The sequence below is a fragment of the Lineus longissimus genome, chromosome 13 (assembly GCF_910592395.1).
Source record: "Lineus longissimus chromosome 13, tnLinLong1.2, whole genome shotgun sequence".
Lineage (NCBI taxonomy): Eukaryota > Metazoa > Nemertea > Pilidiophora > Heteronemertea > Lineidae > Lineus > Lineus longissimus.
The window spans coordinates 14,365,286-14,437,374 of NC_088320.1; the positions used below are offsets into that span (position 1 = coordinate 14,365,286).

At 40.5% G+C, this 72,089-nt stretch overlaps 5 protein-coding genes across 5 annotated transcripts in view; 2 read left to right on the forward strand and 3 right to left on the reverse strand.

Annotated features, from left to right (window-relative positions):
- Positions 1 to 2,076: 2,076 nt before the first annotated feature.
- On the forward strand, positions 2,077 to 7,564 carry LOC135498134 (aggrecan core protein-like). Its single transcript, XM_064788310.1, has 4 exons — positions 2,077 to 2,088; positions 4,397 to 4,488; positions 5,849 to 6,139; positions 7,196 to 7,564. Exons 2-4 carry the CDS (start codon positions 4,428 to 4,430, stop codon positions 7,492 to 7,494), a joined length of 651 nt encoding a protein of 216 aa, XP_064644380.1. The 5' UTR covers positions 2,077 to 2,088; positions 4,397 to 4,427; the 3' UTR covers positions 7,495 to 7,564.
- A 3,994-nt stretch (positions 7,565 to 11,558) lies between these two features.
- Positions 11,559 to 12,310, reverse strand: LOC135497708 (transcription initiation factor TFIID subunit 3-like). Its single transcript, XM_064787542.1, has 2 exons — positions 12,220 to 12,310; positions 11,559 to 11,908 (listed from the first exon to the last, which is right to left on the reverse strand). Exons 1-2 carry the CDS (start codon positions 12,308 to 12,310, stop codon positions 11,559 to 11,561), a joined length of 441 nt encoding a protein of 146 aa, XP_064643612.1.
- Positions 12,311 to 12,316: 6 nt separating this feature from the next.
- LOC135497709 (protein FAM133-like) lies at positions 12,317 to 22,603 on the reverse strand. Its single transcript, XM_064787543.1, has 2 exons — positions 22,549 to 22,603; positions 12,317 to 12,678 (listed from the first exon to the last, which is right to left on the reverse strand). The coding sequence occupies exons 1-2, from the start codon at positions 22,601 to 22,603 to the stop codon at positions 12,317 to 12,319; spliced, it is 417 nt and encodes a 138-aa protein (XP_064643613.1).
- Positions 22,604 to 28,532: 5,929 nt separating this feature from the next.
- LOC135498195 (multiple epidermal growth factor-like domains protein 6) lies at positions 28,533 to 56,350 on the reverse strand. The gene is made up of 13 exons (XM_064788401.1): positions 56,271 to 56,350; positions 52,089 to 52,155; positions 51,524 to 51,664; positions 50,496 to 50,618; positions 48,138 to 48,251; positions 45,717 to 45,833; positions 44,060 to 44,176; positions 43,299 to 43,400; positions 41,334 to 41,459; positions 37,077 to 37,193; positions 36,511 to 36,615; positions 35,877 to 36,281; positions 28,533 to 31,064 (listed from the first exon to the last, which is right to left on the reverse strand). The coding sequence occupies exons 2-13, from the start codon at positions 52,153 to 52,155 to the stop codon at positions 30,931 to 30,933; spliced, it is 1,668 nt and encodes a 555-aa protein (XP_064644471.1). The 5' UTR covers positions 56,271 to 56,350; the 3' UTR covers positions 28,533 to 30,930.
- An 11,811-nt stretch (positions 56,351 to 68,161) lies between these two features.
- Positions 68,162 to 72,089, forward strand: part of LOC135497978 (uncharacterized) — a 5,832-nt gene continuing 1,904 nt past the window's right edge. Inside the window, exons 1-2 of the mRNA XM_064788081.1 lie at positions 68,162 to 69,283; positions 70,084 to 72,089. The exon at positions 70,084 to 72,089 is cut by the window's right edge and continues 1,904 nt beyond it. Of these exons, the coding sequence (XP_064644151.1) occupies positions 68,956 to 69,283; positions 70,084 to 71,042 (1,287 nt within the window). The 5' untranslated portion in view covers positions 68,162 to 68,955 and the 3' untranslated portion in view covers positions 71,043 to 72,089. The remainder of the gene's footprint in view (positions 69,284 to 70,083) is intronic.

Below are 72,089 nucleotides of genomic sequence, written 5' to 3' on the forward strand. Positions count from 1 at the left end.
AGTGGGTCTCCACGTACCGTTTTCTTCACTGATACTAGGCCACTCTACAAAGATGCTACCAACTGCATTTTTATGATTCAAAACGTATCAAATCTGACAATCATCGTGTTACTTACATCTTCCACAGTCTTCATGCCAACACTATACACGTATAGTCAGATCTGACAATGTCAAACGGGATTGACAAGCGGCCTCGTGTTCCAGCGGGCAGCGCCTGTACAGCTTGGTTCCCGAGCCTACCGCAAGGTTGGGGTTTAAGGGTTAATAGTTTCACCTTGACCTCGTCCTCTAAAATGCAGGACCAATCATATCAGCGGAATCAATTATTTATTTCCGCGGAGAAAATACTTAATTCCGTGGAGAAAAGTATTTATTTCCGTGGAGAAAAGTATTTATTTCCGTGGAGATAAATGTTATTTCCGCGGAGAAAATACTTAATTCCGTGGAGAAAAGTATTTATTTCCGTGGAGATAAATGTTATTTCCGTGGAGAAAAATATTTATTTCCGTGGAGAAAAGTATTTATTTCCGTGGAGATAAATGTTATTTCCGTGGAGATAAATGTTATTTCCGTGGAGAAAAGTATTTATTTCCGTGGAGAAAAGTATTTATTTCCGTGGAGATAAATGTTATTTCCGTGGAGATAAATGTTATTTCCGTGGAGAAAAGTATTTATTTCCGTGGAGAAAAGTATTTATTTCCGTGGAGATAAATGTTATTTCCGCGGAGAAAATACTTAATTCCGTGGAGAAAAGTATTTATTTCCGTGGAGAAAAGTATTTATTTCCGTGGAGATAAATGTTATTTCCGTGGAGAAAAATATTTATTTCCGTGGAGAAAAGTATTTATTTCCGTGGAGATAAATGTTATTTCCGTGGAGATAAATGTTATTTCCGTGGAGAAAAGTATTTATTTCCGTGGAGAAAAGTATTTATTTCCGTGGAGATAAATGTTATTTCCGTGGAGAAAAATATTTATTTCCGTGGAGAAAAGTATTTATTTCCGTGGAGATAAATGTTATTTCCGTGGAGATAAATGTTATTTCCGTGGAGAAAAGTATTTATTTCCGTGGAGAAAATACTTAATTCCGTGGAGAAAATACTTAATTCCGTGGAGAAAATTCGAGAAAAAAAATCGTATTTGAATCTAAAAAAAAACATGATGTCCCTAATGGGCCACCGTAGTTTATAGGCTATATGCATGGACTTCATGGCACACCTCCACGTTTATTTTTTATTCAACAATCATGAATATAGGCTTGATGCAGATCTAGCAAACATTTTTCACAAGGCTCATTGACCATGAAGTTTTAGTGATAATCCGGCATGTTTATCCATTTGACTTACCCAATGGTGAATTAACGTTTCCTCCATGGGTAAACTTGGGTTAACGCAAGGGGTTAACGGCATTTTTCATACCGTGGAAGTAACCTGTCTTGCAAAATACCCCGCATCCCAGCACAAAGTAAGTGTCTCGCCCAACATGCCCAAGGTCAAAGATATCAACATGAAGTAACATGTCTTGCAAAATGCCTCGCATCTCAGCACAAAGTAAGTGTCTCGTCTAAGGCCTAGGCCCAAGATCTTACGAGTATTTTGTCTCTCCAAATGCTTTCCATCTTGATATAAAGTAAAGTTTTTCCAAAGGCCCAGATCTTAGCAGAAAGCAATGTGTCTTGCCCGAGCCACAAAAGTGCAAATACCTGTATTTTTTCTTGGGCAACATTTATACCACAAACTATACGGTTCATCGCACATCAACATGATCATGGTAGAATACCACTCATTTATCATTCAGACGATTCTATAATAATCACTTCATCTTACGGCAATCCGTCATTCAATACATTTGAAAAAAATTACCCAAGTTATGATGGTCCAATAATGGTTTTGCAAGGACAATGACAAGGTGACGCTGTTAGAGTCAGACGATGGCTTTCAATGGTCGAGAAATATCATGCCACAGGGTAGCATTTCATGACCAGCCAATCAAAAGCTGAATCTCCCGTTAATTGTTCCGTCGTTTTCAGTATAAATGCCGTATGGGAACACTCATCATCACAAATACGATACAGAAGTTGTATTTCACGGTAAGTTTCTACCTTTCCTGTTTTCAAAGGTCTAGGTTTGGCTGGATATTTTCCCTCCAAACAGTCAGAGGCCTAATAAAACGTATTTTCTCAAGTAAAAATTCAATTATGCCATGATAATACGGTTTGAAAATCTCGCATGAATGATATGATATGTAATCAGTACAGAAATACTTGCTCGATTCATTAATATTTTGACTTTTGCCTTTTCATTTGCAAGCGACTATTGTTTTACTGATTAGCAATTTATGATAAAATATTTTCGACACTTTAACTTGATGAATAGAGGCCCTTACACCAGGCGAAGGAAGCCACTGCTGGCCACAACAAACAAGAGGCAAAGAAAAGACTGCATGGTCGCACACCACATGTTCTTTTGTTCGTTGTGCCTATATTTACGTTTGTTTTGGCTAGCAGTGACTTCCTCCGCCTGGTATAAAAGTGACTATGGTCCAAACTATGACGAAAGAGGAGAAATTATTGCACGTAACAAAAATATTGATAGCAGCAGAATACAGCCTTTCAATTTTCTCGTCTACAGGTCTACACGACTTTATTTCTTAAAAGTTGATTTCGAATTTGGTGCATGATAAATATGTAATGCTTATAAGGAATAAGGCAAATTGGTAGATTTTCTAGGTACATATTTGCTTAAAACTGGCACAGAGCGCTTTCCGGGTCCTTTCACATGCAGATGTGTACAAGCACAATAATAGCTTTCATGTGAGCAATATGGCTGATAACCTTGTTCAGGGTGATCCAGAAAAAAACGCAACTGGATACTTCCATTACCATAAGGTTAAACCATTCATACCAGTGGATGGGGAATCTTTCCGGAAGGATAAAGATACCAAGATCGACCAATTATGTTTAGTAGTTTTTGTTGTAGAGACGTTTTTGTGAAGCAAGGTTGGAGTCCCTTGGCCAGGTTGTAGGTTGGTGTGCTGAGGCCTGACCATGCTGACGCGACCTTTACTCAGTTGCAAATGGTCACTGGGAACCTTATCAACATTATCTCATATCAGTATTATTAACTAATTTTAATCCACCTACTTACCAAGTTCAATTTACCGGCACAGTTCGATTTCTGCGCTTCAAACAATTGGCACAATAGGCTCTAAACCAAAAACTACTGAACCAAATCGGGCGATCTTGGTATCATTCTTCTCCTTGAACGATTCCCCACCCTGAGTGTATTTAAACCCCTCGTGCGAGTGATCATTTGTCATTTATTGTCTGTTCGCCTAGGTGTGCAGATCTTCCTCCGCTCTGTTAGTAAGTATCGCCGTATTTGTATACACCTTCCTGTACACTGTACAGGCGCTACACTGTGCTTTGATGGTGTAGCGAGTCTCGCAGCTCATGGAAGTCATTTGTGGCTGACCATGAGGCGATGAAGTTTGACGAGTGAGGGTCGTCATTTAGTAACAGATAAGGGCTGTTACGGTAGAAGGCTACCATATCTGCAAAGAAGCAGCGAGTCTCGCAGCAGATGGAAGTCATTCGTTGCTGGCCATGAGGCGATAAAAAAAATGACTAGTGAGGGTCGTCTATTTTTATGGATGGCAGTCGTGATTGACCACGTGGCGATGGATTGCCAATGTTGCGTGATAGTGTTTTAATTTTGGACAGATAAGAGCTATAATTTCGATGGAACCCTTCCATATCAGCGCTGTCATTTCTGGCTGGCCATTGGGTTATTGAAAATACATGTATGCTAATACACCCTGAGTTTATTTAAACCCCTCGAGCGAGTGAACATTTGTCATTCATTGCGTGTTCGCACGAGTGAATGAGCGGGGAGAAGAACTCTTAGGTAATTGTTTGATAGTCATTGTCAAATTTGTTGTGCCCCCCCCCCCCCCCCCCCCCGCACTCTTTCGATGGTGCGCCTCGATTCGCTTGTAGTAATTTCAGGCAATATGCTTGATCCTTTTCATTCCCCAACACTCGATGAGAATGAGCGAAGAGGGCAGGCACTCAGGATGCTATCACATCCACTGATATCAATGGTTTTAACCCCCTGGTAGTGGAAGTATCAGGTTGCGTTTTTTTTCTGGACCACCCTGTATGAGGCGATTGCCCGATTATATTAGCAAGAAAAGTCACTTGTTCGGTGACTTCACATTTGCCCAAATTGCGGTATATTGGTAACATATTCTAACAAAGAAATCGACATAAGAGCCCTGCACTGCATACTGAGTCCTGAAATGCATATCATTACCTTAATTCCAACTACAAATGATACAAATGCATTTCAGCAAAAGTTCGAATCTCGTTATATTTTCTTTCGTTTTAATGATTTCAGCTCGGTCTCGAATAAAGTCCTGGCAATTAACATGAAGATTTTAGCCGTGTTTATGGTGATTGCGGCTGCGTCCAATGTGGCGATGGCGTTTGGTAAGATTGTTTATAGTTACTCCCATAACACCCCAATGCCTTCTCCTCAATAACCGATGATTTAGTGTGAATAGGGTCGTGACAGACTCTCATGACCAATGTAGGCTTATCTCCAAATACCATACTATTAGTTTGGAAAGCTAAAAAACAACCTGAGGCCTATAGACGGTTTGCGAAAATAAATTTCGGCCATTTTGAAAAGGCCTTTTCACAGGCAGTGTAAAGTTTACCATGACGTAAATGTCCTGTTTTAAATCTAATCATCACCAAAAGCAGTCAAAATATCATGAACCTTGGAAGAAATGGTCGTGAAAGTCATGTTTTAAATCCAGTCATCACCAAAAGCATTCAAAATATAATGAACCTTAAAGTAAATTACTTTTAGAAAGCTGGTATATACTTTTACTTAATGCCATCAATTTAAAAGCGTCCAGGGATCAGTATTATAACAAATTCGTACGAAAATCTCTGAACTCAATTCAATTTGGCTTTTATCTATAACATGATATTGCAAACATAAATTGGACAAACTATTTGTATCTTCAAAAATAATCAACGCCGTCATTTCACTCTAATTTCTTCGGTTTATTATTATGCTGGTCTCGAAATGCATTCTAAAATTTTTGGTTGCCATTTTTGATGCTGTAACGTAGTTATTGAAATTTGATATTTCAATATCTTTCTCATTGAATCTTTCTCATTGAAATCTCATTGAAATCAAAAATTCGAGATCTCGAATTAAAATCATTTTGAGAAGTTCAATAATGTATTCTGATACCAACCTGATGATAAAGTGAAGAAATCAGAGTAATGTTGGCGTTGGTTAGTTTAGTCAATCTTTGCATAACCATGGTTATGAAAGCCCAACCGATACAGTTCGGAGACCAGTAGCTGAAACGTGTTCTGACTTTTTCGTCCTAATATTTTGTATATTGACCTCTGGACGCTCTCTCTCGATGTGCACCCTATTGTGTCTGCAGAGTATACCTCGCTTTCGATTTGTGCACTGGGGATAATGGGTATATTCAGTGGAAGATGCAAATGTACATCACGAATATTTCCGAGAGCTCGGCTTCGGTCTTACCCGGGAAGGAATATTTGACCCGTCATCTTTAAGTTGTGTGCTGGGGGTGACGGGTATAATTGATAGAAGATCCAATGCACGTTATGAACACTCCCGATCATGCCGATGGCTCGGCCTTGGCCCTACTCTGGAATGAATATTTCGATCCAACACATTTCTTATTAGTGTGTCGGGTGACAATTGGATTGATTCAGACATTTCAACTTGCCTACCAGGCTGCCCCTCTTCTAAATATAATTGTCCTGAATAAATTTCTAAAAGAATAATTCGTTTCAGATGTGAGCGTCCCTGTCATTAATTTGGTGAAATCATCCAGAGGTAATTCCCAAATCAAAAACCTTGCCGAAGCTCAGCAAGTATGCAAGGCATATGCCCCAGGGATGCGGGTTGCCACTCCCGCTGAGCTGATGGCAGCTTTCAAAATAGGCTACGAAAGGTGCAGCTGTGGATACCTCTCGGACGGGAGGGCTAGTTATGTTATGCAGAAGTGGAGGCCCGGGTGTGCTGGCCGTGGATTCACTACATGCGGATACAGAGGAAGCTATAACACCTACTGCACCACCGGAAGTAAGTAAAATAGTAGAACGAATAGAAATAAAAAGTGACAGTACAAGTTTTAATTCCAGGGCTCCAATATGAGGGTACACTGTATTTTAATCAATAAACTCAAGCAACATTAACAATCAATTAGTAATAAATACTATACAGTTTTATAAACCCTGTCATTAGAAAGGACGACGGTTTACGACTTGGGCAACCGAGATTTCATTCGGAAACTTAGGTGCGTCTTATTTTATTAGAACTACAAAGTTATGGAACTTTTGCCTTTTGAACTCGGGAGTTAGAAAAAAAGAATTTAAGACCTGCATAGAGAAATTCCTTGTTGACAGAATGGATCGCCAGGATGTTGGCAACAAGTACCTTTGCCAGAATCTGTCGTCGTTGCTTCATTTGCAGACCAACCTAGCATATGCACATTCTCGGCAGTCACCGTAGGGTGCACTTCGAGTGAGTGTCCAGAGAATTCGGTCGAAAATGTCTGAACTCTCTTCATATTCGCCAACATATCACTCGACTAACTTCTTTGTATTTTGTGACTTGCCTGATGATAAACCATTCTTGAATTTCTCAAAATGCGTTTAATTCGAGATATCGAATTTGAGTTCATCGTTAGTTAATTTGAATTAATTGAACAGCATCAGAATTGACAATCAAATACGTAAGAATGTAATTCGAGACCAACTTGGTGATAAACCGAAGAAGTTAGAGTGATATGTTGGCTTTGATTAATTTTAAAGATGCAAATAGTTTGGTATTTGCATTACTATGTTTTAACTGAAACCCAAACTGATAGTTTTCAGATTTTTTCAGACTACCGAGTTCAGACTTTTTCGTCCGAATATTTAAAGGACCAATTTAATTTACTAATTTAAGGGCAATATTACCCTGTTATTGGCTGCCGAGTCGCCTCCTCTTCTACATAGGTAGTTAATTCCATCAACAAATTGTAAATTTAAAGTACATTCAGGAACAAATATACTACAGTAAAAAACCGCCTGTTCCTTTAATGGAACATTTATACGTGTCAATTCATGTACCGTTTTACATTGGCGATAATTTCAGGTCCTATCCTGTCCGTAAAGAAATATGGCCAACAATACAAGGTCCGAAGTCTCGCCGATGCCGATGCTACTTGCAAGAAATATGATGGTATGCAAGTAGCCACGTACGACCAGGTCAACACAGCCAGGACTAAAGACAACTACGAAAAATGCTCGTGTGGGTACATGAAGACCAGCTCAGGAAGGCCATTCGTAGGCTATCCGATGCTGAAATGGAGAAAAGGATGCGCTGGTGCAGGCATGGCCAATTGCCGAACCATCTTTGGTAACGTTTTCTGCGTCAATCCTTGGAACGCATAATGAGTTATCCCGATTTCTGGTAATTCAATGTAGCAGTGAATCTTGCCAATAAAGTTTTGATCTGATCAAAGTCCACTTGCTCCTCTAAAACTTCATTGGTTGTTTGTGAAATCGATGATTAAGAACAAATTGTCGACTCTCGGAAAAACCGGTGAATGTGACATTCGAGCAAACCGGTGAACAGGGTGAATGTGACCTTCAGTTTTTGCGCCTATTTGCAGGTAGTGGTTGTGACCGGTGTGACAGCGGATATAGTCCCCCTGGAGTCATAGTCCGGTAGCATTGTATCTGACCAATTAAGCAGCATGATCTATTGTACCGCTAACTCTAACCAAAACATTTAGCAATGCAGGCTATTGTTACACGGACTATCAGCCCTAGGACTACTATCCCCGCCACACCGGCCCTTTCCTTTGGGCCATTCAAGAGTGGAATATGATGCTTCGTTTGAGCTGTAATGTTAGTTTTGGTGATGTATCACAAAAAGTGATAAAAATATTCCTCACAAAACTTTATTTCGATTTGTGCAGTGATTCACGACTTGTAGGGTCGTTTTATAACTTGACATCCTTCATGTTAAATTTACAATTTGGAAACAATTTAACCTACATAAAGCTCAGAAAGCATCTAATCAACTATCGAGCCCATTCCTGAGCCGAAGATATGTTAAATAGACACTTCAGCATAAACATTTATTTGTTTAGATAATGATTACTCCCACTGGCCGCATTTACCCTTTCCTCCCAGATTACCGGAGTGCCAGTTCGTTATGATAGTTCCAAAAACTACCGCACAATGCGCCGGAAATGATGTGCCAGTGGCCCAGGTTGTTTGCATCCGTGATTGGGCCACGCGGCGCGGCCCCAGAGGCGTGGCCTCCCAACATTCTTTTTTCTTTTAGACGACCCGTTGATGTCTGGCTGATGTCATACCTGCCTTGACCCGATTATCATTAAATACAATCGATGCAGTGTATGGATTCATGGTTGACTTTATAATGCGAAAATCCAATCACTTGTTATTACTTGACTTGCCAAACTCAGCTCGACGCCGAACTGCAGCGCCACTCGCGGAAAAAGATAGAACAACTCGACATTTTTTTCACCGGTTTTCTCGCTGCGCATGCGTACCAGCGGAAATCAACAAAAGATGACGCTGGTACGCATGCGCAGCGAGAAAACCGGTGAAAAAAATGTCGAGTTGTTTTATCTTTGTCCGCAAGTGGCGCTGCAGTTCGGCGTCGAGCTGAGTTTGGCAAGTCAAGTATTAGGTGAAGCCCCGGTAAGCGGACCCGATTTTTGCCGCCTTTTGGCTCGCGACGCATCCCCGACCCGACCGCATCTGATATCATGGCCATAATGCAAAGGGTAGGCCGTTTCTCGAGGCGAAATTGACGATCATATGGGACTGTCAAATACACACTGGCATGGCATTTAGAGCTTTTCTGTTGAGTTTTGATGGCATATATGAAAATGTTGTTTTGGATTTCCGAGATGGCCGCCACAGATGGATGGCCGCGACTCTGCGCAAATGAAACAAATAAAATAAATAAATGCAGGTTCTTATATACAACGTTTTATAATGTACAGCATTCTCAAATCACTTGACATTAAATAACTCGGATGAGCTGCTCAATCACCGCTACAACCTGAGAATTTCCGACGTGTACCCATTTAAAGACCTGAGTGGAGTTGGGCATAAAGCAAAGCGACCTGACTGGTCTCACGCCGCAAGTGGAAATCGAACCAGGGTCATCTCGACTGCTTGTCAGAGACCCGAGCCACTACACCACCGCGGCCCCTGTAGCTGATTCTATTTTCGTAACACTTTTATGGAGTGCGGTATCTTCCCGGCATAATAACCTATGCGGATCCCGGTGTAACAGTTTTAAATGTCTTATATTATATAGTCTGCTCCAAGATGTTGAGAATGTTGCATATCAGATGATGAGCGCCGGGGATGATAAGAGCACAGGGCGCGGGCGGGGAAATTCTTCGAGACGTTTAAAATCCTTTTTCTCACCTGTTGTATTGTCGAAGGGCACGGTTCACTTATCACTTGAAGATCACTTATTTTCTGGTGGGAGGCCGAGGTTCAACACCTGGTTTGACGTACATGCCAGTCCCATCCCTTGTTCCTCCCTAGTCTGGAGTGGAAAGTATCAAATAAATCTTGATCGTATTTGAGCTTCAGTAAGAAATTATATTCTGAATCAGATTACTACTTCTACATCTACATGCACTTGTACTCGCTTCGGCGGTAGAATGTCTGTCTGCTTGACTATTCGAACAGGTGACTTTGTTTGGACGCCGCATTGGTTACATGTCTTGCTAAAATAACACGCCATCAAAATCAGTTTTTTGGTACACTCGCCCCAACGCTTCCACTTCGTGCAATCAGCTGCAGTTCCCCATCCTCCCGTTACGTATAAGTCCACGCAGGTTGTATCCTTGTACACTGAAAATGATAGAAATATTAGGATGGCCATCGATTCTAGTCAACAAAGTAACGTGTATATTATCATGAACTTGAAGAACAAATTAAAAGATAGTTAGACAACATCTGGTAAATATCAAAAACTCGTAAGAATTAAATGGGTATTTATAAAAATGGGGATTTTTGTATATAGGTTAACTAGTTTATTTGTTGTAAATTACGTTAATTTCTTCCTGTAATAACTCATGCTTAGTCCAACATCATGTGATGGTAGAAACTCGAGCAACAAGTGGGAAACTGTATTGATACTTCAATATAAGCTAGGTGCTGTCAGGAGAGAGGGTTAAGCATCAAAGGAACTTACCCTGTTCAGTGACACAATTACAAATCTTATCGTATTTGCCACTGGAGCTGAAAGGGTGGATGTCGTCCTGGGTGCCGACAAATGGTACCCAGGTTCAAGATTGACTGGACAATAAGCACCCTGGGTGCCATTACACTAGACAAATAGCAACCAGCTTCTTTTTGCATGGCTTACGGATCTTAGGGACGAGGACGTTTCTTGCAATCTCGTTTTATCTCGCGCCGTGGTACTTGCACCCAGGACGACATCCACCCTTTCAGCGCCACTGGAACATGCGATTTTGCAGTCCGACCATAAAGAAAAATTGATATAATGTTTAGAGCAGTCCAACTAATGAAATATGATGGCCAAAATCACAGCCACATGCAAAAGAAGAAAGGGTTAACGTTGTACTGGACGACGTAACGTGTCGATGCTTCCTACGAAATGATCAAAGGTTTACCAAAATCACACGGAATCCGGAACCATGTTTTGGTTGGGTTTTTTACGTAAATGCCTTAGCAAACAAAATGCACTGTCGACTGTTGTCATGGTTCTAACGTCAACACGTCGTGACAGCTATGTCTTGGCAAGTTTCACAGCCTTCGGCCCCCATAAACTCATTTTATGTTTACAGCATCGTTGTTTAGTTTCATCAGAAATTACTTCTTTTATGGGTAAAGAGTAGATTTCAGGCGGTATAGCATGATCAACCTTTGGTAAACAATGCTCTCAATCAAGGGTATTGATCTATAGTGTGTGTGCCTCACTCTGTTCTGTGTTCAAATAGGCTAAGGAAGATACATTTTCGGTTCCGCACTATCTTTACTTTGACCATCACATTATTTTATCAACTGTTGCCCATGGCCATGCACTGCTAAAAGGTGGAAAATCCTCCTTCTTACGTTTGCTTTCCCTCTTTTTGTCGTCCTCGCCTTCTGTGTTTCTTCACTTTACCCTTTTTGTCTTTTCCTTTCTTTTCCTTCGTCTCCTTTATGTATTTCTTGCCTTTTTTGTCTGTCTTCATCTTCCCCTTCCTGTTTTACTTTTCCATGTGACTTCCTTCACTTTCCCCTTCTTGTCTTTCTTCATCTTTTTGTGCATTTTTTCTCTTTCCCCTTCTTTTCTTTCTTCCCTTTTTTGTCTTTTTTCACTTTCCCCTTCGGATCCGTCTTCCCCTTCTTTTCTTTTATCAGTTTCCCCTTCTTGACTCTCCTTCATTCTCCTTTTTCGCTTTCCTCTTCTTGTCGTCCTTTCCCTTTCCCTTCTTTTCTTTCTTCCCCTTCTAGTCTTTCTTCTTCTTTTTCTTGTTCATCTTGTCTTTCTTCATTGCCTTTTTCGTACTACTGTCATCTTTTACACTTTCCTTAGAATTTATGATAACACTCTTAGCTGGCATCAGGCTTTTTGGAGGTTCCAGAGCTTGTCCCCCCATTGCCTTATTATTCCCACCCACATCACCCCCGACCTTTCTGTACAATGTCTCCATTCTAGAAACCATAACACCGGTCACCGGTGGGAGGGATGCGACAACACTGGTTTTGCCATGCATTGGTGGAGTTCCTTTCTTTTTCTCTTCCCCGTTCCCATTTGATTCCTCCTCTTTCTCTTTCTCTTTCTTTTGACGTTTCGACCCTTTCGTTTTATATCATGTTTCTTTCTGTTCTTTGACTCATCCATATCGCCTTTCTTCTTTCTAATGTCTTTCTTTTTAGATTTCTTTGCTTTTCTGTCTCTTTCAGTGTTTTTCAGTTTCTTTTTCCCATCCGTCGCATCGTTCTTTCTTTTAGTTTTCTTCGTTTTCTTCTTACCTTCCTTCCCCTTTCCCGGCCCACCCTTATATTTCTTCTTCAATTTATTTCCCTTTATAGTCTTTTTAACTTTCTCTTTTTTCTCATCCTTCCTTCTTTCATTCTATTGTCTTTGTTATATACTCATTGTCTTGCCTTTCTTTTTCCTTTTCTCTCCTTTGTCGCCATCCTTTCTTCCCTTTTTCTTCTTCTTTTCTTTTTTCGTTATGTTCTTCTCCTCTTTCATTTCCTTTTATTTATCCGTTTCAGCCTTCTTCTTTTTCCTTCCCAATTTCCCTCCATCCTTCTTCTTCTTCTTCTTCTTCTCATTCTCTTTCTCTTTCTCCTTCTTCTTCTCCACCTTCTTTGACCAATTTCCTCCTCCTTCCATAGGCGACTTAACCTTCTCCGCCGGCTTCTTCTTCCAAGTTGCCTTAGACTTCACTTTCTTCATCGCCTTTTCCTTTCTCTTCTCCTTCGACTTCAAGCCAATCGTTTCCAGAGCATGGACGACTACTGCCTCCCTTGAGTTGGTAATACATGTAGCTGGCTTCTGTTGATCCTTCCTATTCTTCTTTGCCTTAAGTAGATTCGCGTTATGTGGGCAGACTACTTCTGCAATACAAAACAGAAAACGTATGGCTAAGTTATTGTACTTTAAATAATAAACAATAATTTAAAGCTCTCTTGGTACAACTGTAAAGCACATTTTAATTGATTCTATTCTAAACGTCATGACACCAACAGGAATATTTCACTATGTAAATCAGACGCTCAATAAATATGGATCGAGGAAGAAGACAAGAAAGTATGAGAATTTTTCCCAGATCGATCATGTTATAATACAAATGTGGAGATAAGATGGATACTTAATTTCTGTTTCATAGCATATTATATTTTGGATGTTAAAATGCGGGACTTTTTTTTAGATCAACCGATATATCAGAATATATGGTTTTATATACCATAAACTATTTGGCTAAAAAAGTCCATAAAACCATTGATAAATGATTGATGAACCAGCACAAAATCAACTCAGACAGTCCTTACTTTTAATTTACAGAAGCCCCATGTCCTATTTTCATCATAATTATTGGTGGTAGCGCACCACACGTCCTTATTCTTGTATGGGATGCACTTGTAGCGGTATCTCCCCGCGTATTTGAAGGGGAAGATGCAAAATGCTGACTTGGCGTTGCCTCCGTAGGTTCCGATTGTCTCTGAAATGAACGTCAAAGCAGGTATAAAGAGGTTACGTCTTTTGTTACAGTTTCTACAACTGGAAAATGCCTCCTGTCTGATGATAATCATTTGAGGTTTGTTCATCTGTTGTAACTCATTTACGACGCAAGGCGAGTCCGTTAGCATAATAACAGTGATGGGTTTACTGATAGCAGCGTGGTTCACTGAAACACCCGGGGCCTATCCTCGACCTGCAGTGACTTCACACATGCACATGTACATGCACGCTATCAACTCATTGTTTATTGTACTTCGTACGAAATAAATAAATAAATGAATAAAGCATTTCACTTCGATGTACAGTCCTACCAGGAAGTAAATGTCCACAGGTTTTTTTAATATGACAGAGATAGAATAAGGTAATTGAATGCGGTTTCCATCAGAAAATGGTTAGTTGGTTATGTATATGCTCAGCTCATACATGAAGGATTGGGGGTCTTTATCAAAGGTTATAGAAGAGATAAAAATCCTAAGAAAAAATGTGCATTTGTCATGATTATCGAACACACCCTATGGAATTGCAAGTGCCAAAAGATTATCGTCATCAAGGACAGTTCATGGGCTCATTTGAATTTTTGAAAAGGCACATGAAATAAAAGAAGTGATTTTTGGACCTTTTTTGAAATGTTTGTTACATAATGAAGGGATGGAATTAGGTGCATCCAAATACACCATATAATTATATGACCAACTAAATATACGAAACTCAGCTTAAAACCGCATTCAGATATCTTATTTTATCTCTGTGATATTTTTAAAAACGGTGGACATTTACTTTCTGGCAGGACTGTACATGCAGCCAACGGCCACGTCTTTGTAAGGGACTTTTGAGGTTTTTGCAAGCGTCCTAAAATCCCACCTTTACAGTATCCCCATTTCTTGTCTCTGTCATAGTGCTTGGTCACGGAACACCAGGGTTTCCTGGCCCTAAGCAAGGTGCAGGAATAGTGGATTCGCCCCTTCGCCTCGAAAGGGAACACGCATGGTTTCCCCTGGCCGGTTGCTCCGTACGTCTTTATCTCCCCTAAAAGTAGAATAATTTCCATCGTTGCATAAAGCCTGGCTCTCTCTCAACATTCTCTAGTCAAAGTAGAAACTGGCCAAGACTGGCCAATCAGAAGCAAGCATTCAAAGCATTCTCCAAACGAACATAATATTCAAACAGATTGACCGCCTCACCACTCTACTATCACTGGGCAGGATGTCATTCAAGATAATGTGTGCAAAACACTTCGGCCGCAAATGATGGCGTCACGAAAAATACATGGAACACAAAATGAAGTTCAGACCGATATATCCGCAATGCTGATCAAGCTGAATGTCTAATCATGTTATGATTACTATATCAGAGTACTTGGTTGTGAGAATACAGTGTATACAGGTTGATATGATTTTATTGAGCTGACTGACCGCATTACCATGCCCTATCTAACATCGCAGAACAATATAACACCGTCCTGTCCTGCCAGTAAATATAGGGCTTAACCCCTTGCCTCCCTAGAGGTGACGATATATCGTCCCCTATATTTTGTCTCGCGTATACATTGTAGGGACGATATTATATAGAACTCGCGGTACAGGTTAGACACTATTGCACGGTGTATTAGTGTCCCTGGTGAGCTGCAGGAGAGTTTATTTAGTTTTAATATATTTTGAAAGTAAAGGTGGTACCATACCGGAGAAGGGGTTTAATTATACTAATAAATATTGCATTTACCTCTGATAAGCCTTCTTCATGCAAGTGTAAGCTCAATATTTTTGTAATTTTAAACCCTCCACTATACAGATCAGATGAACGTTATTGAAAAATTCGTCAACCAATTTAATCAGACTTAAACGACCACAATACACAATATTGGTTCTAGTTTTTCGATTTGCCGCTGGGGTTTCGTCGTTGGATGTCAGCTTATCGACCGGGTCGGAATGAATGAAAACCTCATACGGATCTCATGCTCTTTCCCCAAAAAATATCCAAAAATAACTCAAATCGCGGCGTCATTTCGGGCAGCAAACATCCCCTTTTTCCAAGTAACTCAAATAAAGACAACAAGAACCAGTTGATGGATAACGTTCTTCAATTGCCATTTCATCTGTAAACTACCATCAAAATATAAATGTTACTATTTATTATGAATTTGATCATTTTGTATGTAGTTTATTTGTGTCCGAAATTAGAAAACAAAATAGAGTGTATCTTTACGGTGACTTCCTTATTCGCCATTTCCATATTCGTCAGTTTCCACATTCGCCAAATTTAAAAGTTAGGCGCATTGTGAAGGTTTTCAAGGGATCGGATGAGCGCGCGAAACGTAACCAAAAAGATCGCGTCCAGTGTCTATGACCGACCAATCATGAAAATCGTGGTTCTGTATCTCGCAGGGGCTTGGGTAGATGAAAAGATTACTTCAATCGCCGGGGGGAGTGTTTCGCTGAAAATATCGATACGGAAATGTTATTTTAATAGTGTTTGAAAAGCCCGCGTTAAAAGTTAGGCATTCGACGCGAGTTCCGCCTTGTACAAATGGTCGCGTGATCAGAGCGCATGACTTGTTTCATGCAACGTCACGGTATTCGCCCTTCTCGCGGCCAGAAGTCAACTTGGAGCAACAGCTGACGGATCGAGGCCCAATTCGGGCAAACCCTTTTTATCATATTACAAAAACAAGAAAAAACAGAATATGTTGATTCGTACGTTACATTTATCATATCTAAACACTCGTTTAATCACTTGTTATTTTATGCAGGCTTTTTGGTGCTACAGACATTTAGTTAATTCGCTTATTTCTATCACCAGCTTAAATCATTAGCTTTGAGAACATTTGCGTTCAAACGACTAGGATCACGGCAAATTGAGTTTAATTAAAGCTCTGTGATATTTGTTCAATATTCAAAGTACCGTGGAAATTGTTTATTCAGAGGTTTTAAAACCGCCACTTTTCTGTGTATTCAAAATGTACAATCTATTACAGGTTTCGAATAAAACTATTGTCTCGAAGATCCAACATTCCTTCCCATCATTCTGTGTCCTGGCCGGACACGCCAGTGTGCTCTGAATCAGTTTACACCAGGGCCCGTATTCATAAAGCTACTTAAAGGGTAACTCGTGTCAAATTTCACCATTATATTTTAGCTGTTTTTGACAAATGACTACGTCACTTTCTCATAAATCGGTAAGGTTTTCGAATCGAAATGCACATTTTCTAGAAATTGATGGTTTAATCCCGCCCGGACGGCTCGATTCGATGCCGTTTTCGTTGATGACGTCACAACATGAACATTTTCGCGGTCGCGGTGGTTTACATTCAGCGATTTTATAATAAATCTAATCAAAAATGGAAAATTTGAGCTTTACATTTGTGATCAACAATTAAAAACGGACGTATTTCTGCAAAGTTGTAAATCACATCATAGTATCACTTTAAGTCAAAGTGGGGCACCTAAAATGCATATTAAGTTAAGGTGGGGTACTTACTTAAAACAAGTCATAAACAGTGTTACCGTTAACACATCGAGGCTTCAGGAACAAGATAAAACAGACAACAATAATAATCGAATGTATGAAACAGTGTTACCGTTAACACCTCGAGGTTTCAGGAGCCAGATAGAATAGAAAACAATGATAATAATCGAATGTATGAAACAGTGTTACCGTTAACACCTCGAGGTTTCAGGAGCCAGATAGAATAGAAAACAATAATAATAATCGAATATATGAAACAGTGTTACCGTTAACACCTCGAGGTTTCAGGAGCCAGATAAAATTGAAAACAATAATAATAATCGAATGGATGAAACAGTGTTACCGTTAACACCTCGAGGTTTCAGGAGCCTGATAGAATAGAAAACAATAATAATAATCGAATGGATGAAACAGTGTTACCGTTAACACCTCGAGGTTTCAGGAACAAGATAAAATAGAAAACAATAATAATAATCGAATGTATGAAACAGTGTTACCGTTAACACCTCGAGGTTTCAGGAGCCAGATAGAATAGAAAACAATAATAATAATCGAATGGATGAAACAGTGTTACCGTTAACACCTCGAGGCTTCAGGAACAAGATAAAACAGACAACAATAATAATCGAATGTATGAAACAGTGTTACCGTTAACACCTCGAGGTTTCAGGAGCCAGATAGAATAGAAAACAATAATAATAATCGAATGGATGAAACAGTGTTACCGTTAACACCTCGAGGCTTCAGGAACAAGATAAAACGGACAACAATAATAATCGAATGTATGAAACAGTGTTACCGTTAACACCTCGAGGTTTCAGGAGCCAGATAGAATAGAAAACAATAATAATAATCGAATGGATGAAACAGTGTTACCGTTAACACATCGAGGCTTCAGGAACAAGATAAAACAGACAACAATAATAATCGAATGTATGAAACAGTGTTACCGTTAACACCTCGAGGTTTCAGGAACAAGATAAAACAGACAACAATAATAATCGAATGTATGAAACAGTGTTACCGTTAACACCCCGAGGTTTCAGGAGCCAGATAGAATAGAAAACAATAATAATAATCGAATGGATGAAACAGTGTTGTCGTTAACACATCGAGGCTTCAGGAACAAGATAAAACAGACAACAATAATAATCGAATGTATGAAACAGTGTTACCGTTAACACCCCGAGGTTTCAGGAGCCAGATAGAATAGAAAACAATAATAATAATCGAATGTATGAAACAGTGTTACCGTTAACACCTCGAGGTTTCAGGAGCCAGATAAAATAGAAAACAATAATGATAATCGAATGGATGAAACAGTGTTACCGTTAACACCCCGAGGTTTCAGGAGCCAGATAGAATAGAAAACAATAATAATAATCGAATGTATGAAGCAGTGTTACCGTTAACACCTCGAGGTTTCAGGAGCCAGATAGAATAGAAAACAATAATAATCCCTAAGAAATAACCTCATATTTGGACATTATTGACGAGAAAGTCGCAAAGCCGGTATCTTCCACCATCAATATTATTGTCACGTGCTGTAGTCGATCTCCTCACCAGAGGGTCGTTCTTCACCAAAGTCTTTGCCCCTGGCAGCAATATGTGAGGATCGAGGTGACTGATAAAGATTAGATAAAAGCACAAATTACATCAAAATTCTCAATTTGGTTATTCTATTTTTGATTGATAAAATTCTGTAATTTCAGAAAGATAAGAATAAAAATCTCTTTTTTCGTCACGGCATTTTTGACGATGTTAAAAAGTGCGCCATTTTGAACAAAATGGCGCCGTTGTTGTCAGCGGTTTACACATGTAACATGCAATGACATGTTTTCGCGAGGAGATGTAATCTCTAAACCTATTTTTAGACTGTCTGAAACGAGCCGTCTTCGAAATCAAGTTGGTTTCGAAATGACTTCCAAATTCACTTGAGATTTTAACCAACTTTCGTCTATCGATTTGGCTTTAAAATATGTTTTTCATCAACTGTTAAGAGTACTTGTTAACATGGTAGTGCTTTAAAAGCTATTCATGTTATGGTTATAAGCGCATGCACTGTGTTTATTACACACTCGATACGAAAGGTTTTTCTGGAGTAATGGCCGCTGATGAGAGAGTTAAGACGGTAAAAGAAAGCTTCTTTGAAGCATGTTTTTCTTTTATCGTCTTAAGTTATAAGACTAACACCTGGATTGGTTTTCGATAATACTTTACTCTCGATTTTAAACGACCAGTTCAGCGTGTAGTTTTTCCAGCCCCTTTTCGACAATAAGGCGATCATAATTTAGCAATGCTATAACGCTCAGCCAATCCGGAGCATAGGCCCGCAGTGTGTAATCTCAGCTTTGCCGCTCATTGAAGAAATGGTGTCGATCACTAGTGATTCGTCAGAATACCGGAATGAAAACCAGCCAGTTACGTCAAATCTGTCAATTTAGTGCTGAACTAGCCAATCCAGACAGAATTTGTACTTGAAGACATGCCTCCATTCATAAATGTGGCTATGCAGTATTGTAATCGTGGATTTGGGCATGGCCAACGGACTGGTCGTTTAAAACCGAGAATTAAGTATATGGATTTCTTGCCCCCATGCAAATATTTCTCAAAAGATAATTTTCATAGGATGTCAATATTTTATTTGCATTCATCCCAAATTGGTCTTATGAGTACATAACTACAATGAGATGTACCTACATCATAAAGTATCATCTCATGAAATGTAAATACTACAGTTTTGTCAAGATTTTAACAATACCCTATTTGTTTTTTTTGTACTGCAAAATCAGTCAGGAGTCCTTGTGACCTACTACATGTAGCCACAAGAAGGCAGTCGGGTCAACTTCTGGCTAATTTCACAGGTGGTGTCGTTGGAAATTCATCGACCAGACTACCACCACAAGTATTGCCCTTCTCGGTTTGTTGAAGAACTAGACAGCCAGATAAAATAGAGCTTATGTCCAGTTTCCTGGTTCTCTTGGGTCAAGTGCCATGTCAGTACAGTTTTGACCGGATAATCAAGCATTTGGCCGGATAATTAGGAAAATCCCTTTCGAGTTCAGTCTGACAAAAACTCAGAGGCATTCCCATCAGTTAACAAATGCCACTCATGAAAACAAGCAATTTCCTCATAGGCAACACACTGGCGTCCACATCAACTGACACGAGTTGCAAGTGATGACAGTCTCCTCAAAAGGTACACCTTTCTTGAGATGTCAACATCAACTAACTAAACCAGGTGATGAAGACGGGTCTCCTCCATTGCTTCTTGGATATGTTTCTCATTCAAATCGTGCCAATTAAAACACCTTATTACCCAGTACCAAGTGTGTTACCCCAGTACCAACTACGGTATTCTTCACTTGCCAATTTAGGTGGCATATAGCACCTACTGATAGCTATAGCATATTTAGAGGCAATGTAGCTGCCTGGCACCACCCAAATCTGGCAACTGAAGTCATAGTCACAACCATGACAGTGTCTGGCAACGTTAAGTTGAAACATGTACATGAGCGATTATCAAACAAAGCTGATGAACTTTCTTTGAACAAGCAACCACATTTGTATGTAATCTACACCCAAAATCAAAGTCTCATTCCCCTGAAGACCAAAGAGCAAGATACACCCCTAGTTTTGGTGAACTATTTTCACTCTAATAAGCTCTTGGCCAAGAGGCATTAAAATTGTTTTTGTTGAAATCGTGAGCTTTTTCAATTTAAGTCCGTTAGTCACAGGCGAGGGTTAATGAATGTCATGTAATTTCTATAAACTGACATCACCACGTGATAACAATTACAATGTACGCCTTGGACGATTTCCATGAGCATGTGACCCTAATCAGGCCTTTCATAACGGAATCTGTATATTCAATAATTTGCTTGTTAGACAAGTTGGTCGTGGTAGCCGGATAAGTCATACTATGCAGTATATATTAAGCATAGTATATCATACTGGTAATTAATCTCTACCTAGAGTGACACAGACTGCAAGAATTGGGCTTGTTTATTCACATCAGGTTATGTAATAATCAGCAGTCACCCATATCCTCAACTCTAGATTAGTAATAGGGAGGGCGACTGATCAATGGAACACAATCATTGCCATTGTTCGGGTTTGAGGAATTAGGCTCACATTCCGGTCGGGAACAATGGACGATCTTGAGGGAAAATAACATATCAACCGAATCGGTATCAAGGGCTCCAGAAACGTAATGAACGAGGGTTGTTACACTCATCATCAATTGAAAACCTTATTAGGAAAGCAAAGACCGACGGGAAGGACCGCGCACTGACGACATGCTGCCCAAATACTGCCATTAATCTGCAATCTGTAACGGCCAGTTGATCGTACAAAACTAAACACGATCGCATCATCGCAAAAATACTCTCATAAAAAACAATCATTTTCATATCAATAATGATGATTTGTATTCATAACGAGGGCAGTTTACAGATAGAATAAACATCGAGAAGCATCATTCGGGTTGGAATGTTTGTTTTACTTTCTTGAATGCTCTGATAAATCGTGTGTTTGCAGCGCAAGCGAAACCACAAAAAAAACGTACACGGGACAGAACACGACTTTCAGAACGGGAAATTAAAAGATCGCTACTCGGTCAATTTTGACACTAGAGACGCTGTTTTTGCTCATTTGCATAATAAGGACGGCGTAGCTTAGCTCGTTTCAGAATTGAATTCAGTGTCCCTTTGAAAGATATTTTGAAAGTAAAGCTGATAGCATTCTGGAGGGGGTGGGGTATATGATACCAATGTGGCCTTTACCTATGACAGGCCTTTCCATCCAGATGTACAATCCGACTTTGTTCAATTTTGAAACCTCCATATTCTCTTTGTGTGATGAATACATGATACAAATACGTCGTGTTTTGGTTGCAACACTAAAACCAATCACCCTTCTTCCCTGACACAGCGAACTAGAACACTGTAGTATAGATCTTGTTAAGATTACCTCCTCCGTGATCAGACGGCTTACCCAGTGAACACGCTCGAAGATTTTCCTCGAATTGATCATTTGAGTGAAAAATAAAGAGATCGTGGCGGTCTTCAAGAACGCACTGGCCACTGTCAGAACGACCCAGTTGGCCACTTCATGAGCCATGTTCTGCCTTAGAAAAACGGGTCTGGACACCCGTCAGATCAGGCTACTGGCAAATATTTTAGTCCGAGATCTTCGTGTTTCGTACTTTTGAGATACACTGGGTTTTTGCGCCCCTGTGACCCACTCCACGGACCGAATGGAAGAGGTCCATCGAGTTGTTATTGTTGCTTGAGAACATGAAAAAAAGAAGATATTTTTGAATGAGAAGTCCCAGTGAAATGCAGCCTTCCGTTGGCTGTTTGAAGAGAAAGAAGGTGCCACCAAGGAAATAAATACACACTTAACTATTCGACAACCTCTCGGATGTGCATACTTGTGTTGGCTGAAAAACCCGAAACTGAAAAATCTTGCATCTTACCACGGGCAGATGCGTTATCGTATACATTGTTGTCACGAGGTACATTTTACTCACGGACTTTCGTGTCCTTGGTTCTTTACAGGGTTTTCTCAAGATAGGGTGGTACTCTTTGACATCAAGAAGTTTTGCCAGTGCGCGATACAAGGTAGGGTGGCCAGCATTCAAGGTAGTGTGGTCCTATAGAAACCCTTTACAAATTTCAAGAGCAAGGTAGGGTGGCTGCTTCCAAGGTAGAGTGGTAAGCTGCCAAGGTAGGGTGGGCCGCCTTGTCAAAAGGCCTTGTAGAGAAAACTGTCACCTTTACCTTCATTGTTCATGATGTTTACACTAAATGCACTGTGCATTTTATCAGGTGCCATGATGGAGACACAAAAAAAGGTTCGGTTCGATTATTTCCCTGGGCCCTTGTGTCGTACATCTTTATTCCTGCCTCGAAAACATAGATCCACGACGGAATAATCTGTCAAACGAAACTGTTAGAAAACCTTCCTCTATATGTTTCATTTATTCCTCAACTCGTATTGTTTACGGCTTTTGTTAAATAGAAACGATGATGATCGATTTGAATGCAATGATATAAAAATCATTACGATTTTTTTCGATACTTCGACTTTTGATGTTTGGTATTATTTGATACTTTTCAAAGCATACTGTACATTTGATACACCTATTGGTGTACTGGAAGTAAACGTTATAACATAGTGTAAGCAAAATCTTAATTCCTTTAAGGATCTATAATTATATTATGGCAACGTCAGTTTTGGCTACTTTGCAAAAATATTCCTTCATTTGGACAGGCTTAAACTTCTCCAGACCCCCTCCCCCTCACCCCCACACCACACGCACGCACACACCCAGACAGATGGAGAGCCCTTTTGCACCATCCCCAACCCCCAAAAATGTTAAACGAAACTGTTCAAATAAAAAAGGTCAGTTTAGAAATATCATGAAAATATGATTTTTCCAAAACACCATTTCCATGCGCTAATAACTTAATTACTTGCTCTTTTCTTCAAAGGCCTTTTTCAAACACTCATTCATTCAAAACGTTTGTACACGTAGGCAAATATGAGATCATTTTTCTATACGTTCCAGCGTACGCATACGCATACTGGACCACCCGTTGTTAGGTGTGCACGAAAGAATTTCCGCGCAACGGGAATTCTCTTGTTATCCTCAAAGCAGTATCACGCACACCGTATTCTAGAATAGTTTCGAAAGAAGAATGCGTACTCACAAGATTTGAATAATATAACCGGTTTTGGGCTGCTGAGTTTTTCCTTTAACACTTAAAGGTAAAATAAGGCGAGTGCAATGCGATTGCTGCAGTGGGTGAATGAAATTAACAAGCTTAAACTACCCGCCAAGGGAGCTCAACCACCTTCTGGGATCATTCATCATATCATGCAGCTTAAAAAGCCTGATGGTAACAAGTATATGAGCCCGACACTTTTACCAGCTATGTTAGAGGAATTGACTGCCATCTTAAAAACAAGGGTTATCCAGTGACAATAATTGAATTTGCAGAATTCAAATTAGCCAGAGATGTACATGTACTTACATCATCTAGAAAGGAACTAAAATGTAATGGCCTGGGCGACAAACCCAACAAGGCAGATGCGTTGTAATCGAAAAATGAGCAGCAACTGGCATGCAGTCCTCCGGACAATTAGGTGTACATAATGGGTATTCACTGCAGAACATGATCTGGTACTACACGACAAAATTAATGGGATTTCGGGGGAGGGATGAGGCACGTCAATTTCAGTGGGGGGGGGGGGGGGGTTGGTACTCAAGAGGGACAGCCAGGGAATGAACTTCCATGGGTATCGAAGAGAAGTACAAAGACGAGAGATGGCAATAACAGGCACTACAGGTTATTTAATCCCAAAATAATTCCAAATCAAAGAGACCCAAGCAGGTGTCCAGTGGCTTGGTATAAGAAGTTCCAGAGTGAGAGGCTTGAAAGCATGATGACACACTCATCACCATTCTTTCTCGCAGTAAATTATAATGCCAAAGCAACTTCCAGGTGGTTCTGCACCATGGCTTTGGGCGCCAACAGCCTTGGCAAAATGCTTTCTCGAATGGCCAACAACGCTGGCCTGAAGGGTAAGAAACTTACAAACCATTCAGTCCGCAAAACTTGCACCGAGCTTTTAAATAGTGGTGTGGCGCCTTCGGTATTACATCATCTCACAGGCCACAAAAATGTACAGAGCATTAGTAATTATGCTGTCTGTGGCGAATGTTGACGCACAGAAAAAACTATGTAACATCATGTCAGGCGCTAAAGAAAACCTGGTACAAAACACTGTCAAGCAGTCAAGTCCCCAACAGCCAACACAGAGTGAAGGAGAATGGGTAACGATCCACGGTTATTCGCAGAGAGTAAGTCAGTTGCAACATTCATCCCATCTGGAAGAAGACATGCGACCTCAAGCTTGGGTTCTGCTGTGGAGTTTAAACTTTAACATTGATGAATCGTTTCAATTAATGTGTTCGATACAATCATATCAAAGATAGGGTATATAACTTAGAAGTTCCTCTTTTCTTGCAATCTGTGGTAGGATTCATGTTGGCAGAGAGGCTGCACTAATTATTCCGATATTTTGATATTAAGTTTTATACTCTTAGTTGAGCCAAAGATATGTGGATAAACATGATAAACATTCAAGTACTCTATGATTTACCAATATTGACAATATCGAGTAACGTCATCCGCCACCGAGGTTGATTGGGGGCTTCCTCGATTAAGCAACAAGGAACAACCGATATCAAAAGCCAGACGTCACAGTGTAGATCCATGGCTCTTGGCAGCGCCTTGCTACTGCATCGGTCTACATGGAGTTGATTGTCTCAAGGTCTAACTCGGGTCACATCAGAGTCAAAATCAGAATAGCGTGATAATTCTGTCAGATTTTGAAAATTTCCTTTTTTTGTGCAATTTGTTGATGGAAACTACTTAATGTAGAATTGGAGGTGACTGGGCAGCCGGCAGCTTGGTGATATTGCCCTTATAATAATGGTTAAAGACATAATCTCCTGAAAATTTCCCAGCCCTAGTTAAGCACACCTGTGCTTAGAACATTCATTCATGAATCATAATCCATCACGGTTTTCTTAATAAAACATCGGTATTACTATAAAAAAAGCACTTTAATCAGCCTTATTTCGACCCGCCGCAAAACACGAATGTCGCCGTCTTAATTGGGTCACAGTATTATAAATAGCTGTGACGTAGGCTAAGGAACCTGCTAAGGCGACCTACTTATATGTAAACACAGAAAGCACACGTCAGTACACGCTAGTAAACACAACGCGATGGATAGCAGCAGCGATTCTTCAGATTTCTTTGATTATTCATCGGATAGTGACGATGGAAACGTTTTCCAAGAAGAAAACGATGAAGGAGCTGGTCCTGGTGGCTTCAATAATTACGAATTCGCCGGGGCAGAGCTGTACAGGTTCGAGCCTGATGCTCCTGTGCCAGCACTGCTGTGCGACACTACGAGATTCTGTACTGTTTGCGGCATCCCAGGACCGTCAGATATGCATTGAATAATAGTTACCTTTCAACTCGATATCCTGACTCAGCAGTGGGGTCATACTTTCGAATGTTAGTAATAATATATTGGTCCGACGTGAAGTGGGCAGAGCACAGTACAGTAGACGACTTCACATTTGCAGCGGAGAAGTCCTTCCTCTTAAAACTAACGAAACGAAACCATTTCGCACATAAGGCCTCATCGGTAGGGAACCGATGGACCTTTATATTGTCCTTCACACTGGGTGTGTTACCGCAGCCGCCAGCAGCGCACCTATTTGGCATAATTCCTTCGTAAATATGAAAAAAGCCACTACACGTAAACACGCTGAATGTACACACAGAGCGGGACTTCCCCAGAAGCCGGGTTCCTCAGCCTACGTCATCATCCGGGCACTTGCCGGAATCTCCTAATGGCGCGAACTCAAAGTGTTTTTAGCAGATGATAGTTTCAGCTATTACACTTTCATCGATTACTCGGTAAATAATCGACCATTTTCTGAAATATTTCGCCCACGTGCTCTTAGACTCACTACCTTGACGGAGAAATCAGCTGAATTTTCAGGAGATTATGTCTTTAATCCTTCATTTTGGTCCTCTCTTGTTGCCATGAGCAACAGAGCATGCAGGCTCAGGCTACGATGTCACTGATGACGTCACAAGGATGCCATGACGTCATCATGATGTCATGACGTCGGGTCAACAATCAAAGCTGTCAGACAGTCCCTGAATGATCTATATATATTATATATTAGAAATAAAGTAAAAAAACAAACCCTTCGGCGACAGAGATTCACTTGGTTGTATAGTTAGATATTACTCCGGTTGTGACCCCGACAACACTGGTATTTAGTTGCCTGCTTTCTGTGGCGACGAATCATCAAGGTCAATGGTTTTGTGTGATATTGGGAGATTCAGAAAGTACTGTCGATTAGTTATGCCCTAGATCAGGCAATGGTGGCTTAGGAGAGTTGCGCATGTAGTACAAGTCCTTCCCCTCTCAGAATTGAAAGAGCAGGTCTAGAGATGGCCAGAAAAACGCATTATTTGCACTTATCGATTCCAAATTATTTCTCTGGCAGCGGCCTCGTACTGTAACAACCTGGTGTGTGTGCTCGATCTGTTACTATAGATCCATGCACTTGATTGGGAACAACGTTTACATAACGTGGTGTTGATCGTCGTCACGTCACCATGCATTTTGACATTAGTGTAACGTGACGTGATGCGAAGTCTTCGTAAACGTTGTCCCCAATCAAGTGCATCGATCTATAGGTTGGAAATAGGAGAGCGATTGTGCTCAAATGTATATGTAAGCGCACGTATCGGATGGAGTTCACGCATATTCCATACCAAAGATACCGCTTTGAATGGACCGATTCCGTGTCCATGGGACTCCATACAAACATGCTTAATAAACACATGCCAAAAGTCGAGAGAGGAACGCGAACCCCGTAAATATGGAAATATGAATTTTAACCTAAAAGGAGCCAGAGTCTTGAAAAGGTAAATGCCGAGCTTAGCCGAAAGCTGCACATCGTTACCGGACCAGCCTTCGTGCTAATACCAGGTAACGAATCAACGGCCGACAGGTATCATTGAACGCATCATCACTATGATTCTCCGTTCAAGCCTCTTGGCTACATAAATAGGTTGCGGGTAATTCTACTTCGCATCCATGCACAATATAATAATATACAGTTGGTCAGGAATAATGGCTAAGCCTACCAACTAACAGTTCAGTGCAATTGGAGTTTTTAGCGTCATGCCGTCCTGACTGTTTGTATGCACGTCAACACGGATTACAGCGGGAGAATAAAAGCGGGAGAATTGACCGGGCGGCAAATACTGCATTAGATTGGTCCTAACTGCAAGTTTGAGCCGGCGTCACTCATGTGAGTGATCTCACAGGGTCTTTACCAATTGCTTTCCAGCTATATCAACTCTGGGAATAACTGTCTTTGGACAAAGGCGTGGGAGGGGAAACAACAAGCAGGTGTAGCCTTGTAACCCAGCCGGGCTCACACTGGGTGTTTTTTGCTCACATCTCAGTGACCCCTTTGATCTTTAAAGTACCATGGGCATTATTAAGGGCAATATTACCAAGCTGTCGGCTGCCCAGTCAATGCTATTCTACATAAGTAGTTCCCACAAACAAATTGCACAAAAAATGAAACATGAAAAAAATATAATTGAATTATCGCGCTTTTCCAATGTTGACTGCGATTTGACCAGAGCTAGCTCTCCGTGCATTGACCCTTTCAACGTGGAACGATGCACTAGTAAGGCGTTTCCCTGAGTTGGGATATACCCTGTGACGTCTTGGGGAGGATATGGATTTTTTTCGACGTCTCGCCTATGGCGCTTGATTACCCCGCTACTGCGACGATCAAAGGAAATGACGTTGCGTCTTTAATAGCGGGGTGTCAAAGATACTAGAAGTGGTATTTTCATGGTTCTCCAGAAAAAATTCGGAAATTCACGTATAAATCAGGGCAAACTTAGATAAATCGTTTATTACTCGGAAAAAGCCTCCTACTTAAGGAGAACTGTCATCCCGGGTTCTCTCGTGGGTTTCCTGGCCAAGGAACAATTACTTATGTCACTATGTTCCACCTTGTTACATATGACACATCTTTAATCGAGCGGGTTAATGCTCACTGTTACATGCAACACCCATGGAACAGAAGGTAATATAAAGTTCCCATGTTAAAAAATAAGATAACATTTGTATAGGGTTGTCAGTGAAGATCTTATTCTTGAAGGCATGTACATGTACAATCATTAAGAGTCTTGTAAGATTCTTAGTTAATAATAGCGAGTTTCCGCAAATGTAACGAGTATGAATTACGAATTACGAACTTATAATTACACAGGAACTTGCGTTCCAATTGACAGTCAGCTTTATCTGGTGTGATAGAGTGAATGCTTTCGTCAAGTTCCGGTCGTATTGAAAAGCGGACATTGCGACAATCAAGAGTAGTCAGTAACGACTAGAACAGTTTGTCACCACGAATTCAAAAATCGCTGCGACTAAGAAATTACAGTGAAGTGGTGAAATAACTTTGGATCCCGAGTGACTCTTCTAAGGGTACGACGCTGATCAGCTAAGAAACCAATGAACTTGTGGTCTCTTTCTCGGATAAATAGCAATTCGTGACTCGTAATTTGTAATTCGTGAGATTTGAGGAAACTCGCTAGTGTCATTAGGTGAATATTGGTTTACTTTAAAATGTTTTGAACACAGGTACTAAAGTGAAATGCATTATACTGAACAAATGAAATATCTCTGGCCATAACGATTTTAAAAACCACAACAAATAAATACATGTATTTTGAAAAATAACATACTGGAGAACTGAAAGTTTGCCAATGACAAACGATGGACATATTCGCGGCAGAATATTTTCGCGAGACATAGAATTAAACAAAATAACAAAATTAACAAAATTAAAACTGTCTATTTTGACATAAAGATCTTTGTGTAGGGGGCTCTAGTGTAAATGTCATCGATATAATACACTCAATTTCATTTGTTAACACTGTCGAATGAATAGGCTTATGGCACTCGAGATGAGCCTTAATTAGGCAAAAGTAAATAGTTGTTGGAGAGGTGTGTTTGTTAGGTGTAATTATGATACGTGCTAATTGCGCTCGGTATACACATGATTTTTTGTCACCTTTATCATCGTATGGTTTACTAAGCTGAAATCGACATGGGGCCAAGCTAACAGCAAGAGATTTCGCGAAAATATTCTGCACGCGAATTTTTCCAGTCTACAGTAATTCTTCGTGAGTAATATATTAAATGAATGACCTCTTGTCCGAAACAATTAATCTTCGACCTGTGTATGTGACTCACGAATACCGGGTGATTCTTAATAATGATTGTGAATGTTGGGTAAATGGTTGAGTTTGGAGGGTCAATATACATGTTGGACTGCTGTTGAGTGCCCATTTGAGACACCACATTCGTCTTATGATATAACGCCTCGGCCTCAGTAAATGACAAGGAGCAGGTTGGTCAATCGGCATTAGAGACAAACGCCAGCGTTAGTTCGACTAAGCGTTATCTTACAGAAAATTTAATTTACAGTAAAATAAGAATTAAATGCATCGTTACATCTAACGACGATTGAGCAACCTGGCCCGGGACAACATATACCCTAACAAATATGGTTCTATTTTAGGTTTTATAAACAATTGAGGCAAATCTATAGAATTTAGTTAATTTTTCAAATTCGATTCTTTTTACAGAAAATTACATCAAATGCATCCATTTATACAGTACTTAAACTATCATAATGTATTTCTAATTCAAAGCTTTGATATATCTTATAATAGGGAATACAGACAAATTTATATTATTCATAGTAAGAAATCCAACATCAGTCTGATCTATGTCAGTAAACCAGCCGCCTGACTTCGCTTCGAAACCTATCCTGTTACATAACATGTAAACAACATAGTTACTTTGCTATATGTCTTGACTGGGTGCTTCAATTTTGATCAAACTTGATTTAATGTGGAGCTTTAAGTCCAGTCTTTGAGGATTTGTACATGTCATGCAATCATAAAAGTAGGAGTCATGGCCTTTAATGTACGCTTCTCCGGCCCTGCACACAAACCCCCGAGACATTCGCCCTTATTTGGTGAAGTAGCCGCAGAATTAAGCAAGCCCAATCAGAGAGTCGCTTACATTTGAGTCTAGGAATTTCAAAACGATATCCAAACTCGCATCTATTCTCCGGCGCAGTGGATAGTAGAGATAGTAGTCCTATGCTATGCTTGAATGTTATCGCTGCTTTGGAGAATGATCCGCATTTGATCATGCCGACAACGAGAGGCAGTGACTCCTTCTTAGAGATCTGAGTGCGGTTTTGATTCATACAAATCATAGAAATACAGTACTAGAACCGAGGTTGATAGTTTAATCTCGGTGCTGACTTAAAGATGACGTACGCCTGTACTTCACCAAGTGAGGGCGAATGTCTCAAGGATTTTAGTGCAAGGCCGGAGAAACGAACATTAACCCCTGATTTCCTCAGGATGGGATTACAGATGACTTGTGTTAAACATTTCCGCGGAATCCGCGTTTTATAACAGCCACGTGTTGTACAGGTAGCAATTCTACTCGCGTTATCGGCGGGGTATGCAACATTGTCTCGTAGCTGGGCCATCGCATTTGCCTAACAGGTAGCTACCCCGACAAGGAAGGGTGTTTGGCTGGCATGTCCCGCCTAAACGGACGAAGCAAGCAGTGTCAGCTACACCTTAAAAAGGAAAGTTAAAGTTTAGAACCTCGTTTTACATGCATAAGGCCACTTTTCTCTTATTTCACAATTTCTTAAAACGGTAACTCAGCTAATGAAATTGATAAAAAAAGACAATTTCTCTACTCTCAGCAGCTCACACTTGCCGTTTAGCAGGTTCAGATTGAGCATTGAGCATTCCCCCCGAATTCTAACAGACTCCCGACCTTTAAATTGGCATTTATATCATTTTGAGGGAATATCAATTTCTTTAAGATTTCATGTTCTAACCAAAATGTTGATGTCTATGCTCATCCTTTATTTCTCTCACTGATGACATGTTTTCCTAACAGGCCTGAAGTACGTGTATGTACAGTCATTCCAGAAAGTAAATGTCATCCGTTTTTTAAATGTCATAGAGATAGAATAAGATAATTGAATGCGGTTATCAGCAGAGAATGGTATATCTAGTTGGTCATGTATCTGTTGTATTTGGACCCAACTAATCCTGTCTCTTCATTATGTAACAGGCAATTTAAAAAATGTCCAAAAAGTGACTTTTTTATTTTATTCTATTTTCGTTCTTTTTCACAATGTATGGGTGAACTATGATGCAAGAAAGGTTTTTTTTGCTTTCATTACTAGAAAATTCCTGCTAAATTCTTTCATTTTGAAGATCAGTTTTAGCTCGCTACAGGTGATTGTTTTTTTCACACAGCTGGTGACCTTTTGGAACACCCCTCATAGTCAGCAATGCAGTCAGTCAGGGTATTTATGGCCAACTCAGCTCATACATGAAGGATTGGGGGTCTTTATCAATGGTTATGGAAGAGATTAAAAAAACTAACATAAAAATCCTAAGCAAAAATGTGCATTTGTCATGACTATCGAACACACTATATGGAATTGCAAGTGCCAAAAATGCTGGTCATAAAGCACATTTCATGGGCTCTTTTATATTTCTAAAAAGGCACATGACACAAAAAAGTAATTTTTAGACCATTTTTGAAATGTTTGTTACATAATGAAGGGATGGAATTAGGTGCATCCCAAAACAACAGATACATGACCAACTAAATATACCATACACTGCTAAAAACTTTCAAATAGCTTACTTTCTCTCTGTGATATTTTTAAATGAAATGGCCAGGGCCATTGTGCTCACCTCATGTGGAGGAAAGATGGATGAAGAGCATGGTATTGTGTCATGAAGTGTTAGGTTTGATGTAGGTCCAAACAATTACAATTTCCCCAAAATGGCCAATTTACAGTACATTTGACCTCTGTGACCTTGAAAAGTAGGTCAAATCAAAAAAGACCCTGGTGACACATTGAATGGTTGTTAGAATTAGATGTGCCCATGATATAAAATTGGTGCCAATCGGGCAAGTAATTAAGGAATAATAGCATTTTGAAGAGTTTTGGATTTGGCCTCCTCCCTGGAGGCCGAACGGCAAATCAGATCGGACCAAACTTCGGTACCTAAGATCACCTGACCAAGGGGTGCATGTGTACTTAATTTGTGATCAATAGTCATTGCGGTTAAGAAACGTGCCAAAGTTACGGCCTGACGGACAATTTACACCATTTGACCTCTGTGACCTTGAAAAGTAGGTCAAATTAAAAACCTGGGTGACATATACTGTATAGTGGTTAGATGTACCCATGATATCAAATTGGTGGCAATCTGGCAAGAAGTTGAGGAATAATCAAATTTTTAAGGTTTTTGGATTTTGCCCCCTGGTGGTCAAGTGGTGAATCATATTGGACCGAACTTCGGTCCCTGGGATCACCCGACTAAGGGGTACATGTGTACCAAATTTGGGATCAATAGTCATTGAAGTTTAGAAACGTGCCATAGTTACATCCATTTGACCTCTGTGACCTTGAAAGGTATGTAAAATCAAAAACCCGTATTATATGTGATGTATCCTTGCTTGGAGTACCTATCATTAGATTTTTAGCAAAAACAAATCAGTAATAAACGAGTTATCGCATTTTTAAAGTTTTTTGGTATTAGCCCCCTGGTGGCCAGGTGAAGAATCAGACCGGACCGAAATTGGCTGTCAGAGATCATGTGACCTAGTTCATAATGTGTACAAAGTTTCAAGTTCATAGCACAAGCGGTTAAGAAACGTGCCACACAGGATACGGACGACGACGGACGACGACGACGACGACGACGGCGGACACAGGGCTATCGTATAGACTCCCCTAACGGTGAGTCAAAAACGGAGGACATTTTACTTTCTGGAAGGACTGTACACGCACATGTCGTTGGACCTTTGTCAGGACCATTGCGACGATGAGAAATGTTCAAGCAACAGCTTGGTCCGCGGTGAATAATTCCCATTCTAAAATAGTCGATAACATTAGCTCAAATGTGACCGGAATTTTAAAAAGATAAAGGAGGGCTTACCCTCAGGACGAAAGTCGAAAGAATTATTTTAAGGTGAATTGGTAAAACCTTATTCTGTTTCGTAAACATGTAAATGCACAATCTTTACAATGCTATAGGCTTAACTCTAGCGGGGGCAGGGGGGGGGGGGATATCCACCAGTTGTCAGCGGCAAAAGTAATAATTGACCATAAGTTTGGCCGACAAATAAAAAACTGTCATTTTGCTTCCCCCTCCCGAGAGCTTGTTGTACTTTACCCGGGGTTATACAGTCACTCAAGTTTATTTATTGGCGTTACTTTAGACATGTGTTAGAAGTTTTAATTGCCAAAATTGTTAAAAGAAATATCCTTCCCCTTCACGTTGGATAACCGTATCGGTTTAGCGACCAAAAGTACGGTTCAACGAACTTCCGCCTATGCACCCCAGCAGACGACGTGAGTTGAAAATCATTATATACATGTATGAAATACAATATGAAAGATAAACTTAAACTTACAACAAACAAGCTATTCTCCGAGCAACAGTTTGTAATATGCTCGAAGCACTGGTGTGCGATTAGTGCGGAGAGACGTGTGTCGACGTGTTCTCACAAACACTGCTCCAGAAATCGAGCAAAATATTCGGCTGATGGAAGGCATGAACGATTAATTATTGGCAGTAAGATTACAAAGTACAGTAGTATCGCGAAACACCGTACACTTGCATATAAGGTCAAGTATTACGCGATGTATCTCAGCAATGCGAAATACATATTACTTGCCACTTCGTACGTCTGTACTGTTGGCATTGTAGTGCAAGATAGCCCTGCAAGAGTGGCGTTAATTTCAGAGGCTTCGCCATAAAATAATGATTTAGGGGTTTCCATTCTCAAAATAACTCTTAGCATGGGGGGGGGGGGGTTCCATCCAAACATAACTCGGCGCTGCAAGGGGCTCCACGAAAACCTTTTGTATGACATCACATGGCTTAATTAGGTGAATTAGTATTCACACTTCGGGTCACTCTGAGTATTTGGCTCACACCTCATTAACCCCAGTCAACATAAGGCTTTGATCTTTATTGCCCTATTATGGGAAGCCCTGATATGACATTTTTCCCATTTAAAAAAAACCTACTTGATGTCATCGAATATTTGTCATATTATCTAATTTTTTGACCAACGGTGAGTTTCACATTTTGGTAACTATGGTCACGAAATGATATTTTTGTATACTAAATTTGGATACTTTGCATGTATCAATAAACGTACTGCATTGTATCTTTACCTACTCTACTCATATCTGGATGAGTTTTGTTGAAATCTTCAAATTATTTCTTTTCACGTACATACTGTCTTCTCCCACTTAACCAAACGTTATCAAAGACCCAGATTAGAAAGTTCTGGTTAACCAACACTATCGGCATAAAATGAGGACGCCAGTCGTATTGTATTCATTCATTCAGTACAGGACTACCCCATGTCAATGTTCATGTCTTTTATCCACTTACGTGGAAGGCGCGGCATTGGCATTGTGGCTGTTCTTTCTAATGTTCGCCTGCGCCCAGTAAGGGGATTGGCATTTTACGATTCAGCCGCGCTCGGTTAAGTGGGAGAAGACAGATATCTACAAAATTAGAAAGCAATCCCTGACAAGCCCACTCCCCCGGATAAAATAAGGGCTCTAATGAGGATGTTTTTCACCTAAACCTGGAAATTGTGTTGGGATCCACAAAAAATATTAGAAAAAGAAGCTCACGTTGAAGAAATCAACCAAGTTTTTGCAGAGTGACCGAAAATCGAAGGAACATTTATATACAAAGAAAAAGCCTAAGTTCATGTATTATATTATTATTATGTATTTATATGTGCGAATATACGTATACATATAGAGGTTTCTCGTATTTGTACCCTGGATAATCATTTTCCCAGACTGCCGAGCATCTTATCAGGCATTCCAACTTACGGAGCAGTCTGCCCTAGATGGTGCCACTTGGGATCTAGGAGAATGGTTATCTCACAAAAAGAATATCGAAAAAACGTTGTTATTCTCTCATTCCTTCGCTATCCACAGGACAAACCAACAGAGCGAAGAAATCCTGTTTTGATTAAAATAATGCTTGAACAGCATGAATTTACGAGAACACAACAAAGTTATGTTGAAAAATTGAGTTGTTCTAACTTGATTGAATATCCTTATCCGGCCTTTCCCAGGGCAGGCCAGCTCGGCAAACTGGAAGGCCTACGTGATGATTCAGGTTGATGTAGGCCGCAGTACTTAACCCATTGCAGTTATTTGATAGGAACAGCAGGTTGTTACACAAAACCTGCTTTTACTGGTTATCCTTCTTTTATTTTCACATATCGTTTAAATGACTCTTATTTTCAAGTCGTTATAGAGCAGGGCCCCTTTTCAACAGTTTGTCATTCGGATAAAACAGATTGGTTTTCTTACCTGTAGTAGTAGTAGTAGGTGGTCGTGTAGTAGCAGTAGTAGTAGGTGGTCGTGTAGTAGTAGATGGTCGTGTAGTAGGTGGAGTAGTAGGTGGTGGTGGAGTAGTAGATGGTGGTGTAGTAGGTGGAGTAGTAGGTGGTGGTGGAGTAGTAGATGGTCGTGTAGTAGGTGGAGTAGTAGGTGGTGGTGGAGTAGTAGATGGTCGTGTAGTAGGTGGATTAGTAGATGGTGGTGAAGTAGTAGATGGTCGTGTAGTAGGTGGAGTAGTAGGTGGTGGTGGAGTAGTAGTATTTGCGTCACAGCAAACTAGACCATTTATGCAGTTCGATGACGGCAGAGGGGTTCCGCCAAAACTCATACATTCATGCAGGGTCCTGCATGGTGGGTGTGGACACTCGCATGTTCCTTAAAAGAGAGGCAAGTTTATCTTCTATTGTAATTAACAAATAAACAATGCAACACTAAAATGTCCCTTCGCCGAACCTGTCGGATTGCTGTCTTGGATTTCGCAATATTTACTGCGACTGCAGAAAGAGTTGCTAAATGCCCATGAATGAACTGCGGCAAGATCGGTAGGGGTAGCAGAGGCTTTATTGAATTTCACCCCAATCAAATTTCCAATATGACTACCCACCTTTGCAGCAAACCGAGCTATTCGTACATTCCCAAGAAGGAATAACCTTTCCTCTGTGCTCTTCGCACGTGGCTTTCGTGACGCACGGTTTATATGGACACGGCACTGAAACATAAAGTGAAACGCGTTCATTGCAGAAGAATAAGGAAATCCGCTTCCACTTTTTGAAAACACTGCTGTGCCTCGTAAAGTATAATAATGATATCACTAGTATCAGTCGTGCAAGAGGTAATGAATGTATCAGAAAATAAGTTTTCTCCCTGAAAGGCTATACTACTCCGTTCGTTAAAAATATGAAACTTGTAAGCAAATGTGAAAATATCTAAAATTTACCAATTTTTACCAAATTCAACAATTACAAACGGCGAACCCTTTAAAATACCCGGAGAGCCACCTGCTTGACATTAGTGGAACTACTATTATTCATGCATGTATATGTAGTTTATTTTCTGTGTTTAGTGTACATAAATGATAGTTCACCCGTTTTGTAGTAGGCGTAAGTAGTATTTTAAGGAGATCACATATTCTTAGAAATATCTTTCTTTATAAGGACGAATGATACTTACAGAGGCAGCAGGAAGAACCTATCGGACAAGTGCAAGTTTTCTGGTCAAGCTTTTTACTTCCTTTAGGGCATGGGCCTTTCACGCATACGCCTTTACATCCACTTAGCTCACATGTGTCTGAAAGATAAAACGAAATATAACTTGCATATGTTTTTTCAAAGTTAATGCGTAATATTTACAGTACACCGAAGCTTTACCAATATGCTGTCTTCTCCCTCTTAACCGAGCGTCAGGAAAATGGCTCGAAAATGACTTAAGTCCAGAAACATGGCAGTCGGTAGTTTTTTTACCGGTGGGCTGCAATAAGACAGCCAATTATAGTGATCAATGGTAAGAGGAAGACAACCTTGTAAATGTTGTCATTTCAATAACAACTGGTCGCGGCCAGGGCCAGTACTCCCTGCAGTCAGGGTGATGATTATTGAAGATACGTAAGTCTATTACAAGTCCATGTAAATGGTTGACCAATCCAGAGTCTTTCAATTTCTAATCGATTATGGAATCGTTTTCTTGTGGGGTAAATCCAATAAAGGGGACTTTCGTCTCGAATGTCATAACTGTTGTGTGCCACCTTGCTTTGACCACGTTCTTCTGGTAAGATGTACGCAATCCGATGGATTTTGTGGGTTGGCCTAGCAGGCACCCTGATGATCTTAACGTATGGAATGGAGTATGGAGATTATGTTGACAGCCCTATCCCTGATACCACTACTGATGATGATGACGACTACGACGACTACGACGATGTAGATGATGCTAACCAAGCTGTACCGGGTGCACGTAGGCACCAGAAAAGCTACAGTCTCAATCAGAAGATTAACCTTATCGAGACATACCAATTGGAGCATGCTATAGGATTACGTCATGCTGAAACTGCGCCATCCTTTGCTAGACACCACCGCATAGCACCGCAGACATTTAGACGTTGGTTAAGCACACAGAAATGACTTGTTTGCCCTCCGAGATAGATCAACTCAAGACCATAGAAAATGGATGAGAAAACGGCAACACGGCACTGATGCACAAGGTAGTGTTTCATCAAGCATTCTATTCCTCGCTAAATGAGTTTCCTTCTTTGTTGGCTTATACCGCTTCTGTGTCATGGACGGAAGAATAAGTCACATGATACATCATAGCGACTGACCCTGACCATGCATTTAACAATATCAGTATGATTGTTCCCGGGACCCTTATTCCTAGGACTAACATTTCGTTCATACCTGTGGTCATCGCCAATCAATATTTACTAAAATGTTAAACGTGTTAGCTTTTTTTATTTCAGCATACTGTCCCGAAATGGAAAACAATTTGAACACCTGGTTCCTTGAGCGCCGAAGACTTGGTTTCCCTGTTTCCGGTGAGGATATTAAAGGGCAACTGGAAGAAAATTTCGGCAATGGTTGGCAGAGCTTCCTAACGAAACGAAGGCCAAAACGATACCTTTTCCATGCATCTTCACACTGGCTTAGCAAATTTATGGAATGGTGAGCTTTATTCCTCTGTTGCATGGCTCGGCCTTAACGTACAGAATGGATTGTATTCGGTGAATTTAAATAATATGCTAATGCCATTTTAGGAAACAAATAAGCTATCGAAGGAAGACCAAAGATTCAAGGGGGTTACCTGACAACGCCCAGGCATTGGTTGCCAACTACCTGAGAGAGTTTGCCGACCTCATCAGAGACGGACGAAAAGGACGAGCCGAGGTCAACTTCAGAGGCTTGGCACCAGATGGTTAGGTCATTCTGCAGCTTCAGGCGGATGCTCCAGACAATATGCAAGTGAGTATTGGCATAGAATACAAGTCCGTGGTTGTAGTACAGGACATGTACCTGATGTCATCAGTGTTGTCATTGACGGTCAGACATTCTAGTTAATGGTAGTATTTTTTTGGAAAATCAGAACGTCTATGACTAAAATTGCTGTAGGTTTGACATGGATGCAACCAAAACATTGTGCGTGTCTGACTGTTCAGAAAAGTAATGTAAATGTTCATACTTGTTGTTTGCTTTTCCAGGTAACTGGTAGTCCACAGGGTTGGGCCCGACACCAATCGCTAATCGAGTGGTCGCAGGCCCTGATTCTGCCATTTGTAGCAGGGGTCACGTTCCTGTTACTTTTAGACAGGTACCTGGCGCATCGAAATCAGCAGTTTCGGGATGCAATCAACGCAGAGAATGGGACAGACACTTTTATCCCAGGACGATGTACTTCGCTGCTGCAGCCCGTGGACTTGACCGTAAACAGGAGCTTCAAGTGTCACCTGAGGACTATTTGAAAAGTGTGGAAAATCGGCCACACCGATGATCAAGGACATTGTGAGCGGATCACCAGGCGGGAAGTGGTCAGGATGATCAGCCTCGGCTGGAAAAGGGTCACACAACAGACGATTATGAAAGGTTGAGAGTCAGTGGCCTAGTTCCTGAGGACGATGACGAAGTCGGGGAGGGAGTAGAGATGGTAAATGATGAGCTTGAGCAGTTTGTTGAGGGGATTGAGTTTTCGGAAGGAGAAGAGGACGGTGATGTTATTGATGATGACGTGTAAACCCCGTTTGGATAAGAAAATTGATTGGTAAATTCTTAAGTAAATCTGTGATCTTCTTTAATTTATTCGTTGACAGCAAGACTTCTTTATTGGAACATTCTGCATACCCATGAAGCTGGCTTTATCATAGACCCCAGATTAGAAATTGCTGGTTAACCAACACTATAGGCATAAAATGAGGACGCTAGTTGTATTGTATTCATTCATTCAGTACAAGACCACCCCATTTTAAAGTTCATGTCTTTTATCCACTTACGTGGAAGGCATTGGCATTGCCCACGAAAAGGGAGTCAATTATCAGCTGTGGCTGTTCTTTCTAATGTTCGCCTGCCACCAGTAAAATCAGCCTATTCATTTGGACTTGGTCCAGCCGCGCTCCGTTAAGTGGGAGAAGACAGCACAACGTATGGCATGTATTCTAAAACATTTACAATGAATTTTTACAGTGACTCCTAGTATTTATTTCGTCACTGTGACTTCAATTTTCGATTAGGAGACACCATTTACTTTTAATCTCTAACGACAGGAACCTGGCGAGAAGGCAGTGTGTGCCCTATTTATCAAATAGTTGGCAAGTGAGAAATCGTCAGTTTTGACCATCGGGGCTCGGGCTTTCGCGCTTCCCTCTCATGAGGGCGATGCCTCAAACACCAGACCAACAGAATCATGAAGAAATAGTAATCAATTGTATTCATAATCGTGTTCGATTTTGTGTGGTATGTATTTTAAAACCGGTCGAAAATCTCGATAAAATTCATCCCCTTCTGTTTCGTGATCATCAAGCGGTGTTTGCCAATAACCTAGATTATCGACAAAAATCTTAACAAATGTCGCGGTCTGGCTATATAGAAATCGTGAAATATAAAGATTTGGAGAAATTTCGCAAATAAATACGTGCGGAAATGTTACTGTTCACAGTAGTATTGTCAGATTACTCTTGGTTTTATTCATGTGAGTTTCTAGACTAAACACAGTCGTTATGTTTTATTCATCTGGTTGTTAAAAGAAATTGTTTTATTATGTTAATATTCCTTTGCCGGTGTGACAGCGGATATAGTCCCCCTGGAGTCATAGTCCGGTAGCATTGTATTTGACCAATTAAGCAGCATGATCTATTGTACCGCTAACCCTAACCAAAACATTTAGCAATGCGGGCTATTGTTACACAGACTATCAGCCCTAGGACTACTATCCCTTGCACACCTGTGTAGAAATTTAAAACGTCCTGAGATAGGATGCCCGGGAAACAAATGATTCTATTATGCGCTTCAATCTCTGAGCTATTGACTGACAGTCAGGGTCTCTGTAGAACAATATTGCAGAATACAATAGGGCCGGACACTTTTTCCAGGGCGGCATTTGTTACTGTTTCACCGGTTTAAGCCGATCGACCCCTAAATCTGTTTCGTGGGAGGTCGATTTGAGCAAGATTTACCCTGATCACCCGTCGAATAGCCAGTAGAATATTTGGAATTTAAGCTTAGGTGGGAGCGGGCATTGTTTATAGACAATAGACCGTTATTGGACTTGGCCTCAATTCTTTTAATTGCGAGGAGAGGGCCAAACTAACGTTTGTGTGTGAATTCGTGTACTTTTGTTGTCCATATACGAGTAGCTTTGTACAGGTAATTTGTCGACCAATCTCATTCTGGATGACTTGTTTATCCAAATCTACTAAGATGCAAATCGTATTTGAGAATTATCACTTACATTTGCAGCATACTTTGTCAGGCGGACAGTAGCATGTCCCCTGCAAATAGATGAGCCTGTGTGTGCACGTGGCTGGGTGTGCACATTTCGCCTTGAAACTCCTGCAGTTCCTTTCACATGTGGGGACTGAAACAAGCATTACGAACGTAAAACAATAAAATGGAAATATTGGTCGCTTTGTATATATTTACACAATTCCAATATATGTTATGATGTAAAGAAAGACCATTATGTTTCATACTAAACTTCAAGCGATATTGCCTCCGTTACCTCCGCCCATACAACTGAAGAAATACATGTACGTGTCACTTTCTGTATATCAATAATAATAATAATGCAATAGTACGAAAACGCTACACTTGCCAGGATATCAGACCGCGATGGTCGATCAGTGGCATCACGCTAAACTTGTTACCATTGTGTGTACAACAATGCCAGATATGAATGAGTATTAGCCGATCAATTTCGTTTGAATTAGATTGCATACAAATGCATGCTGTACTTTTCGACAAAGGATTGATTGGCGTTGTTTATAAGCTTAGCAATATCAATACATTGAGGGTCAAGATGATTAAGTTTAGAACATCCTGCAAAATAGTCACGTAAGGACGTGCGGGTTTGCATAATATTTACGTTGCCCGTTAGCGGTCGTGGTTCACGTGCCACAAGTAAGTTGGATTATTCATTGGGCGGAACCCATGCTTGATAGTGCATGGCAAAATAGTTCGCCACAGCATTACTGTGCTCACCTTGCTGAGAGGACACAATTTACTGGCGGCACTCCAACCACAGATTGGTCCTCATTTTTCAGAGTTCAACTTGATACCGGAAATGATCACCTAGTGGACATTTCAGATGGGAATAACATTATTTTTCCAAAGAATAAACCCTTCAAACGGATTTTATATTTTTTGTTGTTAATGCCAAGTGGGAGGACACTTTCGTGTTGATAATGGAGTACACCGAGCCGTTGTTAATGGCCGATCTCTTTGCATGTATCGAGATTTGTACCTAATTATCTCACGAATAGAAGACATGTTTGACAACTTCTACTAACATAAGAGAAGCCGAAGGCCTGACGATTCCTCCGATTATTAAAAAGGTCCTTAATGTACTCTGGACACTGTAAAATGCAAGCTTTTCAAAGGGGTATCGAAAATGCCGAATTATCAAGGCTTTTCAGATCATTGCAACTTGTTCGCAATTCCAGGCATGCTGAATCTGTTCACGGACTTGTTATCCAACTTACATGTTTAAAATTTTGCTCAATCAATTAGAAGTACGGAGAAACTTACCATAAAGTGTGAATAAAATCCAAGTTCGCCCTCTCCCCCATCGTTCATAAATGCGCTACACAATGTACAGGGGGCAAATTTGTCAAGTGTAACGTATATGTTGGTTACTCTGGACATTACACGTTATTTACTTCACAAGTTTTCGGTATCTGTTGATTACTTGGTTGCGTGATATTGTCTGTGGTTATTGGACAACCAAACACAAATGAGGGTAACATTCAAGGCCTTCGCAATCAAGACCTTTTTAAGCCTGATAGCACTTTTAGGCAGTGCTTAGTGCGTCCAGGTTCTTCTACGTCATTAGTATCCCGCTGCATACACATGGTGGAACCTCGTCACCTCATAGACATTACGAATGCTCACAGCTCTTTAGCGGGATGGAGGAAGATACAACCTCGGTCCCACTTGTCTGGAATCGTCTTCTCAAGTCAATCATGAGGAGGCCGGTCACTCTTCGAAACTTGAATATCAAGCCTAAGTCATCTAGATACAATACAAATAACCACGGAAAATATCACGCGACCAAAGCGATCAAGAGATCGCGAAAGCTTGTGGAGTAAACTACGTAATGATTATCCGGCGGGAGTTACCGAGTCATAAACACTTCGATACGTCGAAATAGGCAAGAATGCTGTCTGTCAACAATATCATTAGTATCGTTTAGACTTACGTTTGCAACAGACATGTCCACTGGGGAGACCCGTAGCAGAGATTACCCATCCTCCAAGCCTGTTGCATGAAGCAAGTGTTCTAGTTTGGTGGGGACATTTGCCTACAGAAAAAAAAACATGGTTAGAACTCGTCCTTCTTTCTATAACAGCGTCTCCAGTGATGGACCTGCTGTGGTTAGGCAACCAGAAATACTTGGGTTGGTATATGATATGGAACCAGTCACAAAGTATATAAAACCACTCGTTCTTTAACTTGAGATATTTTTGAATAGAAATTGATACATCATTGTCGGTATTGATTGTCTCGCGAAAACCGCTCGGCCATCGGGTGGAGCTAAAATGTTGCGTTCGGCTTTGGTCAGCATTTTAGCTCTCTCCTCGCGATTTTGTGAGGCAACCAATACCCCAAGATCAGTGTCAGATTCCAATACACAATTTTGGTATTTGTTGCTTTCTTTTTCACATCTGTTGCGTTAATACGATAGGCAATTTAAGGAAATCATATCAGTGATGAAATATTGTCTTACTGACAAAGTTAAAATTAAAAAGCCCAATATGTACACTAGCTTATTATATTTTTCAACACGGAATGCGCAGGATACAAAACCATCAAATTAAAAGAATTACCACCTAAATTGTTTTCCTCAAGTTGTTCGTTACTGTTATCAACTAAGAATCTTACAATGATCTGAAAATCTCAACTTTTAATAATCGTATCGCAATTTTCGACTATTGATATAAACAAACCATCAATACGTACCGTGACAACACATGAAGCCACTTGGACAGGTGCAATTTGGAGTCGCTGGTCTCATATGAACGGGACAAGATAGTCCTTTGACGCAAATGTTGCTACAGGGAAAGGACTCACAGCTGTCTGAAAGAAGACAGGGACCTCGATCATCAGCAGGAACATACTTCAAGATGTGTTGATGCGGCGCGCTTTTGCCACCAATTATGCGTTCAAAAACTCCTGCATTTAGCAATGTTTAGTGTAAATGCGCTATGCGCAAACGAAACCTCATTTTGAGTTAGGCAACAACCAAAACCGCCTGTATCGGTGAAAGATATGGACGCAGTCAAAAACATTTAATTTGAGATGTTCTAGGACATAAATTGATACCCCACCGTCGGTATTGATTATTTCAGCAAAACCGCTCACTCTCGGGTGGAACTAAAACGTTGGCCAAAACTACGGCTTTGCCTCGGTATACATTTTAGCTCCACCCGCGTCGTTTTGGTGAGACCACCATTAACCTTCAGTCTGATATCAAATCCTTAAGTCAAAGACTTCGTAGCCTTAATGAACGATGAAGTAAGAATATCGTTTGTGACAGTCGATACTGACCGAGTGTGTCACTGCTGAATCGGTTTTTGTGGTATACCAAAGTTATTTCAGGTCGGAAATCCCGACCAGATCCAAATATGATTCTAAGTGAAACTTTTATTCAGTATCTAAGTACCCTGGTATCTATAGAGGTATAAAGTGTTTATGAGCTATTTGTCTAAGGTTTTGATCCATATTTTGAACAGTCGACTTGATAAGTATGTGCAAGACAACTCCACTTTGAATAAATTTCAAATAGGCTAAAACAGCTGATCACACCTTTGCTCTCTGAACGCTCATCGAAAAATATGCTAAACGATTCAAAAAGCTATTATTCGCCTGCTTTGTCGATTTAAGAATTACTTTTGAGAGTGTTTATCCCAAAGGATTACATTTTAAATACTGACGTAATATTTTTGACCTAATTATGAACATGTCTGAAAATAGCTCAGCCTGTATTAAAGTTGACAATGATATCACTGAATCATTTAATGTAACTACTGGTGTTAAACAAGGTGAAATAATAAGCCCTCTATTTTTTAATCTGTTTACTAACGATTTGCCTGATAGTTGATAAAAACACTCTTTTTTGGAAGCATCTGATGACATGTGCTGATAATCTTGTATTGGTCAGTTGGTCTTCAGAATGCAATCAATAAATTGGCACTTAGAAGCAAATACGAAACAAATAAAGTGGTGAAATTCAGTGGTAATGGACATAAGTGTATTGACATACTTTATCATTATAAGTGTATTGCCATACGTTATCTTGGCATCGTTTTGAATGCCTCTTGGTCTTTTTCACAGGCTAAACAAACCTTAGCCAATAAGGCTCGGAAGGTCTTGTTTAAACTAAGATCTAATATTTCAGGTCATAACAAATTTGAAAACTCAGGCAGATTCAACAGCGAATAATTCCTGTTCTATGGCACTCGACATGGATTTGCAACCGGCTGAAAGGTGTGCGACACTTATTGCCCGTCGGGATAAGCCTATTACATGACTTTCTTTAGTATTATGTCATACCCTAATCTGGAATTTAGGAATTTTAGAACTGTTCTCGTGAGAGGACAACTCCACTCGTACTTACATTTACAGCACTTATCGGTAAGAGGACAATTACATCTCTCGTCATGAACTGGATGGTTGCAAATCGACACTTTTGGCACACATCTCGAAGGTTTGCATAGAGTTTCACACTTGGCCTCTAAAGATAATTGAAATTATAAGAATTATTAAGGAGCATAGAAACTAGGTAAATTTTTTCTGAAATTTTTCCAAGTCCGAAACCTAAAACATGAAATGATATAAAGAATGTTGCTTGCTTACTTATATTAAAGATATATTTGGGGTCGGCAACGAAAATTGAATAAATGAAACAGTCTTTCAGGTTCACAAATCGTCCTTATCATGAGAAACAAAGGAATTTGTTAGTGCAAGGAATAAGCAAACCTGCTGATTTTCCTCTGCCAAAAACCTTATCAATGCGTGAATAAGGGTCATGCATGCTCGCGGGGCAAGCTAGCATTTTGAAGAAAAAAATTACCTAGAGTTTATGAGTAAATGGTGATTTTATTTGCAGCTTTTTCAAACTTTTCCAATAGGTTTAATCATGAGATTTTTAAAGGGACCAGTTTTGAGCCCACCTAAATGTGCAAACATGGGCATAGGCCTACAAATTTGTATGCTGAGCATATGACAAATCTATGGCATTTCCAGGAAATGTATTAGATAATTCTTAAGTATGGTAACTTAACAGCCAGCGTGGCCAGAAACAGCGATGTAAGATCTTGGTGAATTGACATGTTATTCATATTACATGACTTTTCCATTCATCGATGGTTTGCAAACATTTATGCCACTGATATAGCTAATTAGGCCTACCAGCATTTTTGGTGGTGTGAGTTGGGGACAAGACCTCACAGCAGAGACGGGCAATTTTGCCATGGAAGAAATAAAAAAAACTGTAAATAAAATCACCATTTACTCATAAACTAAACGTGATTTTTTCTTCAAAAGGCTAGCTTGCCCTTGCAATGACCCTTATTCACGCATAAATAAAGGTTTCTTGCAGAAGAAAATCAAGGTTTGCTTATTCCTTGCACCAAAAAAATTCCTTTGTTTCTCATAGTTAGGAAGATTTGTGAACCTGAAAGATCTCATACCTTTAACATTGTTGACTGACCCCAAATTGATACTTGAAATAAGTAAGCTAACAACAGTTTTCATTTTATTTCATGAATTGGATTTTAGACTTGTAAAAATTCACCCAGTATCTCCTCCTTTTAATACAATATATATTGAAGAGACGAAATTCATCAACCTCCAATGTGACTAAAACTGTTGAAGCGCTTATACCATATCGTAAGATATCATGTATTCAGGCTCGTACCTATTTCCCTCAAATTGTTATTTTGTATTAAAAGGGATCGAAGGCTGGACTCAAGGATTAAGCAGAGAGAGGTGGCTGTCGGGGTCCGTTCGAGACCCGTCTCTCGAATCTGGAAAACCCTCCCACCCTCCTCTTCCCGGTTGTCCAGTTTAGACATCGGTGTTCGTTACGTGTGTTGGTCCGCAGTCATCATTCTCAAACCATGCCATGCCATGCCGTATCCTGGCAAGTTCAAGATTGCTTTTAAAACGCCAGATTTCACTCCTTCCAGCAAACCCCATTAACATCTCCGCGAACCTGGCACGCAATGACTGTTGCGAAGCATTGCTAGAAAGAAGTGCATCCAACTGTTGGGTAAGTAGTAAGTGCGAAATATTTCAGCTATGATAAGGCAGATAATGTTGCAGTTAATTTTGCTTCCGTCAAGACATAGATTTTTCAATTTTTAGCACAATTGTAAAGCGTCACTTTGTTCAACCAATATTCTAAAACCGTGCAAAATATATAATTTCGTCGAGAGAAAGCATTTTGGGTTTTTGCAACTTATTGTTGGTGCCTTGGTATTTTTAAAGGTTGGCTGTTGCTGCAGTATAGTTGTGCCATTTGGGAGGTCTCGCTATCCCGTGCCGACGACACCGAGAATGACAAGTTTTTGTGAATGACGTCATCAGTTTAAGGGTTGGTCTTCCTGTTCTCGAAAGCGGATACCGTAATTTAGGTCGTGGAACCCGGTTGCTCCATCGCGAACCAACATTGGCAAATTTGTGGGCCATTTCGACATTGTTCGGTAGCATATGATATTTTTTCACATTCAATTGACCAGATACAGTATAAAGTTTGTTGTCATGTCGTGACAACGTGAAAAAAATGCAATATTCTGTACGCCACTAAAATAGTCGGTCGAAACCTTGAAAACCTTAAAAAAACGTTAGTCGCTGTTTTGTCTCGGTTCGGAATGTGAAACCCATTTCTATATACATGTACATGATATATACCATGCAACCGATACGGGTAACCGAACGAAAATATTTTTTTCGGCGAATTGGCTCTCGGAAGGGAGAGAGCAAAACTTCAACCCCGACAGCCCCATAATGAGATTAAACTAGGCCGTTTCGTTACCTTTGCAGCATGACATCCCTCGGGGACATGGACACCGTGCGCTGAGGATCTGGAAGAAGGGACGGGCACATACTCCGTAAATGCATTGACCTCCACATTCAAAACAAAACGGGCCTGAAAAACGAAGTTTGGTAATTGATGAGCGCTACAGTACAAGGAACTGATTCATGCAGCCATTCAAAATATGACTTTGTTCGCATATGTGTTCGATTTGGGATGATTGGCTGCACACCACCAATATATTTCAACCCATTTTCCTTTTAGACATCAACTGCCATAACCATTTCCAATATTTTTCTCAAACCTGATATTTGCATGGCAGAAAGGCCTCACCATAGAATGTTTGACAGGTCCCATGACCATGATAATTTCAGGGTTTGACATGGGGTCCTGAACATTTTAAGGTCGTTAAGTTTATCAGAATGTTCGACAGAAAAAGCTTTAATTCATCATATCAGAGAAACTACATTCTGATTTCACAGATAGTAGCCCTGCTGGACAGTGAGACCACGCATCAGTTCCTTTAAGAATGATCACCTTGTTTCTAGATTGATTTTTTCTTCAAAATATACATAGTTGAATGATGTTAAAGGACCATTGGAATCTTTAAGGGCAATGTTCCCAGCTGTCGGCTGCCCAGTTACCTCCTATTTTACATCAGTAGTTTCCATCAAAAAATTGCACAAAAAAGGGAAAAAAAATCAAAATCTGACTGAAATCACGCTTTTCTGCTGTTGACTCCGATTCGACCCGATCTAGTTCTCCATGTGTCGACCCTTTCCTTGCGGAACGATGCACTAGTAAGGCGTTTCCAGGAGCTATTGATCTACCCTGTGACGTCTGGGTGCTGATGTCGACTTTTCCGAGGTCACACTGCTGGTGACTGATTACCCCGCAACTGCGACGATAAATGGAAATGACTTTGCATCTTAATAGCGAGGTGAAGTGAACTCGGATCTCGGCGTGCACTCATGTGGCGGGAAAGGTCTTTTGCATTAGGATTTGTTCGTACTAGAAATAACGAAAAACGCGTTTTTCTACTATCTAAGAGCTGAAACAAAATTGGAAAACCTCAAATACGTTTAGAAAAAATACTGATGAACCAGAGGAAGAACAAACATACTGCAATAAAAAGCCACTCATTCCATTAATTAAGGGCACCAGTTACTTTCTAGTTTCGTACAAAAAAACTGTCCCTGTTTCAATATTCGGTATTTTGAAGAATTTTGAATAAACCTGAATGAACTGGGATATTCTGGTTTTTGTTTACCGCAACAATGAAAATACGGTATACTGTCTTCTCCCACTTAACCGAGCGCCAGGAAAATGGCTCGAAAATGACTAAGTCCAGAAACATGGCAGTCTGTAGTTTTTTACGGGTGGGCTGCAAACATTCAATATGACAGCCAATTATATTGATCAATGGATATAGGAAGACAACCTTGTAAATGTTGTCAATTCAATAACGCCTAGTCGCGGCCAGGGCCAGTAATCCCTGCAGTTAGGGTGATGATTATTGAAGTTACGTAAGTCTATTACAAGTCCATGTAAATGGTTGACCGATCCAGAGTCTTTTAAATGAATTTATTTTATCTGATCGATTATGGAATCTTTTTCCTGTGGGGGAAATCAAATGAAGGGAACTTTCGTGTCAAATGTCATAATTGTTGACTACAATCTTGCTTTGACCACGTTCTTCTGGTAAGATGCACGCAATCCGATGGATTTTGTGGGTAGGCCTAGCAGGCACCCTGATGATCTTAACGTATGGAATGGAGCATGGAGATGATGTTAACAGCCCTGACCTGATACCACTACTGACGACGACGACGACGACGGCGGCGGCAACGACGACGGCGACGGCGACGGCGACGACGACGACGACGACGACGACGATGTTATTGATGATGACGTGTAAACCCCGTTTGGATAATAAAATTGATTGGTAAATTGATAAGTAAATCTGTGATCTTCTTTAATTTATTCGTTGACAACAAGACTTCTTTATTGGGACATTCTGCAGACCCATGAAGCTGGCTTTATCATAGACCCCATAATAGACATTTCTGGTCAACCAACTATATAGGCATAAAATGAGGACGCTTGTTCATTCATTCAGTACAGGGCTACCCCATGTCACTGTTCATGTCTTTTATCCACTTACGTGGAGGGCAATGGCATTGCCCACGAAAAGGGAGTCAATTATCAGATGTGGCTGTTCTTTCTAATGTTCGCCTGCCACCAGTCAAATCGGCCTATTCATTTGGACTTAGTCATTTTACGATTCAGCCGCGCTCGGTTAAGTGGGAGAAGACAGTATGTATATGGTAAAAATAGCGATTTGAAAACTAACATAACCTTTGCAACATCTCGTTCCTTTAGGGCAACTACAGCGTGTATCTCGAACAGGAGATGCGCAATGCCGATGATTTGCCACACATCTATACATGTTGCTGCACTTTTCACATGACGTAGTGGTAGCTATAAGGGAAAGAAAAGTAAACAAGAAATATAAATTGACACATAATAATTATAGGTGGTTGTACTTTTCTGACGGCTACAGAAGGATCTACTTGCTAGAAGTGTCAGACAACTAATACAATTTTGACGCACAATTATTCATTTTGTTTTGCTTTGGGACGGCTTTTCCCATAATGAGGAACCGGCGCGATTTATCCGCCGCGTGGCGCTGCAATCGATCATACCAAAACTCTCACTTTCCAATGCATTATCATGTTAATTCTGAGTCCGAAAACGATCGCTTAATTTCGACCGATTTCGGCGAGGTTTGCATCTTCCTGTCTTAAATCTATCGAGCTATCAGTTTCTTAAGATAATTTTGCGGAAAATATGCGCGATGCCAGTTATTGGGCACGTTTTCTGTTGTTGAAATCCTGTGCAAAAATGTACGCAATGGTTTCCCGTGATTGACCTCGTGCGACGTCAACATACCAGAAAATGACGTCATGGCGTCAGAAGGTACGATCGATTGTGGCGCCGCCACTGGCATATATCTTAACGCCGGTTCCTCATTGTTTTGTCTTTTTTACATCACAGCAGTTTGCAGATGTTTTGTGTATAAAATGATCAGAATTTAATCTATGTGCAGAACAAATGTGATGGCCAAGGCGAAAGCGTGTCATTGAGTAAACAAAATACACGAACTTTATCATCTTATTCATTATTTGATCGGGTGGGGAATAACCTTTCTGAAATGTTTGCTACTTTCAATTTTGTATCATTCCATTATAGGGTGTAGAATGGGTTAGCCAGTACATTTTTTCTCTACGTTGTAGTGATGGGTTAAGTGGACAGATTGTTCAGTGTGACCACTGGGGGGGGGGGGGGGGGGGGGGCTCTATATATATATATCTCTTAATACTTACGGTTAGTTTCTAGCCTGCAACATAGAAACCCAGGTGAGCACATGCATTGCTTCGAATTCTGTGGTATATATGGGTGTTGGCAGTATCCTTTCATACACTTCCCGAAGGAACATCTCAGGTCATTGCAGCAGACCCGCTGTGCTGCAATGGGAATTAATATTGATACAATGTACCCTCGAGAATGGGTTCTATTCGACAAATTGCCATCACTTCTTAACGGTTTCGCTTACTTTTCCCTGATTTTTCCAACAAAAGTCCTACATTGTCCGACTTTCCCTGATCGGTCAGATTTCAGAAAAATGGGGGGCCCAAAAAAGGGCATTAATGATCAAAGACCTACGCTGAATGGGGCTAATGAGGTGACTCAGAGTGACCTAATTGAGTGAGCTAATTAGTATTCACATTTAGGGGCACTCTGAGTGTTTGGTTCACACCTCATTACCAAAATCATGAATTAAATTATCAAAACGAAGCATCAATTAAACTTTTAATGAAATGGGTGCTTGGGTCCAAAATATAATACAATTTGTTTTGGTCAGCTTGCTGTGCCAAAAGGCATACTTACGGGTTACGGAATAGGCATGTATTGTGGCAGACACACATACAGCCACGTGTAGTAATAAGACCCACATCTGAAACAGACAACAGATATATCATATATCGGGTGGATAAAAAAACTGTCCCAAATTCAAGCGACAGTATCCAAAATCGTAGTCCAGTCATTATCGTCGAAATTGCTATGCTATCATATCGATGCTTATAGTTTGAACTATAAGAACTTATCCATAAGAGTAACCCCTAAAGTTTGGAACTTTTGTTTTCATCCTCCCGGTATAACTGGGACCAACATCTGGGACCCAAATTTAAAGCGGCTTACATATGCAACATGGAAAACACGCAATATACGACCAGGTACGGTTGGGGTACCTAGGTCTGGAAAAGATCAAACTATATCCCCTTTTCTCGATATTAAAAAAGATACCAGGGTTGCGGACCTTTAAATTACAAACTTTGGTGTTAGTATCAATCGAAAGTATGCACGACTTGATACAACGAAGTACTCTAACCTGTGATCGAAAAGATAAGTTACTTTTCAAAATACAACACAGCCAGGGAGTTTGGTTCCGTGTAGCTATGGAGTGCTGGTCACAGACTCATTGGTTGGCTCCGGTGTCACTCTGGCCGGAATTACAATGAATCGAATGATTCTGGTTTAAGAGAAACTCCCGAAGTAGTGTCTAAGTTTGTCATTAGTCTTTTTAGACTATACTGTGAAGCCTACACATTCGATGATGATTTTTTTTCTGCTCCTGACTCTTACAGCTACACTGAACCCTACTATTTCACGGTGGTTAACATACACGGTTTATCCAGGGCGAAGAAATGACTATTCGTCGAACCAAGCCAGGTACCTCTGCTACCATTAGGATAATATTATCAAACTGGCACATCATATCAAAACTGCGACCAGAACCAGCTGGGGATCGGCGCGATGGTAGCAAGATTGCGACCAAAACCAGGTAAGGGAAGAGTAAGTTTTTGGAGTACATGTCAAAGAAGCCCACAAAATGGGGACTGAAACTGTGGACTTTGTGTGACTCTGATACAGGGTTTCTCCTACGGTGGATTTGTTACACTGGCAAGTATGATGAGCCAGCTGATACGGATGTTAGTTTGACAACTCAGGTTGTCATTGACTTACTGAAGGATGACTTTGACAATCAAGGATATTATTTGTACACTGATAATTTTTACACTTCTCCTGAACTGTTGCTTGCACTGAAAGACAAATGTATTAGGGGTTGTGGGACAGTGAAGGCTAATAGGAAAAGTCTTCCAGCAGGTATAGGTGGCATCGCAAAGAAATTATTGGAAATCTGAGGAGTCTGACCTCATTGCCTTAGGTTGGAAGGACACTGGCCAGGTTACTATGCTATCATCCCTTCATGATACTGGTAACAGAGAACTTCGACTACGTAGTAAAAAAACCCACAGGATGGAGGAATGTTCAGAAGCCTGTGCAAGCTTGTGAATACAATGCTCACATGGGGGGAGTTGATGTCTTTGATCAACTGGGCACATACTATAAGTTTCCTTTCAAAAGTCTAAAGTGGTATCAAGTCCTATACCACTTCAGTAGGGAGGCAGCATTGGTGAGTGGACACATTGCTTACCTCATGGCCCATGAAAAAACAAGGAAACAGTACACCTAAGTTATGTTCCGCCGTTCCGTCATCGACGCATTGACACGTGAAGCCAACCCAGTTGCTGCAAAGCCAGCAAGGAAACGTTCTAGTACTAATGAGGCACTTGAAGTCAGAATGAATGGCCTAACCCACCTTACAAATCAGCATGGTGTAGACTGTGTTCCAAACTGTGATTTGTGTAAGAACAAAGACACATTTCGCCGAGAATGTAAGGTGTGCAGTCTTCGAAAGAGGGAGTGCAAAGCTTCGACTCCTGAACTGTCTCCGTGTTTACGTCATCAAACAAGAATATTAGAGAATTGTCAAGAGAGACCATCTCTATGTGTCCCCAAATGCTTCAGGCTATATCACACTCAGAAACTCAGTAAAAGAAGAAGTGCAACTGTCAGTAAATTGAAAAAAGAACGAATGAGAAAAAGCAAAGTTTGGTGAATGGTAAGACCACTTATACATATTCATTCTTTATACATGCTTCCAGAAATTTATGGCTTGCATTGGAACTAACTTTTTCCCCCTTGTCCGTCATTTAAGGCATTCAAGTGTGTTGGTCAACCATGACTATCTCCTTTGTCCCTCCACCATAAGGCCTAGTTTCCCCTTATGACATCACTATTTCGGACACTCAGCGACCCATTTCTGGAAAGGTGTTAGCCAACATTATTTACTAACATTTTCTGTAAACAATTGATGTTACAACTAAAGAATGAACTAGATACTTTATCTTACAACAGATCCAGGCAAAGAAATGGGGAAAAAATGAGAAAAAAGGGGGAGAAAGGGTAAAAATCAGATTTTCACGAATTCCGTTGTTATGACAATACTAGTTTCCATGGCAACGGCCTCTGGTACATTTGCAGCATTGCAAACTGTTCCTCATCATGTCTTGTATAACTGGTCCAAATATGGTTTGAAAGGCTTGAAAGATAAAGTGTCCAGACCCTGCTAAAGAGACTTACCCTATTTTACCCTACTTACCAGCTGGGGATTTTACCCGCGATAAATTGAAACCGTAAATGGATTTGTTGAAAGTGGTTTTTCGCATAGATCAGTGTTCACCGATATGAATACACCTGCGTACACTTTTGTTATTTCAGATTATGAACGTGATACCTCATAAACTATATGCCTGATCGCCAAATAGTGATACATTGCAGCATGCGCATATGCTAAAGATGCACAGGGTAAATCCTGGAGGCCGTAAGTCAATGAACACTTCAAATTTTGAACATTGGCAGAAGTCTACAAATCAACGAATTTTTTAATGTTTAAGCAGTTTGTTAGGTTCTTTTCTGAGAATGGCCTCATTGAGTGTGTTCATTCATATATGCACTCTCTGATATAGGCAGAACAATATAATCAAACGATACAGAAAGAACGAGAAGTTTAAATAAACTTGAGCGATATCGCAATCCTAGCCTACACTATAATTATTCGGAATGTGATAGACCATTGCTACGCAGAGGATAGATCGTGAACAATCACCACCGTGTTTTTTAGTCATGAAGGATATGTTTCAATAATCTTTTACACATTCGGGACCTAATTGTGCATTGTTGTGTAATGAAATTGGTGTCGGCAGGTAGAGATTCTGCTTTGTAATGGGAATGACCTCCCTAGTAATATTCGAAATGCGGACTCCATCACAACTTTTAAGACACTCCTGAAGACCCACCTTTTTCAACAACATTACGAACATTAGAATTGTTTATTGTTGTCAAAGACTATATACTTCTTATAGAGACTCTGTTTTTGTTATGCGCCTTTGAACGGCCCAATATAGGACTGATAAGGGCGCTATATAAATGTGATACATAGATAGATAGATACATAATGTTTTAAGGACATACTTATTGATACATGTATATTCTAAAAAAACGATTAAGAGATTTTAGTTACTGCCCATATTAAAATATGGGCAGTAACTCACGGACACGTTCATGATTGCAGTGAGCTAGGAAATAAAGCTGTAAAGAATAAACGCGTTTCGACTTCATTTAACTCACTACTTAGTGAAAACAATCAAATTTGTCTCGGAGAAATCGAATCTGAGACAGACCAACAATTTTTCAACATGAAAAATAGGTGAAATTATTAAACAGTAACTTTACCCATACCATATTTTAGAAACGGCAATGTTCTGCTCCCGTATTGATATCTTGTAATTGATCTTTAGATGCACAACTTTAGATGCATCTTCCCTTCTACACGTACGCACAATCCCGAAAGTCTTAATGAATTTTGTTTTTATAACATACCAAATTAGATCTAAGTAAACAGGATCTAAGTTGACACGCATCCAAATTAATTTAAAAAAATCAGAGTTGTTTTGAGGGACCATGGGACGTAGATCGAGCCTGTTTACTTAGATCTAATTTGGTATGTTATAAAAACAAAATTCATTAAGACTTTCGGGATTGTGCGTACGTGTAGAAGGGAAGATGCACATTATTAGAATATCAGATAAAGGCATTACATGTGTACAGAAAAAAATAAACATTAACGAAAAAAAGGAAAATCGATTGCAACTAAATAAAACTTACTGTGCTTGTCTTCAAATTTCTCCAAGAGCTTCCCTGTTAAAACGAAGAGAAAATTTCGTGCGTGCGTCGCTAAAGCGAATGTCCACTCGAAATGCCGAAGTCTGGGCGGTGTCCGGAATTTATTCAATCAGGCCCGGGCTAACCTGGAAGATCACGTGCTCATCCGTTAAAGGCACCGTTCACCAGTGGATGTCACAGTCCAACCTATGATCAACATGGTATGCTTGTGCAAATTTGATATAACATTCTTATGTTTGTCTAAAATGACAAAGGTATTAGAAAGTAACAATTTTACAGACCACGCTTAATTCTCAAATTGATATCGAAGTTGATGTCTTTTGCAACAAAGTTACGGTTGCATTTAATGTTTGCTAGGTTTTGCAGCAGCAGCATCTGCATTCATTGCGAAATTAAGAGAGCAAAGCGAGTAAACAAGGTTATTTTTCATATTTGACAGGCTCTTGGGATGATCTTCATCCCTGCTCACAACATGTTACCTAAAAAAAAATGTAAAGCCTATGATTTCAAAGGATGTTATCAACTGATGACGCGTTTAGATTTAATCCACGTTGTGATATATGAAATTTAATTGTTTAAAATGTTGACAGCTTAGATGTCTGAACGGGCCTATCTTTTAAATCGCTTGTCGAAAATGAAATATGTATTTTGATCGTTTAAAACATACGGGATTGGCGAAACCTGTCGACAGATGCCATCAGCTTTGAAGTGAGTCAGCACTTAAATTTAGATCTATGTCTATATCTCTGATCAAAAGAGTGATAAATATAATGATATATCTACTTCAATTGTAGAATAGAACACCTGGCAACGGGATTGCTGTATGGAGGCATTTTGCCGCATATTTCCTCTGGTGTGAAAGGACATTGCCAACGCATCAAATATCTTACTGATACCGATTAAAAAAATTAGAATGTTCCATTCGTCTGATTTTAACATTCCTACATGTTATTTTCAGTTCTCGAGACTGCCAAAATACGTTTCTCAATCAGGGCTATTCTTGCCAGGCCTTCCAATTAACCGAGCAGGCCGGATTGCACTCAGTGTTTGAGCCCTATAAATAGATTGGCTGCCTCACGATAAAAACAGCGAAATTGTGCTCTCATTGGTAAATTTACTGAAATAATCTGTGTCCATCTGGTAACGTGAGTAATAGAAAATCAAATGCATTTCTTTTTGAGATAAATTAACTAGGGTTTTCTTGTTCTCTCATTAAAACCAATTTGAAAACAAAACAAAACAAAACAATATTTTGAACCAGCCGTTTGTATTATAACTGAAACAATCGATTGTATGGTTTTTATCACTAAGCCTGGTTTTCATCCGCAAAAAATTGTTTTATTGAAGAAAGAAAAACATGTGATCTTCTTCCATGAAACTGAGTATTTCAAGAAAACCAGGTTTTTACATCGAAAAGTACGTTCCATCAATTATTAGACGAATGACTTGCATTACACGGATCTCCAACCTCTCCGTAAAAATATCATTAGTGCTGAGGAGACGAGGTAAAAAACTAGGTTTTCTGCCGTATGGATTGAAAATCAAGTTTTAAAAGAATCACTTGGTCTTTTTTTCAATGACAAACTTGTTGGTTTTGATGAAAAAAGCACCTAAACATGTTGTTGCTGTTGCTGTTGCTGATTTTTTCAAAGAATAAAACACGTTTTGATCATTATCATCGAAAACGCTTTCCATCATTGATTGACATTGCGCATGTCCGAAACCAGACCTCTCCAGTCCGCTCTATCATTGGCTAATTTCACGAGTTCATCGAGCTGAAAGCTCGATCCTAGGTCTTTCTCAATTGTTTTTATCCAGGTGGTTTTGGGTTTCCCCCTTGGTCTCTTTGATTTTCTGACGAATTCTTCCAAAGCTTGACGGGCAGGTGTTGTCTCATCAAGCCGTAGAAGGTGTCCCAGCCATCTTAGGCGTCTTGTCGTGATTAGATGGCTCCAGGATCTCGTATGGGTTCGCTCATATAGATCTTCATTTGTGATTTTGTCTAGCTTGGTTACTTTTAGGATTCTTCTGAGAACGGTTCATTGGAAAACATCAATTTTGCGTTCTAGCTCTTTGGTGAGGGCCCATGTTCACTCTTGTACAAGTATATGCTGTTTATGAAGGCTTGGAATATTTTTACTTTGGTTGAGATGGATGCTCTTGGGTTGGTAAAGAATCTGTTGAGGGTGTTGAAGGCGTCGATTGCTAGTCCTTTCCTTCGTTTGATGTCATTATCTGTATCGAGTAGACTTCCTAGATATTCGCATTTCCTCCAGTCATCTTCTGATCTTGATATTGTATATTCTTCAGTTTTTTCGAGGTTTACATTCAGGTTTCGTGTCTTGAGTTTCACAGGGACTGCTTTCTTGGTCTTTTCTTTGGTTGCCTTGTTGGCTGTCACATATCCGATATCATCTGCATATTGTTGGTTTATGTTTATGGCACTGTTTGGTAGGATCATGTGGTAGTTGTGATCTTGTAGGTGTGTTGGTGTTAGTTCCTCTGTCCTCTCATTTGGTCTCGCATATCTGTGTTCTTTCTCATGCGTTTTGCTACTGTTTTGATACGTTTTGTTACTGTGTTTTATCAATTATTGGACAAATGGCTTACCATACGTGTCGTCACTTTCTCGGATCAATATATAATATATCAGAATTCGCAATTTTTGAAATTTACGAAGCGTTACAAATCCCCCCCCCCCACGCACGCACGTACAACCCGCAACACCCCAACCAACGCACGCACACACACGCACACACAGCCCGACCCCAGGACCCCCATTTTGATCAATAAGCATTTTTTGATATAGCTGATTTCAAAATATCTTCCGTTTTTCTCAAAATTTTTTTTTTTTCTTCAAAGTAGAAATCGCAAACTAAATTATTTGTGAAATGCGAAAAAAATTTGCAATATCATAAAATATTAGCAAGAAAACTATCCGCTAAATAATTTGTTAGTTACAGTTGACTGTTGTGTCTGACAACTAATTTATTTTCCTTCTCTCTTTTAATTATTCCAACCATGATCTCAATGAAAGAAGGTAAGATTTCAGTCATAATCAATTTTTGATTAATCATTTATCAATTAATTTGTTAATCAACTCATTAGGTATTTTGTTTTTCTCTTATTTTCGTCTGAATTTTCCACCAGAAAAAGTATCTATTCTCATCGGGTGATTTTGAAAAAAAGCAACATGCTTGGAGGGTTTGAATTGAGTATTCCACCAGCAAGTAGTCGGGTCCTTGGCACTAAAGCCAAAAGCGCCGCCATATGGCAACTTAGCAAAGCGACACCAATAGCTCAAGTACCACGCCAACCCAACTCTCTTTAGTCAGGGAAACACTGTTGGATGGTTTTAAGTTGGTTTAAGGAATCGATACCGAATGGGAATGGGAAGTAATGGTTGTCTAACAAAAACAGCGAGGGCAGATCTAATGTAGACCATAACAGAGGCATAGTCGAGGTTGTGGCCAACATTTTAGGTCAAGTTGAAATGAAAATGCACTTGAATACCTCGTTTTATCTATTGCCTCCTTCAGCTACAAAAAACATTGAAAACACTACATGCCAGGGGTATCTTTTATTTACAAAACAGATAGTATCTGAAGGTTCTCGAACGCTAACGGAACGTTGTTGAGATCACTAGGAAACTATATAAATTTCGATTAATTTCTGTTGCATTAAATCAGCCTCCGCTGTTTTAATGTTTGACATAACAAAACACTAGTACTGGCAAATTTTTCCAAGCGTTTCATTTTCGCGATTTTGCAAATATCATCGATTCTAAAAAAAATCAATTATGCGATGTTCACATTTTTGTAGTTGGGAATTGCTTAACAACGAGCAAGTTTTTCGATTTTTACTTTTACGCATCTTGTGATATTTCGCGAAATATCCGAGAAAGTAAGAGCCCGCCAAAATGTTGGCAGCTTAACGTTATATTCCATGCGCCACGTCAGTTTGTCAGAGATTTGTGAAATTGAATTTACAGTATCAAATAAAATGCATTTTCCCTCTGGCGATACATTTTTCGTATCAAATGAAAACTCCTAGATTTGATTCAGTCAATAAAAAATCGCCTTGCAAGAAAAGTGTTATGATTCTAGTCTCCCGGCAATGACACTTGTTGCAAAAACTCGGTGGCATTTTATATTGAATTACAAATCCTGGCAAATGGCGGGTATCGCCTCTCGGATTTGATTCTAAAAACTGCGCAGAGTAATAAGATAAGAAAACCAACCGTGTGTAAACACACGAGTGTCGTTTTCTGTATATCCCATGCCACTGCAGTCAGCCGACCACGGAGCGATCGCAGCGCCAAATCAAGCATTTATCTTACTACTTTCACAGTGTCGGCGCCTAGCGGGAAATGGCGTCATGAAAAAAAACAATTTTCGAGTCCAACCCAAAGTATAACTTTTACGCGGGAAATGATATACGCGTGTGACGTAAGCAATCGTGGCTGCATGAAAGTTCACGAAAATCCGTGCCCCAAGAAGATGCTGTATATTCGGTCCATTTCATCAGTTTCAACATAGTTTCGGCGGTCACGTGATCAAACATTTGCGACAAGTTCAGGCTGAAGTCGGTGCTGGTTATGTGTGAATTGGGAATCTGAACAGAAATATGAAGAAACACAGAAAGAATGGAGTTCCAGCAATGGCCTTCCCACATCTCAAACGGTATCAAAGCAATTGATGCATCATCAAGTTGTACGCGAGTATTCGAATAGAACCCTATTGCGGGCCCTATTGTCCACATTTCCATCAGGCCGAATCTGATTAACTGATCTGCGCCGGACCTTTAAACAGGAAATGAGAAGCCCGATACAAAATGTGTTTGGCGAAGTAAGATCCTGCCTAAAATCGAATTGACTTTTGGCCGTGCAGTCTTATGCTTCGACATCCATTGGACGTTTAGGAGCCCGTTAAAGGAAACAGTTTTGAACTGCCCGGTTAAAACCTAAGGCGGGAATACGCTTCCATTGATAAATCTTTGCAGCTTCGAGTTCCCCTCAGGTAGTTCATTATGTGTGCTGGGCATCCGGGTAACATTTCATAATGTTGCATGAAATTACTGACCCCAGTCAATGAATTGCATAAGATGTAATTACCAATTTAGTCATTTTTACTACGTTCAGCTAGTCTAAATAATGATTTTTTGCCACGGCTGTATCTCTTAAAAAGGGCAGAAGCCGGGTGTCCAATGAATACCTAGCATATACACAGTGTACAAACGAGCATGATATATCTCCCGCAAGAAGAGTCCATTGATCACATTTTTCTGTTACAAAAGGGTATTTCATTGCGAATCGGCTATTTTTCAATGGGCCATACCCCGTCGGCAATAATATGTGCACTTTTCCACCGTATACAACAAAGAATTTGACCATTGGAATGTACTTCCTGTTTGTATAGCAGACGCTGCTTATGGCGCGCTTGTTCACAGTGAGATATAGATTCTATGTTGGGATTGATGTTTTCCTCCGAAACTACTAAGATGTTAGTCTCGCTTTTGCTCATCGTGTGGGAGTATGTACGATACCGCAGTGTCCGTCATCGGTTGTGGTAGGTCATCTGCATCCTGTTTCATGAACAGTTTCAATCATTCATCACTCCGCATGGTGCGGTGTGATGAATCATACTATAAGTTTAATTTCAGTTCTCCGTTTTGCACTGTGACGGAATTAAGTCTATACACTAGTAGGAATTTTGGGTTTCTTTACGGTTTCTCTAACTTTTCCTGATTTATCCGACAAAACTCCGACATTTTCCGACTTTTCCCTGAAAGGTTGGATTTCTCAAACATCTGTGAAAAATACCAGGGCTTCCCGGAACTAGAACAATGAAGATCAAAGGCCTATGTTGAATGGGGTTAATGATGAGTATGGTACCTGGCAAGCATGATGCCTGGACATTCATGGTGCTGGACCTGCATGGTGCCTTGGCATACATGGTGCCAGGACATGCATGATGTCTTGACAGGCATGGTGCCAGGACATTGTTTTAATGTTGTTTATAACGAAGGATAACGTCGGGTTCACAAACTTAAACTTGTTTATTCAGCCATGATAAAAGTAGTACCAAGAGCTTAGGCCAGGTGTCACCACCTTACAGTGACACACTGTAACATCCTCTTTCCTTTAGATGACTGTTCTGATAATGATACTGTCCACTCACAATTAAACTGTCCAACACCAAGTTACCACAAAACTTGTCTAATGCACCAAACAATTAAACTGTTCAACACCAAGTTACTATAAAACTTGTCTAAATGCAACAATATAACTAAACTGTAACTTATAACTCCAAGAACTTTTATAACCCACAATTTCACAGGCATTTGGATTATTAACAAGACTGGAAAGAGAGGTTACCAGCACTTCATTTCGATAACTATTCACAAATATGTTACTCCTCGTATCTTTTGGGTTTACGTACAATTCTTCCAGATCTGGTTGTACGGATTTCTGGCTCGGTACCAGGCGCATGTGATTCTACACTAACCAACTCCTGATTGTTCTGAATCTCATCGCTATGATTGTCCATAGTAGGATTGTCCTCTGTCTTTGGCATGTCTGGTTGTGACAGTTCCATGGATTGTTCCACTGATGGTGGATTTTCCTCCGTTTTCTTCAGATGTACACGATTACGCCTCAGTATTCGATCTCCGGTATCGACTTCATAAGACCGATCTTTGAGTTGTTTAGTCACTTTTGCCCTTTTCCATGATTTTTCTCCTTTTCGCATTGGTTGAAGACGAACAGTATCTCCCAGATGCAATGGGGTCAAGTCCTTTGCATTTCTATCATAATAATGCCGTTGTTTTTCTTGACTAGTCTCAATATCTTCCTTGGTTTTCTTCCAGTCTACAGTTATGTTTCTGGTTTCAGCAGTTCTGATCGGGTTGGTAAAAGTGTCCTGGTTCTTCTACCATGCAAGCGTTGGACTGGACTATTACCAAGTCCTTGCGACGGGGTATTTCTCTGATCGAGAATTGCCAAATACGTATCTGATTTTGACTTTAGCGCTTTCCTCCGAATTTTCTCAGCGGGTTTGACAGCGGACTCGATTTTTCCATTGCTCTGCGGGTGGTAAGGATCTGTTATGTCATGCTTAAAGTCCCAGTCTTTCGCAAATCTTCGAAATTCATGAGAATCGTATGGTGGACCTCCATCACTAATCACCTTTGCAGGAGAACCATAACGCGCAAAATGGTTTGGTGTTTGATAATCACCGCCTCGGCCTTTGTGCCTTCATTCGGTCGTTTTCCCAAAAGTTGCTTAGGTAATCAACAGTGATCAGGAATTTCTTTCCTTCAAAATCAAATAAATCTGTACCAATGTTTTGCCAAGGACGCTAAGGAATTTCATGGTTCACAAGGGTTTCTTTCTGCTGTTTTGTCTCGAATTCTCTGCACACTGCACATTTGCTCACTTTGCGTTTGATTTCAACAGTCATTCCCGGCCAGTAATTTGGGCTCTACCAATGCAGCCGTCAATACCAATGTGAGATGAGTGAACTAGACTACACATTGTCTTCTGCATACTCGCTGGTACAATCACTCTCAATCCACGGAAAACAAGATCACCTTCAGTAGAGATCTCATCTCGGATGGAGAAGTAGTGTCTAATCCATTGAGGAACAGCTCGGATGCTAGTAGGCCATCCTTTGAGTACAGTTTCTTTCAAAACTTTCAGTTCATCATCCTTGACTGTTTCATTGCGCAACTCGTCTAGTCTTTCCTCACGAATAGGAAGCGTTTTTGTGGCGTTCACAGCTTCGTATTACGTTTGTTTGTCTTCATTTGGCAGATAAGCACGCGACAGTGTATCCGCTACATGCATTCTTGTGCCTTTTTCATACACTATTTCAATGTCATATTGCTGTATTCTCATCAGCATGCCTTGCAATCGTTTTGGCGCGCACACGAGCGGTTTCTTTAGAATCGATTCTAATGGCTTGGAATCTGAAATCACCGTGGTATGTCTACCATACGTGTAATGATGAAATCGTTCTGATGAAAAGCACACTGCAAGCATATCTTTTTATGCGCATACCTGCTCTCCGTTGGCGTAAGTGCGCGACTTGCGTAGTAGATCGGGTGACCTTTTTGCAAGAGGGACGTCCCAAGTCCACTCTGACTCGCATCACATTGTATTGTCAGTGGTAACTTCGGGTCATAATACGCTAACACAGGGGCCTGTGTCGCAAGAGTCTTTGCCTCAGCAAAAGCAGCATCATGCACATTAGTCCACTTGAATTCTTCGTCGGAATTCATTAGCTTTCGCAGTGGCGTCAATGTTTCTGATAGTCTAGGCAAGAATTTTGCCAGGTACTGAATGAATCCGATAAATCGTTGAATACCAGCACGATCAGTAGGTTTAGGCATATCTTTCACAGCCTCAATCTTGCGAGGATCAGTCATGAGACCCTTCGCTGACAGAATGTGTCCTGAGAACCCTATTTTTGGTTCACGTAGCTCAACCTTATCCAAGTTGAATGTTACACCGTTTTCACGTCCTCGTTAAAGTAAGCAGCGAATGTTCTTATCATGGTCTACACATGCCTCTTGATAAGTATCCCCAACACCATACGCGAAGACGTCATCTGCTTTGCACAACACTCCTGTCAGACCACTCAGGATTTGCATAAATCGACGTTGAAAGATTTCAGTAGACACACACAAACCAAACGGTAATCGTTTCCAACGATATCTGCCATAACGGGTTTGCATTGTAGTAAGCTAGCTACTTTCTTCGTCGGGAACACAGTGCCAATACCCATTAGCTAAGTCTAGTTTCGTAAACACTTTCGCATTCGTGAGCTCCGGTAGGACATAATCTATAATGGGTAGCTGATAATGCTCATGCCGCAATGCTTTGTTCAATGGACCAGAATCTATGCATAACCTGATGTCACCATTTGGCTTTTCAGCAATGACATATTGGTTCACCCAATCGGTAGGTGTCTCAACAGTTGCTAGCACATCCTTTTCTACCAGCTCATCGAGTATCTTTTTGAATCTCTCCTGTAAAAAGGCTATCGGTTCACTCCGCGGTGAACGTACGACTGGTTGAATGGAATCGTCAATGTTCAGATGAACCTCTCCAGGAAACTGTCCAATCTTAGTCTTGTCGAACACATCAGCATAGCCTTCCAATACCGGATCGTTAAAAGCCTTTGCTGTGTTTACACGCTTGAAATTGTCCTGATTTACGACAATGAGTTTCATGTGCTCGACAGCAGTAAGACCAAGAAGGGGCACAACGTCCTCTTTCACGATGACAAACTCAATGGAGTACAGTTTTCTATTTTTAGGATTACGGACATGCATTCTGCATTTCCCTTGGGGGAACCAAACGCGCTCCGCTCCACATTTGCAGAACTTTGTTGCACTTTTGCACCTTGATCGAACTATTGACATGTTTAGCGGGTAATATGTTCACAGTGGCTCCACTGTCCAATTGAAATTTCACTCGCTTCTTCGCAACTATCATTTCTGTGTAAATCTCCTTGTTGTCATTATTGCAAACTTGGTTTATCTCTGCAAGATGCACACACCCAATTACATCAGGCTCATCGTCAGAGTCATACTCAGAAGCGGTGTAGCCCGCAGCATGTACACTTCTTGACCTGCATTTTGACTTGAAATGATTCAAATCACCACATTTGTGGCATTTCTGTCCATTTGCGGGACACTCCTGACGGTCTTTAGCATGCTTCCGTCCACAAAATCGACAGTCTATCAACGATTTCGACGTGTGGTGATTTGATGCACTATGCTCGTATTTCTTTGGCATTGGAGTATCGCCGCCTCTCGACTTTGGTTTCGATTTGAATCGTGACGACACATTTTTTACATCTTCAGTCCCAGAAGAACCGATAACTTTGAGTTTAGTCTGGGCTCACTCAGCGGACTTGCAAATGTCAATACTCTTTTGTAACGACAACTTACGTTCTTGCAATAACTTTCCAAGAGTGTTCTGATCTCGGATGCAAATCACAATTCGGTCACGAATCAGTGAATCCTCCAGATTTTCGAAATTACAAGTCTTTACCAACTCTCTCAGAGCACTAAGATACGTATCAAATCGTTCGCCAGACTCTTGGTTACGTGAATTGAACTTGAATCTCTCATACGTCTCGTATACCGTTCCAATGATGTGATCATTGAGCTTTTTGACAATGTCCTTCAAACTTTTGCTCGACTCGCCAGCAGCTGCATCAAATGTGAAGCCGTTCAGGATCTTGAGACCCTGCGTTCCAAGCGCACTCTTGAACAATAACTTTCGACGGGTGTTCTGATCTCGGATGCAAATCGCAATTCGGTCACGAATCATTGAATCCTCCAGATTTTCGAAATTACAAGTCTTTACCAACTCAACTCTCTCAGAGCACTAAGATACGCATCAAATCGCTCGCCAAACTCTTGGTTACGTGAATTGAACTTGAAGCTCTCATACGTCTCGTTTACCGTTCCAATGATGTGATCATTGAGCTTTTTGACAATGTCCTTCAAACTTTTGCTCGACTGGCCAGCAGCTGCATCAAATGTGAAGCCGTTCAGGATCTTGAGACCCTGCGTTCCAAGCGCACTCTTGAACAATGCAACTCTGTAGGCCTCGTCCCTTCTTTCCAAATCAGCAACAATGGCATAGTTTTCCCACAGTTGCAACCACAACTTCCACCTTTCAACAGCATTAGCTTCATCAGATAAGTCAATTGGAGCGGGTGGTTGTATCGGTGGAAAGCTCTGGGCCAGTGGTTCAGACACTGCAGCAACAGCTGCGGGACGAATGTCCGGCATGTCTGGTTCACCACCTAGCATCTTCAGTGTTCATTATACATGCAGCAATACACCCGTGCATGTACACTAAAAGCACATGGTTTCACACTATTGACAATGTCACTTTGACTCATCAAATTCTTGGTTTTACTGCCTTTACTATCACTTTGACCTGTATCGGAGGTGACTCGGGTACTTTCTTTCATGGAGCCCTTAAGCTGTCACCATGTTTTAATGTTGGTTATAACGAAGGATAAAGTCGGGTTCACAAACTTAAACTTGTTTATTCAGCCATGATGAAAGTAGTACCAAGAGCTTAGGCCAGGTGTCACCACCTTACAGTGGCATAATGTAACAGACATCCATGGTGTCTTGACAAGCATGGTGCCAGGACATGCATGGTGTCTTGACAAGCATAGTGCCAGGACATGCATGGTGCCTGGATACACATGGTGTCTGGACATGTATGGTGCATGGATACACATGGTGCCTGGACATGCATGGTGTCTTGACAAGCATTGTGCCAGGACATGCATGGTGCCTGGATACACATGGTGTCTGGACATGTATGGTGCCTGGATACACATGGTGCCTGGACAAGCATGGTGTCTTGACAAGCATTGTGCCAGGACATGCATGGTGCCTGGATACACATGGTGTCTGGACAAGCATGGTGTCTTGACAAGCATTGTGCCAGGACATGCATGGTGCCTGGATACACATGGTGTCTGGACATGTATAGTGCCTGTATACACATGGTGCCTGGACAAGCATGGTGCCTAAGCATTTATGGTGACATGACATGAATAGTGACAGAACATGCATAGTATTGCATTATAACTCAACCAAGACATTTTCATGCTGCGTTATTTTTGCGATTTCTTTGACATCCTGTATATACTCTAGCATCAGCATTCATCGTCGAGGCAGAATAGAAAAAAGCACTGATAATCGTATTGATCGTAATTCACATTTATTGATTATGAGTATAGTACAATCAATATCGGTCGATTTTTAAATCGTTATTCCAATAACATCTATGCTTTCAACCATTTCAACATATTCAAGCGTATTATATGCTGTTCCAAAGACCAACGAAGATGGAACACTTCTCCCTCAACGAGGACAGGATGTATAATGAACTTCGCAGCACTTCTTTGGAACATCAAAACCAATGCTATGAATAGTTTCAAGCGTCTGAATAAATAACAAGCCAGAGGGCTTGATACTGCACTGCTGAGAGTGTATTCGGTTTTTGGCAGGATGTTTATCCTACTTTGCTGAGCACATTTGTAAACAGGAAATTCCATGCTTTTGGAAACTTTTTTAATCCTTCGTTCTATACAAAACACTGAGAAAAAGCAATAAAATCCACTGCAAAGGGCGGCTGTTCCAACTACTTGACACACCAGTACATGTGTTGTTTTATTACGGCGGGAGAAGCATAATTGGTATAACGGCAATCGCCATTCTTTGTGTATGATGGCAGTGAAGAGCCGGAAACCAATGAAAAGGCGGGCTTGGATAACGATGCTGCAACGTTTGATTGCTGCGCTCTGAGGATTGGACGCTTTATTTTGTCTACTGCTACATTCCGTAGGGTAGGGATTTCACCTTAGGTTTGAAATATCGACCGCCGAAGCATAATATCCTATTATGATGTGCCAGATAAGTCAGGCAAAGCCTTTATCAAATACGGGGAAATAATAGAGGCTGACTACATTTGTAAACAGGAAAATCCATGTCGTTTAACGTTCAAGCATTACCAGGTGGTCGGGTGAAACCAAGGAGATAGCGGATATGGTCTAAATATCTACAACTTACCCTTAGCAATGTTAAAATAATCAGAGAAATCATATGACAACCTTTCCATTAGACCATGCCTTATCATGTTTCTCCACTGCTCAGCAGTGCATTGAACATAAACACGGCTATCTATTTTTTAGTCTCATTTGAAATGGTGAAATCTTTTAGAATCTTTGAGCGAGTGCATTGGGAAGGCTCTCTTATAACAAAGGAGGTATCGCTAACGACATCTCTACTGCAGTGCACTATTATATTCACTTCAGGAAGGCGTGTGGTGGGTTTCAGTGTTGATTACAAAGGGCAAACCACTTGCATAATACATGCATCACAACATGAGAATGTTGCCGGTCCAAAATTAAACAAAAAAGGAGCATACATCTGGATGGAAAGGGTAGCTAGAGGTAAGGACAAAACAGTTATCACAAATATCCTCGATGCCCCCTTAGGTATTTCGATCATCACCTTTCAAGATTCGTGCTCGTGCAATAGAGATTAAACCCATCACCTCATGCCGACATTAAATTTGCTCGACACGAAGTATTTGAATGACGGACTGTATTAATATTGCCAGCCTCACTAAATTATCTGGTTACCCCACTTTCATACAACGCGCAACGTCCACAGCGCATTTATGTCAGGTCAGCATACACACCTAAAATCGCCCAAGCAAAAACCGTTATTACTATCGAACACCTGATCTTCTGCTATGCACCGACGAGGGTTTACAGTGCATGTCTCCTGCGACACCCACAAGTGCCGTGTTAGTGTTGTTGTGATATGGACGAGTGGGAAAGGAAGGGAATGCACGGAGACTACTATTGACTAATCTTCTATTCTCCGTACGTCTCCAATCGTACAAAGCATACCGCTATCAAACTATTCGATTTGGAAGTGTGGAAATCGTTAAAAGACTAATACACGTACATGTAGGCCCATAACAACACCATTGAAACCAATATTCGTGTTTTGAAGGATGACATAAGTGTAAACGTTGTGCGAGATGAGTGGGAGACAACAGCCTGTCTTGACTCTCAATCTTGAGGATACTATCGGCGGAGAAGGGACGAAACCAACGCACTCGGCCACCATAGCGACCAAAACGAACAGGTCTCCGGATTTCCGGGGAGCTGCATCCACCAAAGTTTCGATCACGGGAAGCCATGTGCGATAGTAACTAAACTTTGCATTCTTTTCATCTCAGGTCCGTTTCTGCTACAACGAAAGTTTCGACTAATGAAAGCTACTCCGAAGCATATTCTGTGTATTGTTTACTGTCATATACAATTATTTCTCTTACATTCATGTGGAGGCTTTATCCGATGGATGAAACCACCATCTTTCATTATTGCGTATTACCCAGGCTCACTTCCTACACAAAAACATCTTTTTAACCTTCAGGAACAGGTCACTGATGTATTATGCTTTAAAGCATACCTGCTTGTGTTCTGTTTACATTCCGTCAATAGTAAGTTGTCTGTAGATTTATACAGTTATAGTGGAAGGTTGGTATCTCGTGTTACTGTGAACTACCCCATCAATGGTATAAGATGCAGCCCAGTGATGTCCGATGACATGAGTCGTGTGATAGTTTGGACTAAAAATCTTACCGGAACCACCAGACGCCACAAGTCTGATTACGAATTAATTCTATTTGAAATTGACCATCGCTCCGAACAAGATATTGCATTTACTCGTCCAAATTTGATAACGACCGTACCATCAATCAAAGATCTTCGCATAAGGCCTCCTCAGGCAGTGTGGTCGAATGAAACAATTTTCATCTATGTTAGAAAGAAAAGATTAGTAGTTGTATTTCACTACAACAAAGGTTACTACCAACTGATTCACAAGCAGAACTTAAATATGAAAAGGATCCGTTATGGAACCTGGGATCATGACAACAGCGGGTTTATATTTTTGCAAGTGGAGAGAAAAGGAAACTATAATTCGTTTTCACTTTTTTGGGTGTTATTTAAAGATAACAACAAGAGGATGCAAATTGCCCGAGTTCCAGGTTTCGAAGTAACGTTTCCAGCCAGCCGAACATCACCAATATTAGCAATCAGTTCAAATAGAATACTTCTCTTATCTAGCACATTTTTTATCAAAGAGAAATATACAATCATTCATCACTTCCGCATGGTGCTTGTACATGACTGATCGTCTTCTTCTTCTTCTTCTTCTTCTTCTTCTTCTTCTTCAGCGTTCACTCTGCACTTCGACTTGGGAGTACATGTATTCCTGGAAGAGACACCAGATACAAGAAATTATTTGACAGCCTTTCCATTAGACCATGGCTCATCACGTGTCTCCACTGCTCAGCATTATACATACACATGGCTATGTATTCTATAATGTCATTATATATGGTCAATTCTCTGAGAATCTTCGAGCGAGTACATTGGGAAGGCTATCTTACCACGAAGGAGGTACACGTATCTCTGACGAGATCTCTACTGCAGTGCTCTATTTTTCTATCATCGGGAAGACGAGTGGTGAGCAAGGAGGATACCGCGGAGATGTCACGGCTTTTCCAAGATGGCGCTGCATATTGTAAACAAACTCGATCCACGGCCAAGGGAAAATCAAGTCATCAAATAAAGTTAGATTTTTCGCATCAAATCAGAGTTATTAGTACTTTTCTGCTATGAAATAAGTCTTCAGACAATAAGTTATCATTTGAATAATGAAAAGTGCTGTTTTGATGGGGAAAAATAGGGTTTTTAAAACCAAATAGCCGGGCACCGATCTTCCAAAATTAGCGATGGTCTCCCAGATATGGGGCAATCTCTTCATTATCATAATGGGATTTGGAGGCATGTTAACAGATTTTACAAGTTCGAGACCTGTAGGACCTAAAACTCGCATAGATCCCCATAGATCCCCTCTATTTGTCGAGTTAGCGCCCATGTAAGATCATGCACTTTCGGAGACTAGAACGAAATCTTCCTGCGGATATCGCGGTTTCGGTGATGATTTAAGGAGAAATTGACTGTTCTTAGAGTTGTATGGGACAGAAATGAGTTCACACTTCATGAATACATGAATATATTATGATATGGGCGGGCTTCTAAGTCAAAACAATAACAAACTCAACTGCATCTCTATCGTGTATCGCGTAGTGCATTGTCTAGTGTATTTCGTAGTGTATTTTAGCGGAGACACTATTTCCGCGATTTGGCCAAGCCAAACGTCTTTTTTATTCGT

What these genes read in the sequence shown, in the direction of transcription:
- LOC135498134 (XM_064788310.1), top strand. Translation starts at nt 4,428, where the DNA reads ATGAAGATTTTAGCCGTGTTTATGGTGATTGCGGCTGCGTCCAATGTG. An exon ending in CAATGTGGCGATGGCGTTTG is followed by an intron (nt 4,489 to 5,848) that starts GTAAGATTGTTT and finishes AATTCGTTTCAG; the next exon opens with ATGTGAGCGTCCCTGTCATT. An exon ending in CACCTACTGCACCACCGGAA is followed by an intron (nt 6,140 to 7,195) that starts GTAAGTAAAATA and finishes CGATAATTTCAG; the next exon opens with GTCCTATCCTGTCCGTAAAG.
- LOC135498195 (XM_064788401.1), bottom strand. Translation starts at nt 52,155, where the DNA reads ATGTGGGTCTTATTACTACACGTGGCTGTATGTGTGTCTGCCACAATA. An exon ending in ACATGCCTATTCCGTAACCC is followed by an intron (nt 51,665 to 52,088) that starts GTAAGTATGCCT and finishes TTCCCATTGCAG; the next exon opens with CACAGCGGGTCTGCTGCAAT. An exon ending in TGGACATGTCTGTTGCAAAC is followed by an intron (nt 41,460 to 43,298) that starts GTAAGTCTAAAC and finishes TGCTTGTTTCAG; the next exon opens with TCCCCACATGTGAAAGGAAC.
- LOC135497709 (XM_064787543.1), bottom strand. Translation starts at nt 22,603, where the DNA reads ATGGCACCTGATAAAATGCACAGTGCATTTAGTGTAAACATCATGAAC. An exon ending in AAACATCATGAACAATGAAG is followed by an intron (nt 12,679 to 22,548) that starts GTAAAGGTGACA and finishes TTTGTATTGCAG; the next exon opens with AAGTAGTCTGCCCACATAAC.
- LOC135497708 (XM_064787542.1), bottom strand. Translation starts at nt 12,310, where the DNA reads ATGAAAGAGGAGAAGAACATAACGAAAAAAGAAAAGAAGAAGAAAAAG. An exon ending in AGAGAAAAGGAAAAAGAAAG is followed by an intron (nt 11,909 to 12,219) that starts GCAAGACAATGA and finishes ATAAAACGAAAG; the next exon opens with GGTCGAAACGTCAAAAGAAA.